General features: G+C 46.3%; 7 protein-coding genes and 2 pseudogenes across 7 annotated transcripts; 3 read left to right on the plus strand and 6 right to left on the minus strand.

Moving 5' to 3' along the window:
- Positions 1–13,994: 13,994 nt before the first annotated feature.
- On the minus strand, positions 13,995–14,722 carry LOC125554302 (uncharacterized). Its single transcript, XM_048717878.2, has one exon. The coding sequence runs from the start codon at positions 14,444–14,446 to the stop codon at positions 14,168–14,170; it is 279 nt and encodes a 92-aa protein (XP_048573835.1). The 5' UTR covers positions 14,447–14,722; the 3' UTR covers positions 13,995–14,167.
- Positions 14,723–21,246: 6,524 nt separating this feature from the next.
- LOC147976799 (uncharacterized) lies at positions 21,247–22,250 on the minus strand. The gene has a single exon (XM_087519055.1). The coding sequence runs from the start codon at positions 21,739–21,741 to the stop codon at positions 21,463–21,465; it is 279 nt and encodes a 92-aa protein (XP_087375181.1). The 5' UTR covers positions 21,742–22,250; the 3' UTR covers positions 21,247–21,462.
- Positions 22,251–22,277: 27 nt separating this feature from the next.
- LOC125552938 (uncharacterized) lies at positions 22,278–22,854 on the plus strand. Its single transcript, XM_048716664.2, has one exon. The coding sequence runs from the start codon at positions 22,304–22,306 to the stop codon at positions 22,643–22,645; it is 342 nt and encodes a 113-aa protein (XP_048572621.1). The 5' UTR covers positions 22,278–22,303; the 3' UTR covers positions 22,646–22,854.
- Positions 22,855–24,610, minus strand: LOC125552941 (L-ornithine N5-acetyltransferase NATA1-like). The gene is made up of 2 exons (XM_048716667.2): positions 23,823–24,610; positions 22,855–23,102 (listed from the first exon to the last, which is right to left on the minus strand). Exon 1 carries the CDS (start codon positions 24,547–24,549, stop codon positions 23,857–23,859), a length of 693 nt encoding a protein of 230 aa, XP_048572624.1. The 5' UTR covers positions 24,550–24,610; the 3' UTR covers positions 22,855–23,102; positions 23,823–23,856.
- A 2,259-nt stretch (positions 24,611–26,869) lies between these two features.
- LOC125552940 (transducin family protein / WD-40 repeat family protein) lies at positions 26,870–32,747 on the plus strand. Its single transcript, XM_048716666.2, has 12 exons — positions 26,870–27,188; positions 27,291–27,506; positions 27,578–28,669; positions 29,229–29,351; positions 30,013–30,194; positions 30,277–30,508; positions 30,621–30,830; positions 30,908–31,036; positions 31,537–31,605; positions 31,994–32,116; positions 32,210–32,260; positions 32,388–32,747. Exons 1-12 carry the CDS (start codon positions 26,943–26,945, stop codon positions 32,535–32,537), a joined length of 2,823 nt encoding a protein of 940 aa, XP_048572623.1. The 5' UTR covers positions 26,870–26,942; the 3' UTR covers positions 32,538–32,747.
- Positions 32,748–34,929: 2,182 nt separating this feature from the next.
- On the minus strand, positions 34,930–35,646 carry LOC125554301 (uncharacterized). The gene has a single exon (XM_048717877.2). It carries the CDS (start codon positions 35,637–35,639, stop codon positions 35,097–35,099), a length of 543 nt encoding a protein of 180 aa, XP_048573834.1. The 5' UTR covers positions 35,640–35,646; the 3' UTR covers positions 34,930–35,096.
- Positions 35,647–43,942: 8,296 nt separating this feature from the next.
- Positions 43,943–44,807, minus strand: LOC125554304 (uncharacterized; annotated as a pseudogene).
- A 10,890-nt stretch (positions 44,808–55,697) lies between these two features.
- On the minus strand, positions 55,698–56,369 carry LOC125550877 (putative invertase inhibitor). The gene has a single exon (XM_048713988.2). The coding sequence runs from the start codon at positions 56,259–56,261 to the stop codon at positions 55,698–55,700; it is 564 nt and encodes a 187-aa protein (XP_048569945.2). The 5' UTR covers positions 56,262–56,369.
- An 8,247-nt stretch (positions 56,370–64,616) lies between these two features.
- Positions 64,617–65,057, plus strand: LOC147976800 (pectinesterase/pectinesterase inhibitor PPE8B pseudogene; annotated as a pseudogene).
- The last annotated feature ends 6,094 nt before the right edge of the window (positions 65,058–71,151 follow it).

Below are 71,151 nucleotides of genomic sequence, written 5' to 3' on the forward strand. Positions count from 1 at the left end.
AGAGAGAGAGAGAGATCAAACACATAGCTACTGGTACGTACCCTCAGCCCCGACCGGAGAACTACTCCCTCCTCGTCATGGAGAGCACCGGGATGATGAAGATGGCCACCGGAGAAGGATTGCCCCCTTCGGCAGGGTGCCGGAACGGGTCTAGATTGGTTTTTGGTGGCTACGGAGGCTTCTGGCGGCGCAACTCCCGATCTATTGTGCGTTCTAGAAGTTTTAGGGTACGGCGATATATATGGGTGCAGGAAGTACGTCGGAGGAGCCACGAGGGCCCCACGAGGCAGGGGGGCGCGCCCCAGGGGGGTGGGCGCGCCCCCTACCCTCGTGAGCTCCTCTTTCATCTTCTGACGTAGGGTCCAAGTCTATCCGGTAGGTTTCAGATACGTCTCCAACGTATCTATAATTTTTGATTGCTCCATGCTATATTATCTACTGTTTTGGACTATATTGGGCTTTATTTTCCACTTTTATATTATTTTTGGGACTAACCTATTAACCGGAGGCCTATCCCAGAATTGTTGTTTTTTGCCTATTTTAGTGTTTGGAAGAAACGAAATATCAAACAGAGTCCAAACGGAATAAAATCTTCGGGAACGTGATTTTCTCACCGAACGTGATCCAGGAGACTTGGACCCTGCTCCAAGGAACAAAAGAGGCGGTCATGAGGGTGCCCCCCCTAGGGCGCGCCCCCCTGCCTCGTGGGCCCCTCGTTGCTCCTCCGGCGTACTTCTTCCTCCTATATATACACACGTACCCCCAAAAGATCAGAACAGGAGCCAAAAACATAATTCCACCGCCGCAACTTTCTGTATCCACGAGATCCCATCTTGGGGCCTGTTCCGGAGCTCCGCCGGAAGAGGGTCGTCATCACGGAGGGCTTCTACATCATCATAGCCTCTCCGATGAAGTGTGAGTAGTTTACCTCAGACCTTCGGGTCCATAGTTAGTAGCTAGATGGCTTCTTCTCTCTCTTTGAATCTCAATACAAAGTTCTCCCCCTCTCTCGTGGAGATCTATTCGATGTAATCTTCTTTTTTGCGGTGTGTTTGTTGAGACCGATGAATTGTGGGTTTATGATCAAGTCTATCTATGAATAATATTTGAATCTTCTCTGAATTCTTTTATGTATGATTGGTTATCTTTGCAAGTCTCTTCGAATTATCCGTTTGGTTTGGCCAACTAGATTGGTAGTTCTTGCCATGGGAGAAGTGCTTAGCTTTGGGTTCGATCTTGCGGTGTCCTTACCCAGTGACAGAAGGGGCAGCAAGGCACATATTGCATCGTTGCCATCGAGGATAACAAAATGGGGTTTATTTCATATTGCATGAATTTATCTCTCTACATCATGTCATCTTGCTTAAGGCGTTACTCTGTTTTTAACTTAATATTCTAGATGCATGCTGGATAGCGGTCGATGAGTGGAGTAATAGTAGTAGATGCAGAATCGTTTCGATCTACTTGTCACGGACGTGATGCCTATATACATGATCATGCCTAGATATTCTCATAATTATGCATAATTCTATTAATTGCTCAACAGTAATTTGTTCACCCACCGTAGAATACTTATGCTCTTGAGATAAGCCACTAGTGGAACCTATGGCCCCCTGGTCTATTATCATCATATCAATCTCCATCACTTTAATATTGTTTTGCTATTTACTTTGTCTTTACTTTTACTTTGCATCTTTATATAAAAAAAAATACCAAAAATATTCTATCTATCAGATCTCACTCTCGTAAGTGACCGTGAAGGGCTTGACAACCCCTAATCGCGTTGGTTGCGAGTAGCTATCGTTTTGTGCAGGTATGAGGGACTTGAGCGTGGCCTCCTACTGGATTGATACCTGATTCTCAAAAACTGAGGGAAATACGTACGCTACTCTGCTGCATCATCCCTTCCTATTCGGGGAAAACCAACGCAAGCTCAAGACGCGGCAAGAAGGATTTCTGGCGCCGTTGCCGGGGAGTCTACACAAAAAGTCAATATACCAAGTACCCATCACAATCCCTATCTCTCGCATTACATTATTTGCCATTTGCCTCTCGTTTTCCTCTCCCCCCCAATTCACCCTTGCCGTTTTATTCTCCCTCTCTCCCTTTCCGATTGCCTTTCTGTTACCATGGCCGAATCAAAAAGAACAAAGGGTCCTTTCCAGGGTCTTAGTACCTTGGATGACCCCTCTATCCTCTCTAAGCTCAAGAATAATGATGCTATCGAAAGACCCACCGGGGTTACTAATGAGAATTTAAATGATCTTGATGAAGATGACTCTGGAATTTTTCGTTATTTAGTTGATGAGTCTTTAAAAGATGCTTGGGATAGATTATTGAGGATTAGGGCTAGCTACATACCACAATATCAAATTGTGGTTTATTTAAGAGGTTTCTATATTGGACTACCTACTTCTTTCAAACAAGTTCTAGATTCTATTTTTGAAGAAGGTTTTCTTGAAGGGGATGCTATAGATACCTATGAAAAGATGAAAGCTATATTTGGGCACCCCATGAATGATAAAGTTGAATCTACCACCCTCTTATGCTTCTATCAAAATGAAATTATTAAAGAGATGAAATCTAGTATAGATGCAAATTTCCGTAACGTGCTTAGTCTTACTTCATCCATTAATGGTCATGTGATTTCCCAAAATAGGAGAATAAATGCCATAGAAAGGAAATTTTCTCTTTTCTTTCCTACTACCAAAGATGGCAATACCTAGATCTATTCTTGCTTGTTATGCCTAGCTAGGGGCGTTAAACGATAGCGCTTGTTGGGAGGCAACCCAATTTTATTTTTATTACTTGCTATTTGCTCCTGTTTAGTAATAAATAAATTATTTAGCCTCTGTTTAGTTTGTGTTTTTTGTGTTTAATTAGTGTTTGTGCCAAGTAGAACCTTTGGGAAGACTTGGGGAAAGTCTTGTTGAACTTTCTGTAAAAAAACAGAAACTTTAGCGCTCACGAGAACTGCTGTCATTTTTATTTTAAGAGTGCTATTTAGTTAATTATTTTGCAGATGATTAATAGATAAATTCCTCACGTCCAGCAATTTATTTTAGAATTTTTGGGGTTCCAGATCTTGCGCTAGCTACAGATTACTACAGACTGTTCTGTTTTTCGTGTGTTGTTTGCTTATTTTGATGAATCTATGGCTAGTAAAATAATTTATAATCCATAGAGAAGTTGTAATACAGTAGGTTTAACACCAATATAAATAAAGAATGAGTTCATTACAATACCTTGAAGTGGTCTTTTGTTTTCTTTCGCTAACGGAGCTCATGAGTTTTCTATTTTGAGTTTTGTGTTGTGAAGTTTTCAAGTTTTGGGTGAATTCTTTTGATGGATCCTGGAACAAGGAGTGGCAAGATCCTAAGCTTGGGGATGCCCATGGCACCCCCAAGATAATCCAAGGACACCAAAAAGTTAAAGCTTGGGGACGCCCCGGAAGGCATCCCCTCTTTTCGTCCACTTCCATCGGTAATTTACTTGGAGCTATATTTTTATTCACCAACATGATATGTGTTTTGCTTGGAGCGTCCTGTATTATTTGTGTATTTGTTTGCTAGTATACCACAATCATCCTTGCTGTACACACGTTTTGAGAGAGCCATACATGAATTAAAATTTGATAGAATACTCTATGTGCTTCACTTATATCTTTTGAGCTAGATAATTTTGCTCTATGTGCTTCACTTATATCTTTTGAGCTAGATAATTTTGCTCTATGTGCTTCACTTATATCTTTTGAGCTAGATAATTTTGCTCTATGTGCTTCACTTATATCTTTTGAGCTAGATAATTTTGCTCTATGTGCTTCACTTATATCTTTTGATATAGATAATTTTGCTCTATGTGCTTCACTTGTATCTTTTGAGCTAGATAATTTTGCTCTATGTGCTTCACTTATATCCTTCGAGTTAGATAATTTTGCTCTATGTGCTTCACTTAGATCTTTTAGAGCACGGTGGTGGATTCGTTTTGAAGAAACTATTGATCTCTCATGCTTCACTTAAATTAATTTGAGAGTCTCTTAAATAGCATGGTAATTTGCCTAATAATAATATGCTTGGTATTCAAGATTTGTGAAACTTTCTTTTGAGTGTGTTGAATACTAAGAAAATATTGAAGCATGATAATTGTTTTGAGATATGGAGGTGATAATATTAAAGTCATGCTAGTTGAGTAGTTGTGAATTTAAAGAATACTTGTGTTGAAGTTTGTGATTCCCGTAGCATGCACGTATGGTGAACCGTTATGTGATGAAGTCGGAGCATGATTTATTTATTGATTGTCTTCCTTATGAGTGGCGGTCGGGGACGAGCGATGGTCTTTTCCTACCAATCTATCCCCCTAGGAGCATGCGCGTAGTACTTTGCTTTGATAGCTTCTAAATTTTTGTAATAAGTATATGAGTTCTTTATGACTAATGTTGAGTCCATGGATTATACGCACTCTCACCCTTCCACCTTTGCCAGCCTCTCTAATACCGCGCAACTTTCGCCGGTATCATACACCTACCATATACCTTCCTCAAAACAGCCACCATACCTACCTATTATGGCATTTCCATAGTCATTCTGAGATATATTGCCATGCAACTTTCCACCATCTAGTTCATCATGACACATTCATCATTGTCATATTGCATATCCTGGTACACCGCCGGATGCATTCACATAGAGTCATATTGTGTTCTAAGTATCGAGTTGTAATTGTTGAGTTGTAAGAAAAATAAAATTGTGATGATCATCATTTTAGAGCATTGTCCCAGTGAGGAAAGAATGAGGGAGACTATGATTCCCCCACAAGTCGGGATGAGACTCCGGACGAAAAATAATGATAAAAAATAGGCCAAAGAAGCCCAAATAAAAAAAAGAGAAAGGCCATAAAAAAAGAGAAAGGCCGTATAAAAAATATAAAAATGAGAGAAAAAGAGAGAAGGGACAATGTTACTATCCTTTTACCACACTTGTGCTTCAAAGTAGCACCATGATCTTCATAGTAGAGAGTCTCTCATGTTATCACTTTCATATACTAGTGGGAATCTTTCATTATAGAACTTGGCTTGTATATTCCAATGATGGGCTTCCTCAAATTGCCCTTGGTCTTCATGAGCAAGCAAGTTGGGTGCACACCCACTAGTTTCCTTTGTTGAGCTTTCATATATTTATAGCTCTAGTGCATCCGTTGCATGGCAATCCCTACTCACTCACATTGATATCTATTAATGGGCATCTCCATAGCCCGTTGATACGCCTAGTTGATGTGAGACTATCTTCTCCCTTTTTGTCTTCTCCACAACCACCATTCTATTCTACCTATAGTGCTATATCCATGGCTCACGCTCATGTATTGCGTGAAGATTGAAAAACTTTTGAAAAAGTTAGAGTATGAAACAATTGCTTGGTTTGTCATCGGGGTTGTGCATGATTTAAATACTTTGTGTGGGGAAGATGGAGCATAGCCAGACTATATGATTTTGTAGGGATAACTTTCTTTAGCCATGTTATTTTGAGAAGACATAATTGCTTTGTTAGTATGCTTGAAGTATTATTATTTTCTATGTCAATATAAACCTTTGTCTTGAATCTTTCTAATCTGAATATTCATACCACAATTAATAAAGATTTGCATTGAAATTATGCCAAGTAGCACTCCGCATCAAAAATTCTCTTTTTATCATTTACCTACTCGAGGACGAGCAGGAATTAAGCTTGGGGATGCCTGATACGTCTCCAACGTATCTATAATTTTCGATTGCTCCATGCTATATTATCTACTGTTTTGGACTATATTGGGTTTTATTTTCCACTTTTATATTATTTTTGGGACTAACCTATTACCGGAGGCCCAGCCCAGAATTGCTGTTTTTTGCCTATTTCAGTGTTTCGAAGAAACGGAATATCAAACGGAGTCCAAACGGAATAAAATCTTCGGGAACGTCATTTTCTCACCGAACGTGATCCAGGAGACTTGGACCCTGCTCCAAGGAACAAAAGAGGCGGTCACGAGGGTGGGGGGCGCCCCCCCTAGGGCACGCCCCCCTGCCTCGTGGGCCCCTCGTTGCTCCTCCGGCGTACTTCTTCCTCCTATATATACACACGTACCCCCAAACGATCACAACAGGAGCCAAAAACCTAATTCCACCGCCGCAACTTTCTGTAGCCACGAGATCCCATCTTGGGGCCTGTTCCGGAGCTCCGCCGGAAGAGGGCCGTCATCACGGAGGGCTTCTACATCATCATAGCATCTCCGATGAAGTGTGAGTAGTTTACCTCAGACCTTCGGGTCCATAGTTAGTAGCTAGATGGCTTCTTCTCTCTCTCTTTGAATCTCAATACAAAGTTCTCCCCCTCTCTCGTGGAGATCTATTCGATGTAATCTTCTTTTTTGCGGTGTGTTTGTTGAGACCGATGAATTGTGGGTTTATGATCAAGTCTATCTATGAATAATATTTGAATCTTCTCTGAATTCTTTTATGTATGATTGGTTATCTTTGCAAGTCTCTTCGAATTATCCGTTTGGTTTGGCCAACTAGATTGGTAGTTCTTGCCATGGGAGAAGTGCTTAGCTTTGGGTTCGATCTTGTGGTGTCCTTACCCAGTGACAGAAGGGGCAGCAAGGCACGTATTGTATCGTTGCCATCGAGGATAACAAGATGGGGTTTATTTCATATTGCATGAATTTATCTCTCTACATCATGTCATCTTGCTTAAGGCGTTACTCTGTTTTTAACTTAATACTCTAGATGCATGCTGGATAGCGGTCGATGAGTGGAGTAATAGTAGTAGATGCAGAATCGTTTCGATCTACTTGTCACGGACGTGATGCCTATATACATGATCATGCCTAGATATTCTCATAATTATGCACAATTCTATCAATTGCTCAACAGTAATTTGTTCACCCACCATAGAATACTTATGCTCTTGAGAGAAGCCACTAGTGAAACCTATGGCCCCCTGGTCTATTCTCATCATATCAATCTCCATCACTTTAATATTGTTTTGCTATTTACTTTGCCTTTACTTTTACTTTGCATCTTTATATCAAAAAATACCAAAAATATTCTATCTATCAGATCTCACTCTCGTAAGTGACCGTGAAGGGCTTGACAACCCCTAATCGCGTTGGTTGCGAGTAGCTATCATTTTGTGCAGGTACGAGGGACTTGAGAGTGGCCTCCTACTGGATTGATACCTTGGTTCTCAAAATCTGAGGGAAATACTTACGCTACTCTGCTGCATCATCCCTTCCTCTTCGGGGAAAACCAACGCAAGCTCAAGACGTAGCAGTTTCCTTCCAAAAATAACTTCTCCAGTTGATTTCATTCCGTTTCGACTCCGTTTGATATTCCTTTTCTTCGAAACACTGAAATAGGCATAAAACAACAAATCTGGGCTGGGCCTCCGGTTAATAGGTTAGTCCCAAAAGTAATATAAAAGTGGATAATAAAGCCCAATATTGACCAAAATAGTAGATAATATAGAATGGAGCAATCAAAAATTATAGATACGTTGGAGACGTATCACCCCGCTGCCACGGGAGGGTAGGAAAAAATATGTCATGCAAGTTCTTTTCCATAAGCACGTATGACTATATTCGGAATACATGCCTACATTACATTGATGAACTGGAGCTAGTTCTGTGTCACCCTAGGTTATGACTGTTACATGATGAACCGCATCCGGCATAATTCTCCATCACCGATCCATTGCCTACGAGCTTTCCACATATTGTTCTTCGCTTATTTACTTTCCTGTTGCTATTGCTATCACCACTACAAAATACCAAAAACATTGTTTTTACTACTGTTACCTTTTGTTACCGTTATCACCACTATCATATTACTTTGCTACTAAACACTTTGCTGCAGATATTAAGTTTCCAGGTGTGGTTGAATTGACAACTCAGCTGCTAATACTTGAGAATATTCTTTGGCTCCCCTTGTGCCGAATCAATAAATTTGGGTTGAATACTCTACCCTCGAAAACTGTTGCGATCCCCTATACTTGTGGGTTATCATCCATCATACCTACCTATATACGGTATCTACCTGCCGTTCCAAGTAAATTTTTATGTGCCAAACTCTAAACCTTAAAATAAACATTCTGTTTTGTATGCTTGAATAGCTCATGTATCAACTAGGGATGTCGGTATCTTCCATGTTAGGCGGGTTATTCTCAAGAGGAGTGGACTCCGCTCCTCACTCACGAGAAAATGGCTGGTCACCGGGATGCCCAGTCCCATGCTTTATGCAAATCAAATCAAAATAACTATAAACAAAACTCCCCTGGGACTCTTGTTAGTTGGAGGCACTCATTGTTTTGAGCAAGCCATGGATTGATGCTTGTTGGTGGAGGGGGGGTATAAACGTTACCATTCTGTTTGAGAACCGCCTATAATGTGTGTAGCATGGAAGATATCACGATCTCTCGGTTGTTATGTTGACAATGAAAGTATGCCGCTCAAAATATTATTCATATCTATTTCGAAACCGAGCTCTAGCACCTCTACAAATCCCTGCTTCCCTCTGCGAAGGGCCTATCTATTTACTTTTATGTTGAGTCATCACCCTCTTATTAAAAAGCACCAGTTGGAGAGCACCACTGTCATTTGCATCCATTACTGTTAGTTTACATTGAGTATGACTTGTCTGGATCTCTTTTACCATGAATTACAATGTCTAGTCAGTCCTTGATCTTTAAAGGTGCTCTGCATTTATGTTTTGCGGTCTCAGAAAGGGCTAGCGAGATACCACCCTGTTATATCATATCATGATTGTTTTGAGAAAGTGTTGTTATCCGAGATTTATTATTCTTGCTCGCTAGTTGATTATGTCATTGATATGAGTAAACATGAGACCTAAATGTTATTGTGAATATGGTTAGTTCATAATCTTTGCTGAAAACTTGAATGCTGGCTTGACATATTTACAACAACAAGAGCAAACAGAGTTTGTAAAAGTTTTTCTTTATCACTTTTAGTTTATCAACTGAATTGCTTGAGGACAAGCAAAGGTTTAAGCTTGGGGGAGTTGATACGTCTCTGTCGTATCTACTTTTACAAACACTTTTGCCCTTGTTTTGGACTCTAACTTGCATGACTTGAATGGAACTAACCCGGACTGACGTTGTTTTCAGCAGAATTGTCATGGTGTTATTTTTGTGCAGAAATAAAAGTTCTCGGAATGACCTGAAAATCAACGGAGAATTGTTTTGGAATATATAAAAAATACTGGAAGGAAGATCCACGTCAGGGGGCCTCCACCTGTCCACGAGGGTGGGGGCGCGCCCCCTGCCTCGTGGGCCCCCTGACGCTCCACCGACCTCAACCCTGACTCCATATATTCACTTTTGGGGAGAAAAAAAACCAGGGAGAAGGATTCATCACGTTTTACGATATGGAGCCACCGCCAAGCCCTAAACTCTCTCGGGAGGGCTGATCTGGAGTCCGTTCGGGGCTCCAGAGAGGGGAATCCGTCGCCATCGTCATCATCAACCATCCTCCATCACCAATTTCATGATGCTCACCGCTGTGCGTGAGTAATTCCATCATAGGCTTGCTGGACGGTGATGGGTTGGATGAGATTTATCATGTAATCGAGTTAGTTTTGTTAGGGTTTGATCCCTAGCATCCACTATGTTCTGAGATTGATGTTGCTATGACTTTGCTATGCTTAATGCTTGTCACTAGGGCCCGAGTGCCATGATTTCAGATCTGAACCTATTATGTTTTCATCAATATATGAGAGTTCTTGATCCTATCTTGCAAGTCTATAGTCACCTACTATGTGTTATGATCCGGCAACCCCTAAGTGACAATAATCGGGACCACTCCCGGTGATGACCGTAGTTTGAGGAGTTCATGTATTCACTATGTGTTAATGTTTTGGTCCGATACTCTATTAAAAGGAGGCCTTAATATCCCTTAGTTTCCAATAGGACCCCGCTGCCACGGGAGGGTAGGACAAAAGATGTCATGCAAGTTCTTTTCCATAAGCACGTATGACTATATTCGGAATACATGCCTACATTACATTGATGAACTGAAGCTAGTTCTGTGTCACCCTAGGCTATGACTGTTACATGATGAACCGCATCCGGCATAATTCTCTATCACCGATCAATTGCCTACGAGCTTTCCATATATTGTTCTCACTTATTTACTTTTCCGTTGCTATTGTTATCATCACTACAAAATACCAAAAATATTACTTTTGTTACCATTACCTTTTACCACTGTTACCTCTACTATCATATTACTTTGCTACTAAACACTTTGCTGCAGATATTAAGTTTCCAGGTGTGGTTGAATTGACAACTCAGCTGCTAATACTTGAGAATATTCTTTGGCTCCCCTTGTGTCGAATCAATAAATTTGGGCTGAATACTCTACCCTCGAAAACTGTTGCGATCCCCTATACTTGTGGGTTATCAGGCCCCTGGGCGGCGGTGGACCGCGGGCCGCGGCACTACGGCCCGAAGGGGCAATGCAGTGGTGACGTGGGTAGGTGCAGCCGGGAGAAAACCACGGGGCGGCGGCGCTGCAGCCTGATGGGGCGACGCAGCGGCAGCCCGTTGCTCGATCGGTAGAGGGGCACGCTGAACTTGGGACAGTCTTCACGGGGCCTGCGGTGGCGCGCGCAACCGACGGGCCAGGTCGGTCGCACGACGTAGATGGGGCGGATCATGGTGGCGGGCGGGTGATCAATCCGATCGCGTGCGTGGTCGGGGACACCGCTCGGTGGAGACGGGGTGGCGACGGAGTCCGAGATGAAGCCGGCGACGGCGGGCGGCTATGATTGGCCGCCGCATGGCGCGAGGCCGCCGGGTATAGGCGACATGGGTGTCCCGGTCGGAGCAGGGCAGTGATGGCCGACGCAAGGCGACGGGCAGGCCGGCGCGCGGACGACGATCTTGAGGGGCCGCCTGTCGCGTGAGGCCGCCGGGTCAGTGAAGCAGCCGGCCGGTCGCGCCGGTGTCGGAGTAGAGACGCGGGGTGTCGATGGCGGCGGCGGGCGACGCAAACCGATCAAGTAAAGATCGGAAAACCAAAAAGAAAACGCCGATCAAGATGACCGGCGGGAGAGAGAAAACCCCGGAGTAAGGGCTCGGGAAAAAGACTCTCTAGGGCAGCCGGTTAACACGGCCGGCGGACGAACCCTAGGTAAGGGCGGCGCGGCCCCCGGCGGCGGTCGTGGAGGCCGACCGCCCCAAGGGCGGCGCGGTAGTGCGGAAGCGGCGGCAATTAGGGTTTAGGATCAACTTGCGATAGATACCATGTTAGAAGGAAGAAAGAGGATTGGTGGAATAGTTCATTGTATTGCTTGAGCCTCGTGGGCATATATATATATATATATATATATATATATATATATATATATATATATATATATATATATATATATATATGAGTACAATGATCTAGTTGGAGTACAAAACAAGCCAGAACAAATCCTAATCTATCTCGTCTTTCCTAATAAACATTATACTCAACATTGACCATAGCCCCCTTTTCATGTTTAGTTGGATCATTAAGCAACTAACAACGATTCTCTGAGAGTTCTCACCCCTCTGCGTGCACTGATGCCATTCCCATGAGCTGGACAACCTCTGTGCGGTCGTCCCTACACCTCGGTCAAGCCTCCCACGAGGGACCTAAACGTCCCGCTCGTGCTTCTTCTATCGGCAACCCCAGCTCAAGCTCCTCCCGACGGCAGCCCCTGCCCAAGCTCTTCCACTGCCATTCCCGTGAAGCTCAACGACATCCGTGCATGCGGGGGAAGGCCGGATCCTCCTTGATGCCTCCAGCGCCACTACGGCTTCTCCCTCCGTGCTGCCTCCACCGCCATTGCCCGTCCCCGACTGAATCCAGCTCTCTCTCTCCGTGCGCCCCGACTCGACCCCCTCCTCTTGTGGCTTTCGTCGCCCCCAAACAGACCAGAGGATCCGCAGCCAAATCCCGTGAAGAGAAGATAAGGGAGAATATTTCAGTCTTTTGTTCATCTATATAACAACTTATTCGGAATCAGGTGGTGAATTAATGCTTAAACGTGCAAAAGGGGCTTATAATCAAGAGGCAAATCAAACAAGGGGGCTCATAAGCAAGGCAGACAAAGAAAGGGGTGTGTGAGCAAAGGCACAAAGGCAGATGAACTAGGGGGGCTTATAATCGGTTCTCCGGGGTGGGGGTGGGGGGGGGGGGGGGGGGGGGGGGCAGCGGAGTGGGGTAGGGGACGCCGTTCGCGGCGATGTGCGTTTTTCCTGAACGAGAAAAGAACCTGATGTGGCTAATCACCTTGCTCCAAGATTCGTGCTAATGATCCAAGGCACAAAACACGTTCGGGCTGCGTTCCACATAGTAATGTAGTACTTCCTCCATTCCCTTTTGTAGTGTGTATTAGTTTTTTGCCAAAATTCCGCTATGTAGTGCGTATATGCAGCCTGAGCCTTGCTTGGACGAATTCATCCTTGACTAAAATCACGGGGAGCACAGCAGGTGGACGCACATGGGCTGGGACAGACCTTGCATGCAGGATTAGTCTGGTACTCCCTCCGTTCTTAAATATTTGTTATTTTAGAGATTTCAAATAGTTACCACATACGGATGTATATAGACATATTTTAGAGTGTAGATTCACTCATTTTGTTTTGTATGTAGTCACTTGTTGAAATATTTAAAAAGACAAATATTTAGGAATAGGGGGAGTACAAACCACACCTCCAGCGCATACATTGGTACAAGAGCTGCAAACTATGCGCACTAGCATTTACCAAGGTAATTAAACGACATCAAGTAGTTGCAGTAAGCAACATCAAAATCAAGTGGTAACAAAGGTAGAGCTCTGGAGAGCTCCTGCTCGGCTGCTCCTGGTCTGGACTCTGGACCGGAGGAAGGCCTGGTCGATTTAAATGCAGCGGAGGGAGATTGGAGTTGGACAAACAAGTTCGACCAGACAGCAGCAACCCTTCTCCCCAGCTATCAACGGAGGTGGCGCAAGACGGTGGGAGCGTGAGTGGCGACGCGAGCTGGTGGCCTGGTGCTGCCACATGGAGCAGCGAGAGAGAGGCGGCGTTGTTGTGCGTTGCGGCGCCAAGCAATGGTGGTGGCGGCACACACGATTGGACAAAATCGAGAGTCCCAATTCGGCCGAAACCCTATCAAAAGAGGGTTTTTCTTTTCTTTTTTGATTCCACCCTCACCTTGTTCACACGAAAACAAGTCGATTGAGAGGCTTTTCTGAAAATGACATCAAATTGTCTGGGTTTTTTTTTGAACCGCCCGGTTCAAACGGTTTTTTCCGGTTCGATTGCTTGAACGGTCTGATTTGCTTAAAAACCACTGGGATCGCCGGTCCGGTCTGGTTTTTTAAATTATGATCTAATGTAATCATGCTCCCTAAACTAATCTTTGCTACCGTTCGTCGAGATCATCTTGTTTTGTTTGCTGGAAGTAGTGTTTTGGAGCTCAACTTGTCTGAAGGATCATCATGATGCGAGTAGTTAGGATTTGGTTTTGTGCTAGGTGAAGCAGCATTGTTGGGGACGACCTTCCAATTGCAGGCCTACCTTTTTGTCGCTACAAGTGATATCGTTAAACAGTCTCAGGTGTTGCGTTTTCGTTGGATTCTTGTTGCTGCTTTGCCTGGGACGTACGAAACTCGTGCGAGGCACCGTGTATTCAACATGATTTTTCTCAGGTCTGGGAAACACATAGCATTGGAGTGACATACGTCCTCTTTCAACACTGGAGAACCACAGGAAAAACTGTGTGGATGAGAATTTTCTTTTAAAACAAAGTGAATTTTCACAAGGATCCAGATCCTCTAAAAGAATCCAGTAATTTTCTCTGAATCGAGCCCTATAAGAAGGGAGCACTGATCATATTTTCAAGAAGTAGAAAAAACATCATACCACAAAATTCCTATGGATCAAGCATCAAAACAAAGAATCATGTAGACAAGATATAGCTCCTCTTCGAGATAATCACTTGACTAATTCAATTAAACTCAAAATCCACAATATATAGTTCCTCGAGTTTAATACGACGATACAAATACAAGTTCCCCACAGCTAAAAACAAGGCCCATGATCCTCATAATAAAGTTGCAACGATATACTGCAGGACGAACCGCGGCAGGCGAACGAACGACGACGATCTACTGCGACTCGACGGACGGCGGCGGCGTGTTGGCGGTGGAGTCGGGCTTGAGGCCGCCGAAGATGGGGTCGGCGAACATGGAGCTGACCTTGTTCTTGAGGCACTCCCAGTGGTCCCGACCCTGCGCCTCCGCGAACTGCCGGTACTGGTCCTTGGCCAGCTCCAACAGCGACGCGTCCTCGCCCACCGTCCTCTTGAAGCACGACGTCGCCGCCGCCGCCGCCTGCGCCTCCTCCTTCTCTGGCGCCGCCGGCGCAGCCGCCCCCTTGTTCTCCATGAAGAACTAAAAACTGAGATTGAAAACTTGTCTACGTGAAGAGAAGAAGACGATGTTGATGGTTGCGGTTGCGTTGGTTTGGTGGCCAGGGGGCGTGGCTACTTATATGCAGGGGAGGTCGGCCTATCTTGAGGAGGAAGAAGGGTCCGAGTGGAAATAATAATTGGATAAGAACACAAGTCGACCACACGAGAAACTACGAGTCCGGATCATCACCATGGCAGAAGTAAACACGGATTCTTAGCTTTGGACTGGACTGGATCACAAGTAAAAACGGACACTTTTCTTCTCTTCTCCGATGAGATGATGATTTCCCAAGTGCAAACGGGAACGGGAACTACTCCTTCTCTCTGTTCCTTCCTTGTTTTAATCCCCTTCGCTACCAATGTGCCAAGTGTAGTCTAGGAAGTAGAGATAGATTCGGGGGTAAAAGTTCTTTTTCTCAGTCAGTTCACTTATGTGTGTAGTCGCCTTGATAAAGTTTTATCGATGCGATGATGCCGAAATCTCCCTTAGTTGAGTCATGTATCTAAACTAATCTCTTTTTTTGCGAGAATATCTAGTCTAATACTATGCTCCTCAGGTCATTTCTAACCGGTTCCCAATAGCCGATTAGAGAAGTAAAATTCTGCTTCCACTCCTCTAACCGGGACCTAACTAGTACCCAATAATTGGTAGAGTAGTAAACTTCTGGTTTTACTTCTTTAACCAGGACCTAACCGATCCCCAATTGGCCTCATAGGAGGATAAATTATCCTCGGCCGCCGCGGTTCTCCCTATATTTACTTCACCGCTTGCCGGCCGAGTAAAAGATATCACACTCTCTCTTCCCCTCCTCCTCCCCTCCGCCCCGCCGCTGGCGCCTCCCTTGTCGTTCGCCGCCTCCCCCTCCTTCCAATGGCCGGACGCGGTGGCCGGAGGTCCCCGCCGTCAATCTGCAGCGCGGATCCGCACTGTCACGCCCGTGGTTCGCCTTCAAGAGGCGCATCCTCTAGCCGTCACTGCACGGTCGATGCTTCGGCCCCCACTCGGTTCGCCGACTCCCCCCCCCCCCCCTCCATAGCGGGAGCCGCATAGGACATACATCGGCATCCGGCAGTGCACGTGGGGAACATGAATGGCGGAGATCACCGACCGGGAGACCCACAAGAGGAAGTGGATCGAGTCGTTCCACATGATGGCGCTCGAATACGACCGGTGGCAAGTCCAGTTCCACGACTCCGCCGCGAGGCTCAATTTCCCTTTTGGGACGGCGCCTGCCCACCTCGTCCCGTTGACGCCAGGTGTGGTGGATCCGGCGACGGCTCGAGGGAACCGGGAGGCGAGGGAGCACCTTGCAACAGAGGTCGCAGACAAGGGTACATGCCGGACCTCCGCCGGGAGCACCCGAACTCGTAGAGGCAGAGCGGCCATCTTCGTGAAGAATGTTACCGGTGGTGGCATGTCGAGTAAAGATTGCCTCAACCTCCACTATGGCCCATGATGATGAGTAGTCTAATTTAGTTTAAGTTTAGTGTAGTTTAAGTTTGAATTTATGTTTAATGTTCAATTGTCAAGACTAGGTTGAACTTATGTTTAAATGTATGCAAATTTCAGTTGAATTCTTGCAAATTTATGTTTACCAAAACTTAGTCCACTAAGGTTTACTTGGCCGGATCCTCTATTTTTTAGGGGATCGGTTTTTGGTTTGAAATGGCCTTAGTTGAGTGTATCTAAATCTATGCTAATGTTTATTAATGTCGAGATCACCTTGGTTCGTTTCATCTCCTGGAAGTTGTTTTACTTGTCTCGAGGATCATGATGCGAGTAGTTAGGATTTGGTTTTGTGGCAGGTGAAGCAGCATTGTTGGGGACGACCTTACAATTGCAGACCTCCATTTTGTCTGGGAAACAATGGCACCCTCTACAAATGATTATATATCGTTAAACAGTCTGAGGTGATGCATTTTCGTTGGATTCTTATTGCTTCTTGGGACGAAACTCAAGCGAGGCACCACCGTATTCAGCGATTTTTCAGGTCTGGCAAAACATATACGTCCTCTTTTAACACTATGGGTTAACACTAGGATTATTAGAGAACCGCAGGAAAAGCAATTCATTTGTAAAGAGATTTGGATGGATGAGAATTTTCTTTCAAAATAAAGTGCAAAACTTAGGATTTCACAAGGATCCAGATCCTCTGAAAAAATCCAGTAATTTTCTCTGAATCGAGCCATATAAGGAGCACTAACATATTCAAGAAGTAGAAAAGAAACATAATACCACGAAATTCCTATAATCGAGCATCAAAACCAGCATCAAAACAAGATATAGCAAAAATCACATTGAGAAAGAAAAAAAATACAGCTAGATCAGAGTCCGGGGATCGTCATCGAGCTGAACGTGTGCAAAAACTCGGAGGTGTCGTAGTTTCGGTACTTGATCGGTCAGGCCATGAAGACGTACGACTACATCAACCGCATTGTTATAACGCTTCCCCTTCCGATCTACGAGGGTATGTAGACAACACTCTCCCCTCTCGTTGCTGTGCATCACCATGATCTTGCGTGTGCGTAGGAAATTTTTTGAAATTACTATGTTCCCCAACAGCGCCCGGCCCGCACCCCGCAGCCTCCTGGCTTGCGCCCTGTTGCCTCCCTCCGGCTCGATCTCTACTTCTGGATCGACCGGCTGGACGTCGCCACTGCCCTCTTGCCTCGCTCTGCTTCTGGATCGAGAGGCACGTCTGCTCGCGTTTTGTGCTCGTGTGCGCCTTGGCCCGATCTAGATCGGGTCCCTTCTATTTGTTGACCAAAAAAAAGGAGAGAGAGATAAAAAGGGGGATATCTTAGTATGTCATCTTCAGGCTATGTGGCTGTTCCTCGATGCTCGGTGATCTTTGATGGCACCAACTATGCCGAGTTTGCAGGCTTCATGCGCATTCATATGCGTGATCTTCTTCTGTGGGGTGTTCTTTCTGGCGAGGTCCCCTGTCCGCCATGCCCTGTTGCGCCCGTGGCCCCAATCCCACTGGTGCCGCCGGTCCTTGCTGCTGATGCTTCTCAGGCTGACCAGGATGCTGCCAAGGCTCTGGATGATGCTGCGGTTGATGCTTATGATCAGCAGGTATCCGCTTATTCTGATGCTCTCTGTGTACCGGGATGATCCGCCTGCTTACACTCAGTGGTGCAATGATGATGCTCGAGCTGCTGCTGTTCTCACTGCGAGTGTCCTCCCTCAGTTTGCTTCCGAGTTCACGGGACTTGGCACAGTTGCAGCGATGTGGTCTTATCTCTGTCAGCGCTATCAGCCCTCTGGTGATGCTCTCTACCTATTTGTGGTGCGTCAGGAGCACGCACTTCAGCAAGGTGATTCTTCTGTTGATGAGTTCTATTCACAGTGCTCTGCCATCTAGTGCCAGCTTGACTCTCTTCGGACAGTTGTTTGTGGAACATGTCGTTGCTGTCAGACTACTCGGTCTGATCTGGAGTTTCAGCGGGTCCATGAGTTCTTATCTCGCCTCCGGTCTAAGTTTGAGCCTCGCCGTGCTCACTTGCTTGCTCGTGGTCGTGTTCCTATCTCAGAGATACTTGCCGAGCTTCGTGCTGAGGAGACCCGGCTTCGCTCTGCTGGGTTGCTTCTGGTTCCGTCAGTACTGACCGCTCGGGCTCCTGCCTCGTCTGCTCGCCTCACTGCTCCGCCTCTCCTGCCTACTCCTCCAGGAGGGGTGAGCCGTCCTCCTTATGCTGAGAAGGGCATGTCGCGATGTGACACTGTCTGTGGTTACTGCTCCCGGCCAGGTCACCCAGAGTCTGATTGTCTCCAGAAGAAGCGAGACCAGAGGCGCCCCTCCTTCAGCGGGACTCCTGTGTCTTCCTCGACTCTGTCACTCATTGACCCGGACATTGTTCGCCTCAAGCGTCTTCTTGCTTCCTCAGGCTCCTCGTCGACTACTTCTACTGCTGCTGTGACTGCATCCCCTTCCTCACCATCACCGGCATCTACACAGTCAGGTACATCTTCGTGGATTCTGGATTCTGGAGCCTTTTTTCATATGTCTTCTGATTTTTCCACGTTGTCTTCTCTCTGACCTCTTGATTCGCCTGTTAATGTTCTTACTGCTGATGGCGCCTCTCTTCCTGTTGCTAGTCGTGGTATTCTTTTCACTCCATCTTTTTCTGTTCCGAGTGTTTCACATGTTCCTCGCCTTACCATGAATCTTTTTTTCCGCTGCCCAACTTACTGATTCTGGTTGTCGTGTCATTCTTGATACCGACTCTTGCTCCATTCAGGATCGTCGCACCAAGGCTTTGGTTGGTGCTGGCCCCCGGCACCGTGAGTCAGCGGGCCTTTGGGAGGTTGACTGGCTTTGTGTTCCTTCCGCTACCACCACTTCTGCCAGCTCTCATGCTCTTGCTGCCTCTTCATCTGCGTCCTTCCAGCAGTGGCATCATCGCCTTGGTCACATCTGTGGCTCTCGCTTGTCTTCGTTAGTTCGTCAGGGCCTCTTAGGGTCTGTATCTGGAGATGTCTCCTTACATTGTAATGGTTGCAGAGTTGGCAAACAGACTCAGTTACCTTATCCTACTAGTGAATCTGTATCTCAGCGTCTTTTTGACTTAGTTCATTCTGATGTCTGGGGTCCTGCTCCCTTTGATTCGAAAGGTGGTCATCGCTACTATGTTTTGTTTATTGATAATTTCTCTCGCTACACTTGGCTCTACTTCATGAAATCTCATAGCGAGGTTCTCCCTATATACAAACGTTTTGCTGCCATGGTTCACACCCAGTTTGCCACGCCCATTCATACTTTTCGTGCTGACTCCGCTGAAGAATATATCTCTCAGTTGTTGCGTGGTTTTCTCGCGGAACAGGGTACTCTTGCCCAGTTCTCTTGTCCTGGTGCTCATGCTCAGAATGGCGTTGCCGAACGAAAGCATCGTCATTTGCTTGAGACGGCTCGTGCGCTGATGATTGCTGCTTCCCTTCCACCCCACTTTTGGGCCGAGGTTGTTTCCACATCCACCTATCTCATCAACATTCAGCCATCTTCTGCTCTGCAGGGTGGCATTCCTATGGAGTGTCTCACTGGTCGCTCTCCTGACTACTCAGCTCTTCGTATGTTTGGATGCGTGTGCTTCGTTCTTCTTGCCCCCCGAGAACGCACCAAACTGACTGCTCAGTTGGTTGAGTGTGTTTTCCTTGGCTACAATGATGAGCACAAGGGATATCGATACTGGGATCCAGTGGGTCGTCGCTTGCACATCTCACGTGATGTGACTTTTGATGAGTCTCGTTCTTACTACCCATGTTCTTCTTCCTCGAGTCTATCTGTGGACGACATTTCTTTCCTTCTCCTTCCTGATGCATCCTGCTATGTGCCTCATGTGTCACCTCTTCCTCCGGTACCTCTCATTCCTTCAAATTCACCACCGACCCCGTCTTGTCCATCCTCCTCCTCCACTTCTCCACCATCATCTCCAGTCCGTCGCCCTCTCTCACCGTTTCCTCTCCACTATACTCGCCGATCTCGTACTGAGGATGTCTCCTCTGACGAGCCTTCCACCTCTGGTGCACCTCCTCTCACGCCTCCCCCGGTTCACAACCTCCGTGCTCGGCCTCGCCCCCCGCCTGATCGCTACTCCCCTGATCGGTACGGTCTCTCTGTTATTGCTGGGCCCACTTCCTATCGGACTGCCATGACTTAGCCCGAATGGCAGCTTGCGATGGCTGAAGAGCTTGCTGCTCTTGAGCACTCTGGCACATGGGATCTGGTTCCCCTTCCTTCCGGTGTCCGTCCCATCACCTGCAAGTGGGTCTACAAGATTAAGACTTGCTTCGATGGTTCTCTTGAGCGCTACAAAGCTTGTCTTGTGGCCCGTGGTTTTCAGCAGGAGCAGGGGTGAGATTATGATGAGACATTCGCTCCTGTGGCCCACATGACCACTGTCCGCACTCTTCTTGCCGTGGCTTCTGTTCGTCAGTGGTCTATCTCTCAACTTGATGTTCAGAACGCTTTTCTCAATGGCGAGTTGCGTGAGGAGGTTTTTATGCAGCCAACAATTACAACTATAAGTCCCTCCTTGAGAGTCTTATTTCATAAGTCCCAAATGCCCACTTTAAGTCCCTATAAAGTCCCTCCTGTTTGGTTTAGATGGGACAGGACTTTTTTAAATCTCTAAACCAATAAGTTCCTGAAAACAAACACCCTCTGAGTGTATCTAAATCTATGCTAACGTTTATTAATGTCGAGATCATCTGGGTTCGTTTCGTCTCCTGGAAGTTGTTTTACTTGCCTTGAGGATCATGATGCGAGTAGTTAGGATTTGGTTTTGTGGTAGGTGAAGCAGCATTGTTGGGGACGACCTTACAATTGTGGACTTCCATTTTGTCTGGGAAACAATGGCACCCTCTACAAGTGATTATATATCGTTAAACCATGTGAGGTGATGCATTTTCGTTGGATTCTTATTGGTTCCTGGGACGAAACTCAAGCGAGGCACCGTTTTCAGCGATTTGTCCAGGTCTGGCAAAACATATACGTCCTCTTTTAACACTATGGGTTAAGACTAGGATTATTAGAGAACCACATGAAAAGCAATTCATTTGTAAAGAGATTTGGGTGGATGAGAAGTTTCTTTTAAAATAAAGTGCAAAACTTAGGATTTCACAAGGATCCAGATCCACTAAAAAAATCCAGTATTTTTTTCTGAATCGAGCCATATAAGGAGCACTAACATATTCAAGAAGTAGAAAATAAAACATAATACCACGAAATTCCTAAAATCCAGCATCACAACCAGCATGAAAACAAGATATATAGCAAAAAATCACATTGAGAAAGAAAAAAAAGGTGCTCTTCTTCGAGATAATCACTTGAAGAATTTAATAAACTCAAAATCCACAATATACAGCTCCTCGAGTTGAGGATAGAAGTTCCCCACAACTAAAAACAATGCCCGTGATCCTCATAATAAAGTAGCAACGGTATATAGGTCATCTAGACGGACGACGGCAGGCGAACGAACGACGACAATCTACTGCGACTCGACAGACGGCGGCGGCGGCGGCGTGTTGGCGGTGGAGTCGGGCTTGAAGCCGCCGAAGATGGGGTCGGCGAACATGGAGCTGACCTTGTTCTTGATGCACTCCCAGTGGTCCCGACCCTGCGCCTCCGCGAACTGCCGGTACTGGTCCTTGGCCAGCTCCAACAGCGACGCGTCCTCGCCCACCGTCCTCTTGAAGCACGACGTCGCCGCCACCGCCTGCGCCTCCTTCTCCGGCACCGCCGGCGCAGCCGCCCCCTTGTTCTCCATCAGGCCCCGAAAAGCGAGATCAAAAACTTGTCTGTATCTACGTGAAGATGAGAAGACGATGTCGCTGCTTGTGCTTGCGTTGCTTTGGAGGCCATGGGGCTGCGGGATCGTGCCTGCTTATATGCAGGGGAGGGGAGGGGGCGCTGGCCGTCTTGGACTAGGGGCAAAGAAAGAAGGAAACAGAAACAGAAACCGAACCGAACAAGAGGAAGAGAAAGAGAGCGCCCCGTTAACCAACCTTCTTGGATTGGATTGGATATAACTAACGGCCACTTCGGAGTTCGGATCACGATGATTTCCTTTCCCGGGTGCAGACGGAACGGGAGCTACTTCTGTGTCTCTGTTTCTATCCTTGCACCCTGCTCCAAGCCGCGAGCTTTGCTTTCTCCTCAAGAAACAAGCGCATGCTATGCTCCTGTCCTATATAACTCCAGCTCGCCGCCCACACCCCATAGCAGCATCAGCGACAGCGGCAATATCCAAACCTCTCCTCTTCTCGATACACCGGTGGGTTCCATAGCATTTTCTTGACGACCAAGCCCGGCCGCGACGTTCGAGCGCCATGGACACCAAGGGGGCGGCGGAGGCCATGCTCAAGGCGGCGGCGCCCATGGCCGCGGAGGAGGAGGCCATGCTCAAGGCGCTGGCGCGCAAGGAGGAGGCGGCTCCGGCGCCGGCCGGAGCGGGGCCATGGACAACGACGGAGGGGATCAAGGGCGCGGCGGCGGCGGCGGCGAAGCGCTACTGGGCCAGCCTCAAGAGCCAGGCCCGCGCAGCCGGCGAGTACACGACGCACAAGGCCCGCGCGGCCGGCGAGTACGCGACGCTCAGGACCCGCCAGGGCGTCGCCCTGTTCGGCGAGCCCAACATCGGGCCCATCAAGACCATCGTCGATCGTTGCTAGATAGGTTTCTGTTGATGAGATGCTGCCGGTAGGTTGAGGCTCCGATGATGACTTTGTTCACGTCTTCAGAGTTCAATAATTTAGCTCTTGATCCCGGCCCAATATCGTCGCCAGTTAGTCGATGAAGATCCTTCGTTGTTGTTCTTTCTTTTACCGGGATTTCCATTGATAGGATGATTATAAACAAAAATATTTTATTAGACATGCAATTGAACCTGATCATCAACTCTTTAGCCACATCTTATCTTAGTAAGTATACAACACATGCATGGAACCTGATTCCTTCATCGGATGACACCAACGGCTGATATTTGAATTCATAATCTTTACCCTCAATCACGCTTGCATCCTTCACCTTTTCTTCTCCGAGAAAACGACCTGAGGCTTTCACCCATTGCAGAAAATTCTCCACTGCTGCCTCCCGTAAGAGCATCATCAATGCAGATTCAGAAACAATCTACATAGAAATGAAACTACATGAGAAACAAGAATCAGTTTTCCTTGTAGTATGCACTTATTATGCAACATCGGCGTTAATTTCAGCTTGTAGCCTTGTACACTTACGCAACATCGACACGCAATCTGTTCATTATGGCAGAAACATTGTGACTTCCAGTTATCATGAAAAGTACTTCCTCCGTCGCAAAATAAGTGTCTTAACTTTGTACTAACTGTATAAAGCTGTACTCATCTTGAGACGGAGGGAGTAATCATTAGGTGCAGATCACAAGCCAAGCCTTGGGGACCTTGTTTCAGTAAAATCTCTACTTTGCAAGACCGATGTTTGACCTTCTATAATGGCTCATCAAATGAAAGTTAAGATCCAACAGGCCAACACGGCGTCACTTCTCACAAGGGGGTCTCTGATTTTTCAGTTTTATTAGACGTTTTCAGGGGTGCGAGAGTTTCGATCAATGTAATTCTCTGATGAACCCCTTCAGAATTTGGACTAGGAGTGTGTTGCTCATCCAGCTCCTATCATGCATTCCAACGCAGAATATGATAGCAACAGGGAACAATTCCAGTTTCAGATTCAGTTCAACACATATTCCAAGGAAGGCAAGAGCAGGTCCATAATTCATCTCCATGAAGAACATAGCAATGCACTAAATCACTATCAGTAGCAAGGAAGAATACATCACCGAGTGGAGGCAAAATCCACCGCCTTTATTATTACCAGTCTCGGGAGCCCAGATCTGTCCTCTCCTCTCCTACTGACCGGCCTTCCCGGCGGCGTCCTGCTCCTCCTCCGCCTGGCCGCCGGCGCCCTTGTACTGGTCGAGGGCGGGGCCGGTGAGGCGGCAGATGCGCCACTGCTTGAACACCTCGGCGCCCATCCCCTCGTAGAAGTCGATGGCGTTCTGGTTCCAGTCGAGCACGCACCACTCCACGCGGCCCATCCCGATCTCCGCGGCCCGGCCGGCGACGGCGGACAGCATCATGCGGCCCAGCCCGCGGCGGCGCCACGGCGCGCGCACGAAGATGTCCTCCACGTACAGCCCCGGCCTGGCCAGGAAGGTGGAGTAGTTGGGGAAGCAGATGACGAACCCGGCCGTGACGCGCCCGCCGCCGCGCGGGGACGGGAAGGCGCCGGCCTCCGGGTCGGCGAGCGGGGGGGACGCGGGGAGGTCCAGGCGGCGGGAGCCGACGGTGTCGCCGGTGGCCGGTGCGGGGGACGGGGAGAGGTCGAGGATGAGCGCCGTGAAGGAGGCGAAGGGGGCCGGCCGGGGCGTGGGGAAGAGGGTGGAGGCCAGCAGCTCGTGGGTGGCGGCGAAGAGGTCGGTGAGGAGCTCGAACTCCGCCATCTGGTGGATGAGGCTGTGGATGTGCGGCACGTCGCGCGCGTCCGCCAGGCGCAGCTCCGCCCACACCTCGCCGGAGAAGGTCGTCGGCGCCGCCGCCATCTTGGTGCGGGCGATAGGGGTCGGGGGTGGGTGGGTGGGATACGCTGCGCTGCAGCTAGGGTTGCTCCTCTGCTCTGCTCTGCTCTGTGATGAGATGACCGGTGGAGATGGAAATGTAGAGTGGTTTCTCTTTAAATTGATTGAACTTTTTACATATGATGATATGCTTAAAAACAAATTATGGTGCTCAACATTATGTGCTAGTCTACTAAGCCTCTGTGATCTTTGCACACCCCTTTGCATTTTTAGCACCAGGCCTTCTTTGGATTGATTTCACAAGATTTTCATAGGATTGTAAACCTCAGGATTGTTTTCTACGGAGTGCATTTGGATCACAGGATTGCCTTCTCAAAATTCCTCAGGATTGGGTTCCCAAGGCGCCGATTCCAGAGGAAGTCACGCCTAAGGACCAACCTCTTGGAAAGATTCCTAGCGTGAAAAGAGAGCGCTCGAGCGGCGTGTTCGCGTCAAAACAGCCGCGCGTCTTCGTGTGAAAGCACCACACATTGCTCTCGAAAAGAAAGAAAAAACACCTCGCACCGCTCTGGAAGGAAATAAAGAAAAGACACCAAATGTTACATAAATTGATCTATGTCTAGAGCGTTTGCTTAGCAATCAGGGGCGAAGGTTTCTTAGCACAAAGGAAATGAAATGTGTTTGGATCGAAGATGATGTTATCTCCATATCAAATAATAGTTCACAAATCATCAAGATGGTTTGAACATAATGGACAATGCCCAATTCTCGAGCAGAGGGGTGACGACTTGTATTTCTGACAGTTTTTGTATAAATTATATCATTTGTTTAATTTTATTATTCTTGGTAATGAGACTATTGTTGTTGCTATCCTCGTAGATTCTCGGAAAAAGAAATTTTTGGCCCACGAATAAGATCCAATGGACAGCTATATTTCAAATAATTATGTATGAAAATTCATAAAATATTTTTGATATTTGTTCTATTTGTCTTGAGCGACTGTTTAGCATTTAGGAATGATGGTATTCTTAGCCATCAAAAAGGTAAGTACACTGATATCAAAGGTGGATATAGCTTCATATGACCATATAAAATGACAGTCGACATTAAACATGGTTTGAAAGAACTCGAATCAAGGATCTTTGGCATGCGAATCCTTTTTCTTTGTGGGGTTGCAAATCCTTCCAGTTGATGTCAGTGTTCTTAAACAGATGATTATCCTGCCAATGGATGTGATGCAATTGACAACTTATGTACCTATCATTTTTAAACAGATCATACCTTTAGCAGATTTTTGAAATATCTTTGCATTAGATTATTGTCGGTAGAGAAACTTTACGGTTTGTTCCCGCTTCTGGATAGGGAAACTTCTCATCGAATAAACGACCATTTTTTCACCTTTTCCTTGTATAAATGCATTATTATTGTTTTATACATTTTTTATCTTCACTTTGTTATTTTTTGACGAGAATTTTTAATCAATTCATTTTTAATCATGGTAATACAACGGACATCAAAAATAAAAAATTACATTCAGATCCGTAGACCACCTAGGACGAATACAAGCCCTGAAGCGAGCCGAAAGCGCGTCACTATCATTGCCCCTTCCTCTCCGGAGTTGGCAAAACTTATTGAAGTAGATAGTCGGAAAGTCGTAGTGCCAAGGCCCCATAGAACAACAACCACCGCCGATGAATAGAAGCGTAGATCGGAAGGATCCAATATGAAGACACATGAGCGTAGATGAGAAAGACAAGATCCGAGCAGATCCACCAAAGACAGATCCGACGAAGACTCACCTCCACACGCTTTTCGATGATGCTAGGCGCACCACCGAAACAGGGCTAGAAGGGGAGAACCTTATTCCATATTCAGGGAGCTGTCGCTGTGTCGCCTCCTGAGTAGGACACAAACCCTAACAAAAACGCAAAGAAACATAAAAAATGAAGCCCTCCCGTCGACAATGGCTAGGATCCACTGCACCTTCGTCGTCCTAAGACCACATGAGACAAGGCAGATCGGTGGCGCCGTCGCCGGGAGGGAGAAACCCTAGCCGCATGTTTGCTAGAGAGGATGATGAAGGGATGAGTAGTATATGAAATAAACATATTTGATATTGCTGTTGTCCTTTATATGCAACAAAGTTTATTCTGCTGAAGTTTCATTTATTCATTATAAATGAAGTTATTATTATTATTATTTGAATGTACACAGGACAAACTTGTGAGCATCATATAAATGAAAATCTCCCCTAAAAACGAATGAAATTTCAACTCATTTTTTTTGAAAAAAATAAACGAGATTTAAAACTGCGAGATCCCTTAAAACCCCCGGGCCGGGCGCCCTCCTGCCCGCCCCAACTAAACCCTAACCCCCACAACCACTCTCCCCTCCCACGCCGCCGGCGGCCGGGCGCCATGGTGAAGGCCTACCTCCGCTACGAGCCGGCGCTCTCCTTCGGCGTGGTCGCCTCCCCGGAGTCCAACGTCGTCTACGACCCCTCCGGCCGCCGCCTCCTCGCCGCCGCCCTCGACCGCTTCGCCGCCTGGGACCTCAAGCGCGGCCTCCCCTCCGCCACCTTCACCCCATCCTCCTCCTCCGCCTCCCTCGCCGTCTCCTGTGTCGCCTCCTCCCCCGCCGCCGCCTCCGCCTCCGCTTCCTCGGTATTCCCCCCCTCTCGCCTCGCCTGAAATTCGTCCCCTTTTCCTGCTCCCCGCGTTTCTGAACGAGCTGGATTGATTTTTCCTCTCTGTTGGCTTGTTCAGGTTGCGAGTGGCCATGCCGACGGGAGCATCAGGCTGTGGGACGCCGAGACCGGCGCCTGCGAGGCGACGCTCCACGGCCACCGCTCTGCTGCTTCTGCCATACGCTTCGCTCCCTCCGGCGCTGTCCTCGCCTCCGGCAGCAAGGACTGCGATGTTATCCTCTGGGACGTCGTTGCACAGGCCGGCCTCTTCCGGCTCCGTGGCCACCGTGATCAGGTTTGGATATGCTCTCTATCTCCATTTGCTGGCGTAGCCAACAATGCTAATTTGTGGATTGCTTGCTGCAGGTAACGGATTTAGTGTTCCTGGATTCGGGGAAGAAGCTGGTGACCTGCTCCAAGGACAAGTTCATCCGGGTCTGGGACCTCGACACACAGCACTGCCTTCAAATTGTAGGTGGCCACCACAGCGAGATATGGTCCATGGATGTTGATCCTAGCGAGAAGTTTTTGGTGTCTGGCTCGGCCGATCCAGAGCTCCGGGTGTTTAGAATCAGGCAATCAGCTGAAGAGGGCGAAGATTGGAACAAATGGGATGCACTCAAGCTGTTTGGCGAAATTCCGAGGCAGAGCAAAGAAAGAATTCAGACCATTAGGTTCAATAAGGATGGCAGTCTTGTGGCATGCCAGGTGGCGGGGAAAACTGCTGATATCTATAGGATTCTTGATGAAACAGAGGCCACACGGAAGGCCAAGAGGCGGCTGCACAGGAAGAAGGAGAAGGCTTCAGCGAAAGCTGCGGCGGCGGAAGGGAATGGTAGTGTCATAGATCCTTTGCCAGCTCAAGACTCTCAGAATCCCACTGTTGTGGTTACCGATGTATTTAAGCTCCTCCAAGTTTTGCGGACCAGCAAGAAAATTTGCTCTGTTGCATTTTCTCCAAGCAATCCACCAAAAGGCTGCCTTGCGACCCTGTCTTTGTCTCTGAACAATAACGTGCTTGAGACGTACTCGGTGGATATTGAGAAAGTGTCTAAGATGTACTCAGTTGAGATACATGGGCATCGTTCTGACATCAGGAGTCTTGCACTTAACTCAGAGGACAACCTCCTAATGTCAACTAGTCACAATGCTGTTAAAATCTGGAATCCTAGTACAGGTGACTGTCTTAGGACTGTTGACTCTGGATATGGGTTGTGCAGTGCATTTGTTCCTGGGAATCGGTATGGCCTTATCGGCACAAAGACTGGTACCTTGGAGATTATTGATATTAACAGTGGGAACTCGATTGATGTAATAGAAGCTCACGCTGGTTCCATACGATCGATTGTACTCATTCCAGATGAGGATGGAACTGTTAATGCACGGGGTTTTGTCACCGGAAGTGCTGATCACGATGTCAAGTTCTGGGAATACCAGTTAGTGCAGAAATCTGATTCGGTGAGTCTTCAGTCTATTTCTTATCATGGAGTCTATTGTAGTAATTGTGCACTGAATAACATTTTTGATATTTCATGATTTTCTCTTATTTTTATTTCTCTTTTACCACCAGTTTTATGAAATGAGTCGTCCACATGAAGACATGTCATTACTAATTTCCTAATTTAGCTTCTAAAAATGTGAAACCATGTGATTGCTTGTCCCATCTGTTTTTCATGTTGATATATGTTATTGGCTTCTATAGCTCTATCCATGAACTAAATAAGTTGGAGGCTTCCTTGTCTTAAGTAATGACTTTGTAAAACCGTAGAAGATAAGTTCCATGCCAAAAGAAATTCTTTTATCCCTCACTTTTTGTTCTTATTTGTATCAATTTCAATGGTAATGTGTGTATCCATTATTTGTATAGCAATTCTCAACATATTTTTGTGTTACCAACGATACCCCACAGCTCTGCTAAAAAGCTTGTGGATTGAAATGTGTGCTGTGAAATTCTTGCATTGGAAACTAGGATTTAAATTTATCTGCAGATATTCATAATGTTATTCTTTTGTTTCAGGACGCAAAGTATCTGAGTGTAACAAATGTGAGAACCTTGAAAATGAATGACGATGTCCTTGCAGTGTCCATCGGTCCAACTGGGAAGCATATTGCTGTTGCTCTTTTGGATTGCACAGTGAAGGTTGTATTCTTATACTCATTATGATCATGGTCTTGAGCTTCGCATCCCCCCCAACCCCCTTCCACACACACACACACAAAGTTCAGCATTTACTTGCTTAAAAAAAAGGTTCATCATTTACTGCTTAGAATTGATGTATTTCGACCACATGTTTCATAGTTGAGGAGAATAGTATCAAGTCGATGTACACATAAGTGAATATCTGTTGACTTGTGCTTTTCAGCGTGTTAATACATTTGAGCACATAATTTTCTGTGCTTCTATGAGGTGATCTGCCATCCGCCATCCTTTTTTTTTATATTTGTGTCACTGCCAATCATTTCTCCTGACAATGTAAAGAAAGGAAATATAAGCGAGAAGAAATATTATTGAAATATACTTACTCGTGCTAACTTTGCTATTCATGTATTTACTATTTAGAGCACAACCTCTGTATCAGCTAAAAGAAAGATAAGGGATAAATGCCACTAGCTAGGTGTTCATTTCAACCGTTGTACCTGAACATCTAAATTTTGCTTTGGATTTGGAGAATTGTTGAGTGATTTGACGATTTCTCTGAGATGCCAATTGGCGCCCTGCAAAATTGTAGCAATCGAAAAGCAATCTAGAAACAAGCCTGGCTTCAATTATTGCTTCCCCTAATATTTCACATTTTATGCAGGTCTTCTTTCTGGACACACTAAAGTTTTGTCTTTCACTTTACGGGCACAAGCTTCCAGTTCTCTGCATGGACATATCATCCGATGGTGCTCTAATAGTTACTGGTTCTGCAGACAAAAATCTGAAGATTTGGGGTATGGATTTTGGTGACTGCCATAAGTCCATCTTTGCCCACACAGACAGGTCCTTTCTTGCCTTTTGGTTTTATCTCATGCTCTGAATAGTGGCAGAATCCTTACAGGTTTTTTTGTGTTCCCTCTTGCAGTGTGATGGATGTTAAGTTTGTTCCTAAAACTCATTACATGTTCAGTGTGGGGAAAGATCGTACTGTGAAGTACTGGGACGCTGATAAATTTGAGCTTTTGTTAACGCTTGAAGGACACCATGCTGAAGTCTGGTGCCTTGCGATTAGCAGTCGTGGTGATTTTATCGTAACAGGCTCTCATGATCGCTCTATTCGGCGTTGGGATCGTACCGAAGAACAGCTTTTCATTGAGGTATTCTATGAATTGCCTTGAATGAAGTTTCCATGTTGAATATATTGAGGTATTCTATCAAGCCCGAGATTTGCCTTCTAATTCTTGAACCCACACGCACCAAAATTTGCAGGAAGAGAGGGAGAAAAGATTGGAGGAAACTTTTGAGGCTGATTTAGACAATGCGGTTGAAGATAGATATGGGCAGAAAGATGATGCTCCTGATGAGGGTTCTGTGGGTGTTCCTGGTAAGAAAACAAAAGAGACAGTAACTGCTGCTGATTCAATTATTGATGCACTTGACACTGCTGAGGAAGAAGAAAAACGTCTTAATGAGCAGAAGGTAGTACTCGAGTGCATTAACAAACATTAAGTTACCAAATGGACATTAACGTCAGCTGTGTATTTTGCGATTGTCAGGAGTTAAAAAATGATGGGGAGGGAACTAAATCTAAGCCTAATGTTATAATGCAAGGGCATTCACCTTCAGAATATGTTCTGAATGCAGTGTCAAGTGTCCGCCCAAATGACTTGGAACAAGCCCTTCTGGTAAGATTCTTGTTAATTTGTCATGGATTACTATATTTTAAATTGATCTTACCCGAATTTATTGCGGGTTACAGCCTTTTGAGTCCTCATCAGTAGTTCATTGTGAAGTAGACATATATTATATACTTATATAGTGCAACAATCATGTGCGTGACCTTTATGTAAGAAATGTGTCCCCTTATGATCCTCGTCTGTGTGTTCGTCATCTTGTCGAAACTAAAGTTGAATATGTCAACAATACAGACAAGTCATTGCCCTTTGTGCATCATATCGTAGTTCAGTTGAGTGTCTTTCAGTTGGAGCTCTGATTTTTCATGATGTGCTTCTTCAGTTAGGAATTGATATCTCATGATGTGTCTACATGAGAGCTATTCAACTGATTTCAAGTTATTATTTATGACGAACCATCAACTTAGCAACCAAGCGAATGGTATTTCTCTGCATATAATCATTCGTCATCTGATAACATGTTCGTATTTTCCTTTTTTTCCCTTGAGCAGTCGTTGCCATTCTCAGATGCACTAAAGCTCATGGCTTACTTGAAGGAGTGGTCTCTAATCCCATTGAAGGTACAGTGATATTGATACTTCGATATTTAATCCTAGTGCTGTATTAACTTGCAAAATTCCTGTCCGTGTTCTTAATTTCTGATCCTCACATTTCTGTATCAAATATTTTTTTCAATTTCTCTTGATTGTGGCTACATATGATATTTCATAATTCATATTCATGCTGTCCTCTTGGAGTTGCACTTTCTATGATAGTATCCTCCACTATCCAGGACACACATGAAGTAGTTTGATTTTGTTTAGTGCGCGCTTGCCAAGTTTTGGGCTAGTTAAACTTAGACATGGCATTCGTTGTTGATTTGCTGCTTGAATTTGTGTGACCTGCTGCAGATTTCTCTCGATAACTTGATATGCACAAATCCTGATCTCTTTTGTCGTGACCATGCAGGTTGAGCTTGTTTGTCGGGTTTGCCTTGTGCTGCTTCAAACACACCACAACCAGCTAACTACCACACCGGCTGCAAGATCGATACTGACAGCACTGAAGGATATTCTTTACGGTAGAGTGAAGGTAAATAACCTGCAATCACCTCCTCTAGAAAATAGATAGCCGCTTTGCAGCAATCTGAGGTCATGCCCTTATTTGATTTTAAACATCCTCCAGGACTGCAAGGATACCATAGGTTTCAATCTCGCCGCGATGGATCATATAAAGGTAAGATAAGATGCCACCTTTGTATTTTAACATTTTAGTGCAAGTTGAGGTATTTTTATCCTGAAATTTTCAGTGCAACCAGGCCTTGACTTTTCGGCGATTTGTTTCATGCACATAAATCTTTCAGGAACTGTTGACGATGAGATCAGATGCGCCATTCCGGGACGCCAAGGCGAAGCTCCTGGAGATCAGGCAGGAGCAGTCGAAGCGGTCAGATAGGTCGGACGGCGGCGAGAAAAGGAAAAAGAAGAAACCCAAGGCGTCTGTACAGAGCTGAGCAAGGATTTATTTGTCAGTTTTTACTCAACTGTTGTAGATGTACACGCCACACTGTATTATTGTGTTCATTTCATACTGTCATGAGCACAGCAGAATTTTGAGAAGTTTGTGTGTGGGCCATTGTTACTTGGCGGTTGCCTGCTAGGGAAAGGAGGTGTACGTGTACCTCTCTTTTAGGAAGTCAATGCTTGGTCAAACCTTTTTTTTATGCTTTCAGAAATTGCAGCACCCCTAGCTTAAAAGTTACAAAACAAATTCAAGGTTTTCAGAGCATTTGAAATATCAAACTTCTGGAAATTCGAGACCTTTTTTGAAAAGTAGGACGTTTAGAGTATAAAACTTTTGGGGAATTCAAACTTTTGGAGTTTGGACTGTAAATAAAGTCTTTTACTTTTGAAAACCTCCAATTTTTTAATAGAAAATCGTACTACAAAAGAATTGAGCTGTCATTTTCTGACCAGGTGTTGTTGCAGTTGCAATCCATAGGGCGACGCCAGATGCCACTGCTGTGATCTCAAATGCAAACCATAATTCCATATTGAGTAAACTTTTTCGGAAATGATAAATCCTGAACATTTGGAGTTTAAGCATGGCAACCCGAATCTTTTTCATGGCAATTTTTGTTCACGCGAGGTTGGCAAACATGGTAAAAACAGTTATGGATGATAGTGCTCTTATGGCATTAATGGGTCGAAACATGGTAAAGACCTGACTTATGTTTGATAAAATCCTTAGCATCAAACATGATAGGATTATTCAGTTTTCATCAAGTATATTCTTATAATGGTGCAAATGATGATGGATCAACTATTGGGCTGACCTCATGCACCTCTTGCTGTTCTACGGAAGTTTGGTTTAGCATTTTGTTTTTCTCTAGAGAAGACCATGTAATATGATTTGGAGCTAGTTGTCTTGCGGTTATAGAACTTTGAGTTTGTAATGTCTGTTCATGCCTAATAGTCAACATATACTGTAAAAGTTTAGGATCTATAGCATCCGGATACATGAGCCCATACTGGATGTGTATTTCTTCGAGGTATACTAAATTGACATGTTACCGGTTAATGCTTCATATATTATATAGGCGATCCATTCACGTGACTTCATCCTTTGAAATCTTGCGGGATCGCGTCCTCATATAGAGTATAATAGTACTCTTCTTTGGAGCTGAATCCATGTAGCATGAAGTTTTGCTCACACGGTACTACTTAATGGACTTCGGTTTGCCACAAAATGAATTAACTGACCTTGGTTGTGGCTGACTTGGAACGATGTGTTTGAACATTGCACCTTCAGTCCTTTGCACACTCTTGTTATTTGTTTAAGAAGTTCCTCATGTTTATTTTGTTATGTGTATAGCTTTCAGCCTGCCACTGTTCAAATCTGCAAGTGCCTCATGCCATATGCTACTATGGCGATTGTTGAGCTATGTAGTCGCCAGCACTGCACGAGTTCAGAAATGAAGTATTCTGGTTTGACCATCTGAGTTCTACATTATGTTGTGTTGTGAGACCCAACACTTATTTTGGGGACAGGAAAGCAAGCATGGACGGCATACACAGAGTCTATTCTGAACATGTCTACAGTAAGATCGTGGACATGTGTATGGATTATGAAAAATATATTACTATCTCCGTCACGGTTTAGAAGGCGCGGTTGAAAATTCTCTGGAACCTAGGTGGTTATCTATTGGTTATGAGATGGGCTAAAAAATAGCATTCACACTACGCATGCATATAAAGATGGGCTAAAAAATAGCATTCACACTACGCATGCATATAGAAATAGTACTAATTAGCTATTAGAAATAAATGCAATGCGCCCTAAACTTTGTCTATTGTGGAAACGCACGCAAATTTAACTGTGCCTTCTAAACCGTGACGGAGGGAGTATATGTTTCGAATTTTACCACAGGAAATTTATGGCTGCAGATGCAGTTGTGCAATGGAGTGGGGGTGGTGGAGGAGAGGGGTGGATAGTTGGAGCAATGGAGAATGAAATGGTGCATTTAATTTTATAGTTACTATCCTCACAACTTATTTTATATAGGCAATAGTGAGTGAAGCGATGGCAGATCATAGATAAAGTTGCATAGAAAAGTAGTACTTGTCGACAATAATTATAGGTTGCCTGCCGAGTCTTGTCAAGATTAACCTTCATTTAACATATTGTATTATATGATGTGAAAATGATGATGTAGAATTTGCAGTTAAAGCAATTTTGCAATAGTTGTGGTTCTGTAAATGAAAATATACTGTCGGCGTCGTGCGTGGGTGCCAGCAGTCCTGAACTGGCGCAGAGAGGGCCGAACAGGAGGTCCCCACTCATGCAGCCTGTCTTGTCTGGAGACAAAATGTGGATCAACAACAATTCCCGTATGAGATGTTATCTGTCACATTAGAGCCGTTCTGTATATGGAATTGACATCACACACGCTGGACATCAAATGGCAATTTCATTTTATGCGATGGACCGAGTAAATGGCAATCACATCAACCACCAGCTAGCTGCGTAGCTAGATTAATAAGTTGCATGAGACCAAGAATTAAACTTGACGTCAGTGCCGAGAATTCGGCGCCGGCAAGCTAGCAATCGCATATGCCACTCGGGACAGCCACTCGGCGTCGTTGTTCTCCTTGCTCATCGGGTTCTTCTCCGCGCTCCCCTCGAACAGGAGCATGTCGCAGGAGCTGGGCGCCTCGGTGGCATCCAAGAGTTTCTGAGACGCCGCTTTGAGGCGCCCAGCACGTAGGTCACCGACCACGCCCTCCAGGGTCTTGTTCATGTCCCTGTAGTAGCGGAGGCACTCCCCGAGGTTCTTGACAAGGTCGTCGAGGACGAGCACCGTCGATGTGACGTTGGCCACGGTAAGGTTGGTGGCCACGACGGCGAGCTCACGTGCGTCCTTGGCGGACGCGGCCGCCGAGTCGGCCGAGAGCGCTTCCACGCAGGAGTCGTAACCCACTTGCCCACCGCGGCCGACATCGACGCATGTCCTTGTGATGATCGCGGGCAGAGTGCCGACGACGAGGCCGCCATCTCCGGCCGCCAGGAGGAGGACGAGGGTGAGGAGTAAAGCAACCTGAGGATGCATCGCCATATGACTATTGTCGTATCCTACTCACCTCACCGTGACGGCGTGTATTTATGCAGGCAACCAATAGAACCAATTAAGTAATAGCTGGAATGGACTGTATACGAAGTAAAATGAGTGATCTATATACAAAGCAAAATGAGTGAATCTACAATCTAAATTAGTCTATATACATCCGTATGTAGTCTATATTGAAATATTTAAAAAGACTTATATTAGGAACGGATGGAGTACAACGAAAGATAAAATTCCGTATTTACTGAGAGAAATTAGTTACTCCATTAATACCAAATCAATCAGATTTAGGCTGGTTATAATGGGGAGTATCATATACTAGTAGTATCATGTAAAGTGTATTGATACTACCTCCCTAATGCATTGTACTATCATATATTAGTATCATGTATATTTTATTTATTACCATGCATGACATGTAGTAGTATATCATTTATTATGATACGGTATCATGATACGATACTCAACTTTCATTTTCTTCATTTAATTCTATAACATCTTATCAAAATTGCCTAGTTAATATGCATGATGTTTGAAAATATTTGTCGTAAGAATGGATGTATCTAGATGTATTTTAGTTTTAGATACATCCATATTTATCCATTTGTCCGACAAGTATTTCCGGACAGAGGGAGTACTAAGTATGATATTTCCATTACGACCGGTCTTAGCCAACGCTTGAGTATCAGATTTTACATTAATGACTGCCATTCGTCGATCATAAATCCAGAGTCATAGGTTCTGGTATAAGATGGATGGTGGGGACATACAAACCCCGAGGATGACCGGTTCAACCAATCAAAACGCAAAGTTTTTGAAGTAATCTCTGCTGCTAAAAGGGTAGTTGGTAGGGCGGTGTGGACGGTTTGTTTTCACATTGCTGGCTTATTTTCGCAGCACCTTCCACTACCATCCCTCCACTCTGATTTTCCGTGGCAGGTACCGATTCAATTAAATCACACAAATATTATATAATTAAGACTATGAAAATCACACTATATATGTCCAATCACCTTCCTAAAAGACAGGCATAAGATTTTTCTCAATACCTTTCAAAATAAAATCAAATATTCGTAGGATAAGACGAGGATATTGCCTACAAACCGAAGATGTAACATACATGTGCAAGTTAGATAAATCTACTGCTCCATGTTTGGGATGCGTGGAGTGGAGCATGCAGGATAATGATCAAACTGGTGCTTGTTGTGTTGGTAACAATAACACTCACTGAAAGAGAGCAGTATGTAGAAGCAAGGTTAAAGTTTATATTTGGTGTAAAGTGTCACGAGAGCTGCTCCTACGCAGTTCAGGTGTATGTAACAGCAGACACTCCTCTGCTCTTGCTCTGTTCCTAGTTGCTACCACGCGTCGCAAACACACGACGGAAAGCAGAGCGCCCGGCAGGCAGGTGGAGCGGGAGGAGCTAGCACCGGCCCACCGGAAGGCAAGTTATAGTACGAACAACTTTAGCAGATGCGCTATATTCCCATTTTGCAAAATCGTTATATAGGCCATCCATAAAAAAATGTTTTATGGTAAATATTTGTGCGGTCAAATATTGACATGAACTAGAATTCATATGGATGCACGGAATTCATATAAAATAGGCATGCCTTAATAGTTTATATTCAAAATCACACGCAATATCAAGAGATAGCAAGTTTGTCCCTATGAATGCGCAATATCAAGCCACAAGCGGCCATGGTCAAATCAAGCAAATATGATTGTTGCAAAGATTGTTGCCACCACCACCGGCCATAGCACCACGATCACCATCTTCAACATCATGGCCCACCTGAGGGGTCGAGGATGAGCCCGACCTCGCGCCGCAACTGCCTTCTTCCTTGCCGGGCCCTTCGCTTGCGACTTTGGCTGACTGGCGGAAGGGGTGCAGGCGGCGGCCATCCTCGAGCCGACGACCGCGACGGGAGCAAGGACGACCACATCGGAAGAAGTTGGCACGACAACGGGCACGGCTCCATGGAACAATTAAAAATTTGCAACACCAACAAGGCGCCTTGCGGCACCAGGGTGATACTCGTTCGCACCCGCAATGGCTTCCAAACAATACCATCATGGGCCTTGGAGCACTTACCTAACCTATAGCCAGGGCCGGCCCTGTGTTTCGGGAGGCCCTAGACGAACTCGACGACATGGGCCCTTTAAATCCTAATACCATATTTATACGTATGTGTTTGCGTGATACATATATATATAACTTTATTTGCATAATACTAAAAGTAAACTTTCGACCACACATTTTTAGTTTGAAATTTGACTACAATAGTTGTTGGACAATGCAAAATAAAACAAACATGACATGATTATCTCAAATAGGAAACAAATTTATTTGCTTCTCTGTATACTTTCACAATCTTCATTGACCTTAACATCTGAATTTTCATGCTCGGAATTAGTTCCTTGCCTATGTTCTTCACTGACATCAACAATACTTGAAGATGTAAAATACTTTGTCAAAGAACCCTTCAGTGGTTGAATTTTCAAATGTATTTCTTTCTTTTTTTTCTTTTTTCAGCACCCGACAAATGCTTCTTAGGCAACATGGCATGCTAATGTCCTAATATTACGAAGCAAAGAGTAGACAACGAATTAGAAATTTATAGATCGGATGATCAGAACCCTAGACATGTACACAGAATGACAAAAAATTAAGATGATTGAATACATACTATGAAAGATTGAATTAGAAAATTATACATCAAAAAATAGATACTTCATGGGATGAATAGTTTAATATACGTACTAAAGAAACTACTGAAATTAGGGATGGACGAATGGATCAGGAACATCCGAACATGAATATTGGGTACGGACCTGCGTTTGCATACATATGTATTGCCATATTGCTGGAAGGCCGAGTTATCGGATTGCTGCGTGCCGTGGAGACAACGAGCGGCTGAGGCACCGAGCGAGGAACGACAGAGCGACAGGCAGATGAGACGACCAAGAAGAACCGACGAGCGACGAATGGGAAAAGTCAGATTTTTTTTATTTTTGAGAAGAAAGGGAAAGCCAGACATTCTGATTGATTTGTTTCACACGTATGCGTGTATCGAGCGGCTGTGACTTGCGTGTGCGACGCCTTGCTACGCATTACCAGGCGATCCGATGGGCCGAGCCCATCTTGTTTTCTTCCTCTCATAATTTTTTCCTTGTTTATTTTTTTCTGGACTATACTATATGTGTACTACATCATGGGCCCCCCTTCGGCCTGGGCCCTGGACCGTCGCCCCTCTGCCCATGCCCCAGGGCCGGCCCTGCCTATAGCACTAGGGCACTCTCTTCCCCGTCTAGTATCAAGTCATGTACAAAATGGGACTGACCATCGCCGCTTCAAGATGAGCTGACTTCTACAACGATAGACGCTTTGATGTAATCTAGAGCATAGTGTCGTGGACATTCACCAACAGTGGATACCAGTGCAGCGGAGCCTTTATCGTAGCGTCGACCGCTGAGAGCCAAGATCTGATACTCATCTTGTAGGAGCCCCGCTACGGACGCGCCCTGCTGCAGGCCTATCGCCGCCAATTGCCGCAAAGCAAGCGCAACACTCGCTAGAGTTCGCTGCCCTAGACTATTTCTCCCCTGTGCGCGCACGGTGGTGGGAGGACGATGGCTGAAATGTCTGGTGGCGTGGGGATCATAGATAGGAGTAGACCGGATGGCTTATGGGGCGATTGATTATCCCCCCAAATTATAAGGTTGACGCTTAGCACGCCCCTTCCGTTTTTTTTTTAATTTTGCTACTAACTTTTCTTTTATTAATTTTTCCTTGGCTTCTTTTGTTTTTTTACAATTTTTTATCTTCTTATTTTCTTTCGAGTATTTTACCCTTTTCTTTTTTCTTTTTATGTCTTCCTTTTCTATACATAATTTTTTTAAAGACGTGATAACCATTTTTGCAACGCTTTTTACAAAAACATGATGAATATTTTCTTAGATATGTGATGCACATTTCCAACATTTTGATATATGATGAACATTTCTTAGATACACGAAGAATATTGTTTTTAATATGCGACAACCTTTTTCAAATAGATACGTGTGCGACGAATATTTTTATAGATATGTGACAAAATGTGTATAAATACACAATGGACAACATTAAATATGCACAAACTAACCTGTGGTTGGATGGTTAAAGGGACTGTGGTATCCCCAGCCCACCAGGAATTTCCGGCGATGCGCATTCAATGGTGACTGCTTAGTCTTTCGGAGGTGCTCATAGGGGTAGGGTGTACGTGTGTGTTCATAGGGGTGAGTGTATGCGCGTGTATATGAGCGCTTGTGTCTGTACTGATATTAAAAAAACATTAAATATGCTATAAATATTTTTGACCATCATGATGATTTTTAAATGAACAAAAAAAATTCTGAAAGAAAATAAAAAGCCGGACATGGGCCTGGCCCAGGCGTGCGCCTGCGTGGGCGTTTCCACGTCTCTTCGTCGCACTGTGCAGGGAGTAGGGGCACTCATATGCTGCCTCTGAGACAAAATATGAAACGAGTAACAATCCCCGTATGAGATGTTATTTTTTTTGAGACAAATATGAGATGTTACAGCATCTCCAGCCGCGGCCTCAACAGGCCTTTCTCAGACGTTTTGCCGTGCCGGCGCCAAAAAACGGCCCAGTTGCGCTCCCAGAAGCCCGTTTTTCGCCGGCTCGGATTAAAACTGATGCCTGTGGACCCAGGCCGAACCCGACGCCCTGAGGGGCGCTTGGGGAGCCGGCACAAGCGAAAAAGGCGCGTGGGTCCGCCCTGGCGGCGACCCGAGGGTCTTTTCCCGTCGTTTCTTGACGCTTTTCCCTCACATCCCTCCCACTCGCTCGCCTTCCTCCCGCCACTCCCTCCTTTTCTCCCACCAAACCCCCTCCCGCTCGCCTTCCAGTCGCCGCCATGCCGTCGAAGAAGTACGCCATGCCGCGCGCGGCGGCAACCACGACTGGCACCGTGGCCCAGCCGAAGCAGAGGAAGCCGAGGGCGCCGCCATTGAAGCCACCGAGCATGTCGAACGCCGAGTGGAGGGTGGAAGTTCAGCGACGTGACGCAGTCACCACCGACCGGCGGAACAGGGCCATCGCCAAGAAGGCCCGCGACAACGCGGCACGCGCGGCGTCCTCCTCCTCATCGGTCGATCACGCGGGGATGATGAATCCACCCGTCGTCAGCCACGCCCAGTACGCGCCCTGGGGACAGCAAGGCGTCGGATCTCCATGGGGATCGTCGTCGCCCGGCTACGCCGACGGCGACGCGCACGGTGGGTTCAACCCAAACGTGATCTTCCCCCATGGCCACCCCGCGACGTGCACACCCTCGCCCGCCTTCGTCGGCGTGCAGTACCCTCCATACAACTACTCGCCGCCCGCCTACGCGTCCACACCGACGCCCCATCTCCGTCGTGGACCGCTGCCCTTCTCGCACCTCGGCGACACCGACGACACAAGAGCCGACATGGACGACATCATCGCGACAGGATCGACCGCGGCCGCCGCGTCTCCCGGGTTCGCCACCCAGGACGAGGTAGTGGATCTCAGCGGCGACATGGAGGCCGAGCTCGGCTACGTCTACGGCGAGGACGCGCACGAAGCGCAGGAACCCGAGGAGGAGGAGGAGGACGAGGAGGAGGAGGAGGAGCCGGCTCCTGATCCGACGAAGAGGCGCCAGAAGAAGAAGCGGGCGGCTAGGCCAGGCGAACCACACATCAAGTGGACGTCCAAGGAGGAGGAATGCCTCGCCGAAGCATGGAAAGTCGTCTGCCTCGACCCGACCACCGGCACGAACCAGAGCTTCGAGACCTACTGGGACCGCATCAAGGCCGAGTTCGACGAGCAGAAGCTCGTCGACCCCTACTTCAAAGGCATCTACATGCAGCGCGGCTCCAAGGCGATGGCGAACCATTGGAGGCATATCTAGGGGGCGTGCAACAAATGGCATGGAATCGTCGAGGAGGTCGCGGCTCGCCCGGAGAGCGGCGCCAGCGTTGAGGATCAGGTACGCACGCCGTTCGCCCGCATCTCTTCGTCGTCTACGCCCGCCGCCCGCTAACTGTTTGTTCCTCCGCGCAGTTGCTGCGCATGTTCATCATGGATCGGCGCGACAACCTCGACGCCGACTTCAAGTACCTCCACGTCTACAAGCGCATTGACAAGTGCGAGAAGTGGGCGGAAGTCCGACGTACCCTCGACAAGGCCAAGGAGACATACAAGCCGGACGCGACGACTCCGGGCGCGTCAGAGGGGCGGCCGGATGGCCACAAATTGGCAAAGAAGGGGAAAAATGCCGACGCGGCAACCGCGCGAGTGCAGAAGTCCATCGAGCATTGCCTCGCCGACGCCCAGGCCCGGGCCGTCCTACGTGAAGAGAAGACCGAGGCGCGGTGGTCGTCGCTGATGACGAACAGCGCCATCAAGCTCGACCTGCTTCAGACCAACGTCGACCTGCTCCGGACGAACGTCGCCGCAAAGAAGAGGAACACCAACATAGCTTTTCTGATGGGAGGGGCGGACATGCTCCAGAGCAACGACGAGCAGCTCAGGGCGTGGTACATGGCGGAGCGCGGCCTCATCCTGAACCAGATGCAGACGGCAACGCCGACGATGCCGACGACGCCAACTCCCGCGCCCACGGCCACACGGACGCCAAGCCCGAACGACGCCTCTACATCGCCGCCCAGCAGTACCGAAGCCGCGCCGACACAGCCCAGCACCGAAGCAGTTCCGACACCGCCGATCCCGCGCATGCCGACTCCGCCAACGCCTGGAGCCGACCCCGCCGAGTGATTCGTTGCGCACGCGAACTTGCAGCGTGCGGCGCTCTGTTTTTTGTAACGCCAGACTACGTCCGATCGCCGGATTTGTGGCGTCTTTTGTGAGCGGGAACGACCTAGTTCAAATTTCCCACATACTGGGGCCGGCGCTTGGGGGCGTGACTGGGAGCTAGGTCGCCCCCAAGGGCCGAACTAGCGCCGGCACGCCACCAGGCCGCTCTATTTAGGCGCCCTGGGGGGCCGAACGGCTGGAGATGCCCTTATCTGTCACATAGAGTTTAGGGCAGTGGTAGGCGGCGTACCGGCCCAAATTTGGGCTGGTCGTACCGCAGTTCTACGATTAGCGTGCGTGTGACCGCTCGATTTGCCAGCTGGCCCACGCCCGTCGTCGTCTTCATCTTCCACCATCGCGAGATCCCCACATCCTCCCTCTCTGTGTATTTTCCCGAACCGTGCGCCGCCCCCACCGGGCTGCAGACCTCGCAGCAGGTCGTCCCTCGCCCCCCCTGACAGATCGCAGTTGGCCGCCCTCCGCATTGTTGCCGGTTGTCGCCCGGTTCCAAGGGGACGCCATCACCCCTTGTAGCTAAAACAACGCAAAGACGGCCGGTGCCTCTCACCTTGCAGTACCTAGCCCCGCCCCCGTTGCCGTAGCGCGTCCGTCGCGGCAGCACCGTGCTGCCGGCCGCACCTCTCGCCATTGTCTGCTCGTACCATCGGCGTTCCCTTGGCTGAAGCTTTTTCCACATATACTGTTGAAGCTTTTAAGGCGAATGGTTGAAGATTTTCATGCAAATGGTTGAAGCCCTTTCCTTTTCGCTGTACTCGAATGAAGCTTTCTCAAATGCTGGTTGAATCTTTTCACATACAGTTGAAGCTTTTCAGGCAAATGGTTGAAACTTTTTTGGTTTTCATTGTGCCCGATTTGAAGCTTTATCAAAACGCCGGTTGAAACTTTTTCCATACAAGTTGCAGCTTTTTCTGTCAATGTTGTAGCTTTTTTCATTGTACGGTGCCCCGGTTGAAGCTTCGTCTATCGCCGGTTGAAACTTTACCTGTCAATTATTGAAGCTTTTTTTGTCAACATTTGTAGTTTTTTCCACTGCGCAATGCCCTGTTGAAGCTTTCTCTATTGCTGGTTGAAACTTTTCCCTTGCACAGTTGAAGCTTTTTCTTTCAACAGTTGCAGCAAACGTGAGCAAGGTTCCCCAGCTAGCCCATGGTGACCGTTGCAGCTCGCCACCCGTGCGAGATGCAGCTGCATCGCGCGCTGGGTCGCACCTCGCAGCCGTGCTGGATGCAACCATGCCCCTTGCCTGTGTCGCGCGTGTCCAGTCGGCCTTGTGGTAGCTTGGACGAGCCATGGAGATGAGGGCGTTTGGCAGAGCCGTGGGGCGTGGGTTATCGTTGAGTGAGTGGAAGGGGGGTGGTAGGAGAGCGCGCAGCCATGGCGGCGAGCGTAGGAAGAGAGGAGGAGCATGGCCATGGCGGAGCGTGCGGGAGAGAGGAGAAACAAGGAAGGGATGTGCGTGGGCCTGCAGAACACGTGGCACTTTGGCGTTGGTGGGTGTAGCGCCGCGCGCGTGAGTTCGGCAGGCGCGCCGCACACAAGCGTTTTCCTTCATTTTATGCGATCGATCGAAAAACGGGAAATCAAATCAATCACCATCTAGCTGCGTAGCTAGATTAATAAGCCGCATGAGACCAAGAGTTAAACTTGACGTCGGTGCCGAGGATCCGGCGCCGGCAAGGTAGCAATCGCATATGCCAGTTGGGAGAGCCAGTCGGCGTAGATGTTCTCCTTGCCCAATGGGTTCTTGTTCGCGCTCCCCTCGAACAAGAGCAGGTCGCACCTGTCGGGATCTTGGTTGGCCTCCAACAGTTTGTCGGACGCCGCTTCGACGCGCCCGGCACGGAGGTCACCCAGCGCGCCCTCCAGGGTCCTGTTCATCTCCCTGTAGTAGCGGAGGCAGCCGCCGAGGTTCTTGACGAGGTCCTCGACGACGAGCACCGTCGACGTGACGTTGGCCATGGTGAGGCTGGTGGCCACGACGGCGAGCTCACGTGTGTCCTTGGCGGACGCGGCCGCCGGGTCGGCCGAGAGTGCGCCCACGCAGGAGTCGTACTCGTAACCCAGTTGCCCACCGGATCGGCCGACAGCGGCGCATGTCCTTGTGATGATCGTGGACGGAGTGCCGACGGCGAGGATGCCGTCTCCGGTAGACAGGAGGAGGATGAGGGCGAGGAGTTGAGCAGCCTGAGGATGCATCGCCATATGACTGACTGTCGTCGGTCGTACTCACCTCACCCTCACCCTCACCGTGACTGTCGTCGGTCCTACTCACCTGTCACCTCACCCTCACCCTCACCGTGACTGTCGGCGTGTATTTATGCCGGCAACGAATAGAACAGATTAAGTAATAGTTGGAATGAAATCAATATTTTGATTTTGCAATCTTTACCAAATCAATCAGACCTAGCTAGCTAGCGCTTTAGTGTCTTTAACGACGCAAGATAAAATCCCGTGTTTATTGGGAGAAATCAGTTACTAGATCGTGTGTTAATGACTGCCATTCGTCGATCATAAATCAGAAAGTTTGGAAGTAATCATACATGGTTTATTTTCACTTATTTTTGCCTCACCTCCCATCACCACCTCTCAACTCTGATTTTTCATGGTAGGTGCCGATTCAACTAAATCACGTAAATATTACGTAAATCAATAATTTCAAAACTCACACCATATATGTGCAATCACTTTTCTAAAAGATAGCCATAGAAATTGTCTCAATAACCATCCAAAATAAAATCAATTATTTCTCAATAACAAATTGCTAATCCCGTGCCATACATCATTTTCTTATCTATTATTATCTCTACTATTGCATCACAGTCACAATTTTTCCTAATAAAAAATAAAATCTTATATCTTGCATATCTCTAACATTAAAAGGGAATCCCTCATGTTACCTTGGTCGATCTCCTCCCTCCCACCGAACGACCCCACCTCCTCGCCATCCATGTTAAAATGTCATGCCAGGTGTTGCTCCGGTCACCGGCGAGATAGAGTAGGACATGAGACACATAGTGGTTAACATGACTCGAGTCACTGCCTACCATGCTACTCTTCCTGTCGGAGCATGTCGCTTGCACGTCTCCGGTGGACGTGGGATCGATGATGGATTCGTCGTGGTCGGAACCAGCTACGTGCACCACAACAGGTTTGCGGCGTCCGGGGTGGCCGTGCACCATACACAGCGTCGAAGAGTGTGACTCCGCCTCGCCAACATCCGCCACGATGGCTGCTGCCACCTCTCGCACCCGCTGCCTTGCACAGTGTGCATGTTGCACCTGTTGGAAATATGCCCTAGAGGCAATAATAAATTAGTTATTATTATATTTCCTTGTTCATGATAATCGTTTATTATCCATGCTAGAATTGTATTGATAGGAAACTCAGATACATGTGTGGATACATAGACAACACCATGTCCCTAGTAAGCCTCTAGTTGACTAGCTCGTCGATCAATAGATGGTTACGGTTTCCTGACCATGGACATTGGATGTCATTGATAACGGGATCACATCATTAGAAGAATGATGTGATGGACAAGATCCAATCCTAAGCATAGCACAAGATCGTGTAGTTCGCATGCTAAAGCTTTTCTAATGTCAAGTATCATTTCCTTAGACCATGAGATTGTGCAACTCCCGGATACCGTAGGAATACTTTGGGTGTGCCAAACGTCACAACGTAACTGGGTGGCTATAAAGGTGCACTACGGGTATCTCCGAAAGTGTCTATTGGGTTGGCACGAATCGAGACTGGGATTTGTCACTCCGTGTGACGGAGAGGTATCTCTGGGCCCACTCGGTAGGACATCATCATAATGTGCACAGTGTGATCAAGGAGTTGATCATGGGATGATGTGTTACGGAACGAGTAAAGAGACTTGCCGGTAACGAGATTGAACAAGGTATCGGGATACCGACGATCGAATCTCGGGCAAGTATAGTACCGCTAGACAAAGGGAATTGTATACGGGATTGATTAAGTCCTTGACATCGTGGTTCATCCGATGAGATCATCGTGGAACATGTGGGAGCCAACATGGGTATCCAGATCCCGCTGTTGGTTATTGACCAGAGAGTTATCTCGGTCATGTCTGCATGGTTCCCGAACCCGTAGGGTCTACACACTTAAGGTTCGATGACGCTAGGGTTATAGGGAATAGATATAAGTGGTTACCGAATGTTGTTTGGAGTCCCGGATGAGATCCCGGACGTCACGAGGAGTTCCGGAATGGTCCGGAGGTAAAGATTTATATATGGGAAGTCCTGTTTTGGTCACCGGAAAAGTTTTGGGTTTTATCGATAACGTACCGGGACCACCGGGAGGGTCCCGGGGTCCACCAAGTGGGGCCACAAGCCCCGGAGGGCTGCATGGGCCAAGTGTGGGAGGGGACCAGCCCCAGGTGGGCTGGTGCGCCCCCCACAAGGGCCCAAGGCGCCTAAGGGGAGGAAGGGGGGCAAACCCTAAGGGCAGATGGGCCTTAGGGCCCATGCCTGGTGCGCCTCCCTCTCCCTCCACCTGGCCGCCACCCAGATGGGATCTGGGGGCTGCCGCCACCCCTAGGGAGGGAACCCTAGGTGGAGGCGCAGCCCCTCCCCTCCCCCTATATATACTTGAGGTTTGGGCTGCCCAAGACACACGAGTTCCTCTCCTTCTTGGCGCAGCCCTACCCCTCTCCCTCCTCGTCTCTTGCGGTGCTTGGTGAAGCTCTGCTGGAGTACCACTCTCTTCCACCACCACCACGCCGTTGTGCTGCTGCTGGATGGAGTCTTCCTCAACCTCTTCCTCTCTCCTTGCTGGATCAAGGCATGGGAGACGTCACCGGGCTGTACGTGTGTTGAACGCGGAGGTGCCGTCCGTTCGGCACTAGGATCTCCGGTGATTTGGATCACGATGAGTACGGCTCCTTCAACCCCGTTCTCTTGAACGCTTCCGATTAGCGATCTACAAGGGTATGTAGATGCACTCTCCTTCCCCTCGTTGCTGGTTTCTCCATAGATAGATCTTGGTGACACGTAGGAAATTTTTTGAATTTTTGCTACGTTCCCCAATAGTGGTATCAGAGCTAGGTCTATGCGTAGTTTCTATGCACGAGTAGAACACAAAGTAGTTGTGGCGTTGATTTTGTTTAATATGCTTACCGTTACTAGTCCAATCTTGATTCGGCGGCATTATGGGATGAAGCGGCCCGGACCGACCTTACACGTACTCTTACGTGAGACTGGTTCCACCGGCTGACATGCACTAGTTGCATAAGGTGGCTAGCTGGTGTCTGTCTCTCCCACTTTAGTCGGATCGGATTCGATGAAAATGGTCCTTATGAAGGGTAAATAGCAATTGGCATATCACATTGTGGTTTTTGCGTAGGTAAGAAACGTTCTTGCTAGAAACCCATAGCAGCCACGTAAAACATGCAAACAACAATTAGAGGACGTCTAACTTGTTTTTGCAGGGTATGCTATGTGATGTGATATGGCCAAAGGATGTGATGAATGATATATGTGATGTATGAGATGATCATGTTCTTGTAATAGGAATCACGACTTGCATGTCGATGAGCATGACAACCGGCAGGAGCCATAGGAGTTGTCTTAATTTATTTATGACCTGCGTGTCAACATAAACGTCATGTAATTACTTTACTTTATTGCTAACCGTTAGCTGTAGTAGTAGAAGTAATAGTTGGCGAGACAACTTCATGAAGACACGATGATGGAGATCATGATGATGGAGATCATGGTGTCATGCTGGTGATGATGATGATCATGGAGCCCCGAAGATGGAGATCAAAAGGAGCAATATGATATTGGCCATATCATGTCACTATTTGATTACATGTGATGTTTATCATGTTTATACATCTTATTTGCTTAGAACGACGGTAGTAAATAAGATGATCCCTCATTAAAATTTCAAGAAAGTGTTCCCCCTAACTGTGCACCGTTGCGAAAGTTCGTCGTTTCGAAGCACCACGTGATGATCGGGTGTGATAGATTCTTACGTCCGAATACAACGGGTGTTGACGAGCCTAGCATGTACAGACATGGCCTCGGAACACATGCAAAACACTTAGGTTGACTTGACGAGTCTAGCATGTACAGACATGGCCTCGGAACACAAGAGACCGAAAGGTCGAGCATGAGTCGTATGGTAGATACGATCAACATGAAGATGTTCACCGATGTTGACTAGTCCGTCTCACGTGATGATCGGACACGGCCTAGTTGACTCGGATCATGTAATCACTTAGATGACTAGAGGGATGTCTATCTGAGTGGGAGTTCATAAGATGAACTTAATTATCCTGAACATAGTCAAAAGGTCTTCGCAAATTATGTCGTAGCTCGCGCTTCAGTTCTACTGTTTAGATATGTTCCTAGAGAAAATTTAGTTGAAAGTTGATAGTAGCAATTATGCGGACTAGGTCCGTAAACTGAGGATTGTCCTCATTGCTTCATAGAAGGCTTATGTCCTTAATGCACCGCTCAGTGTGCTAAACCTCGAACGTCGTCTGTGGATGTTGCGAACATCTGACATACACATTTTGATAACTACGTGATAGTTCAGTTAAACGGTTTAGAGTTGAGGCACCGAAGACGGTTTTGAAACGTCGCGAAACATATGAGATGTTTCGAGGGCTGAAATTGGGATTTCAGGCTCGTGCCCACGTCAAGAGGTATAAGACCTCCGACGATTTTTTTAGCCCGCAAATTAAGGGAGAAAAGCTCAATTGTTGAGCTTGTGCTCAGATTGTCTGAGTACAACAATCATTTGAATCGAGTGGGAGTTGATCTTCCAGATGAGATAGTGATATTTCTCTGAAGTCATTACCACCAAGCTGCTAGAGCTTCGTGATGAACTATAATATATCAGGGACATATATGATTATCCTTGAGATATTCGCGATGTTTGACACCACAAAAGTAGAAATCAAGAAGGGGCATCAATTGTTGATGGTTGGTGAAACCACTAGTTTCAAGAAGGGCAAGGGCAAGAAGGGATACTTCATGAAACGGCAAATCAGCTGCTGCTCTAGTGAAGAAACCCAAGGTTGAACCCAAACCCAAGACTAAGTGCTTCTGTAATAAGGGGAACAGCCACTGGAGCAGAATTACCCTAGATACTTGGTAGATGAGAAGGCTGGCAAGGTCGATAGAAGTATATTGGATATACATTGTGTACTTTACTAGTACTCCTAATAGCACCATGGTATTAGATACCGGTTCGGTTGCTAAGTGTTAGTAAACTCGAAATAAAAGGTTGCGGAGTAAACGGAGACTAGCTAAAGGTGAGCTGGCGATATGTGTTGGAAGTTTTTTCCAAGCTTGATGTGATCAAGCATCGCACGCTCCCTCTACCATCGAGATTGGTGTTTGCGTTGAGCATAGACATGATTGGATTATGTCTATCGCAATACGGTTATTCATTTAAGGAAAATAATGGTTACTCTGTTTATTTGAATAATACCTTCAATGGTCTTGCACCTAAAATGAATGGTTTATTGAATCTCGATCGTAGTGATACACATGTTCATACCAAAAGATATAAGATAGTAATGATAGTACCACCTACTTGTGGCACGGCCACGTAAGTCATATCGGTATAAAACGCATGAAGAAGCTCCATGTTGATGGATCTTTGGGCTCACTTGTTTTTGAAAAGTTTGAGACATGTGAACCATGTCTATTGATGTATATGCATGAAGAAACTCCATGCAAATGGACCGTTTGGACTCACTTGATTTTGAATCACTTGAGACATGCAAATCATACCACATGGGCAAGATGACTGAAAGCCTCGTTTTCAGTAAAATGGAACTAGAAAGCAACTTGTTGGAAGTAATACATTTTGATGTGTGCAGTCCAATGAGTGCTGAGGCGTGTAGTGGATATCGTTATGTTCTTACTTCACAGATGATTTGAGTAGATGTTGAGTATATTTACTTGATGAATCACGAGTCTGAATTATTGAAAGGTTCAAGTAATTTCAGGGTGAAGTTGAAAGATCGTCGTGACAAGAGGATAAAAGATCTATGATATGATCATAGAGATGAATATCTGAATTACGAGTTTGGCACAGAATTAAGACATTGTGGAAATTGTTTCACAACTAATACAGCCTGGAACACTATAGTGTGATGGTGTGTCTGAACATCATAACTGCACCCTATTGGATATGATGCATACCATGATGTCTCTTATCGAATTACCACGATAGTTTATGGGTTAGGCATTAGAGATAACCACATTCACTTTAAATAGGGCACCACGTAATTCCGATGAGATGACACCGTATGAACTATGGTTTAGAGAAACCTAAGCTGTCATTTCTTAAAAGTTTGGGGCTGCGACGCTTATGTGAAAAGTTTCAGGCTGAAAAGCTCGAACCCAAAGCGGATAAATGCATCTTCATAGGACACCCAAAACAGTTGGGTATACCTCCTGTCTCAGATTCGAAAGCAATAAGGGATTGTTTCTAGAATCGGGTCCTTTCTCGAGAAAAAGTTTCTCTCGAAAGAATTGAGTGGGAGGATGGTGGAGACTTGATGAGGTTATTGAACCGTCTCTTCAACTAGTGTGTGGCAGGGCACAGGGAGTTGTTCCTGTGGCACCTACACCAATTGAAGTGGAAGCTTATGATAGTATCATGAAACTTCAGATCAAGTCACTACCAAACCTCGTGGGATGACAAGGATGCGTACTACTTCAGAGTGGTACGTAATCCTGTCTTGGAAGTCATGTTGCTAGACAACAATGAACCTACGAGCTATGGAGAAGCGATGGTGGGCCTGGATTCCAAAATGGCTCGAGGCCATATAACCCGAGAGAGGATCCATGTATGAAAACAAAGTGTAGACTTTGGCAGAACGGCTCGATGGTCGTAAGGCTATTGAGTACAGATGGATTTTAAAAGGAAGACGGACAATGATGGTAAGCATCACCATTAAGAAAGCTCGACTTGTCGTTAAGATGTTTTCCGACAAGTTCAAGGAGTTGACTACGATGAGACTCTCTCACTCGTAGCGATGCTAAGAGTCTGTTGGAATTATATTAGCGATTACTGCATTATTTATGAAATCTTGCAGATAGGATGTCAAAACATTGTTTCCTCGACGATTTTTGAGGAAAGGTTGTATGTGATACAACCGGAAGGTTTTGTCAATCTTGAAAGATGCTAATAAGTATGCAAAGCTCCAGCAATCCTTCTAAGGACTGGAGTAAGCATCTCGGAGTTGGAATATACACTTTGATGATGATCAAAGATTTTGGGTGTATACAAAGTTTATGAGAAACTTGTATTTCCAAAGAAGTGAGTGGGAGCACTATAGAATTTCCGATGAGTATATGTTGTTAACATATTGTTGATCGGAAATGATGTAGAATTTCTGGAAAGCATGCAGAGTTATTTGAAAAGTGTTTTTCAATGGAAAACCTGGGTTAGGCTACTTGAGTATTGAGCATTAAGATCTATAAGGATAGATCAAAATGCTTAATAGTACTTTCAAATGAATACATACCATGACAAGATTTTGAAGGAGTTTAAATGGATCGGCAAAGAAGGAGTTCTTGGCTGTGTTATAAGGTGTGAACATTGAGTAAGACTCGAAACCTGACCGCGGCAGAATAGAGAGAAAGGATGAAGGTCGTCCCCTATGCTTTAGACGTAGGCTCTACAGTATGCTATGCTGTGTACCGCACCTGAAGAGTGCCTTGCCATGAGTCAGTCAAGGGGTACAAGAGTGATCCAAGAATGGATCATAGGACAGCGGTCAAAGTTATCCTTAATAACTAGTGGACTGAGGAATTTTCTCGATTATGGAGGTGGTAAAAGAGTTCGTCACAAAGGGTTACACCGATACAAACTTTGACACTAATCCAGATTATTCTGAGTAGTAAACTGGATTCGTATAGTAGAACAGTTATTTAGAATAGCTCCAAATAGAACGTGGTAGCTGCATCTAGGAGATGACATAGAGATTTGTAAAGCACACACGGATCTAAAAGGTTCAGACCCGTTGACTATAAAATCTCTCACAAGCATAACATGATCAAACCCAGAACTCATCGAGTGTTAATCACATGGTAATGTGAACTAGGTTATTGACTCTAGTAAACTCTTTGGGTGTTAGTCACATGGGGATGTGACCTTGAGTGTTAATCACATAGCGATGTGAACTGGATTATTGACTCTAGTGCAAGTGGGAGACTGTTGGAAATATGCCCTAGAGGCAATAATAAATTAGTTATTATTATATTTCCTTGTTCATGATAATCATTTATTATCCATGCTAGAATTGTATTGATAGGAAACTCAGATACATGTGTGGATACATAGACAACACCATGTCCCTAGTAAGCCTCTAGTTGACTAGCTCGTTGATCAATAGATGGTTACGGTTTCCTGACCATGGACATTGGATGTCATTGATAACGGGATCACATCATTAGAAGAATGATGTGATGGACAAGATCCAATCCTAAGCATAGCACAAGATCGTGTAGTTCGCATGCTAAAGCTTTTCTAATGTCAAGTATCATTTCCTTAGACCATGAGATTGTGCAACTCCCGGATACCATAGGAATACTTTGGGTGTGCCAAACGTCACAACGTAACTGGGTGGCTATAAAGGTGCACTACGGGTATCTCCGAAAGTGTCTATTGGGTTGGCACGAATCGAGACTGGGATTTGTCACTCCGTGTGACGGAGAGGTATCTCTGGGCCCACTCGGTAGGACATCATCATAATGTGCACAGTGTGATCAAGGAGTTGATCATGGGATGATGTGTTACGGAACGAGTAAAGAGACTTGCCGGTAACGAGATTGAACAAGGTATCGGGATACCGACGATCGAATCTCGGGCAAGTATAGTACCGCTAGACAAAGGGAATTGTATACGGGATTGATTAAGTCCTTGACATCGTGGTTCATCCGATGAGATCATCGTGGAACATGTGGGAGCCAACATGGGTATCCAGATCCCGCTGTTGGTTATTGACCGGAGAGTTATCTCGGTCATGTCTGCATGGTTCCCGAACCCGTAGGGTCTACACACTTAAGGTTCGATGACGCTAGGGTTATAGGGAATAGATATAAGTGGTTACCGAATGTTGTTTGGAGTCCCGGATGAGATCCCGGACGTCACGAGGAGTTCCGGAATGGTCCGGAGGTAAAGATTTATATATGGGAAGTCCTGTTTTGGTCACCGGAAAAGTTTTGGGTTTTATCGATAACGTACCGGGACCACCGGGAGGGTCCCGGGGTCCACCAAGTGGGGCCACAAGCCCCGGAGGGCTGCATGGGCCAAGTGTGGGAGGGGACCAGCCCCAGGTGGGCTGGTGCGCCCCCCACAAGGGCCCAAGGCGCCTAAGGGGAGGAAGGGGGGCAAACCCTAAGGGCAGATGGGACTTAGGGCCCATGCCTGGTGCGCCTCCCTCTCCCCTCCACCTGGCCGCCACCCAGATGGGATCTGGGGGCTGCCGCCACCCCTAGGGAGGGAACCCTAGGTGGAGGCGCAACCCCTCCCTCCCCCTATATATACTTGAGGTTTGGGCTGCCCAAGACACACGAGTTCCTCTCCTTCTTGGCGCAGCCCTACCCCTCTCCCTCCTCGTCTCTTGCGGTGCTTGGTGAAGCCCTGCTGGAGTACCACGCTCTTCCACCACCACCACGCCGTTGTGCTGCTGCTGGATGGAGTCTTCCTCAACCTCTCCCTCTCTCCTTGCTGGATCAAGGCATGGGAGACGTCACCGGGCTGTACGTGTGTTGAACGCGGAGGTGCCGTCCGTTCGGCACTAGGATCTCCGGTAATTTGGATCATGACGAGTACGACTCCTTCAACCCCGTTCTCTTGAACGCTTCCGCTTAGCGATCTACAAGGATATGTAGATGCACTCTCCTTCCCCTTGTTGCTGATTTCTCCATAGATAGATCTTGGTGACACGTAGGAAATTTTTTGAATTTCTGCTACGTCCCCCAACAGCACCATACTTGCGTCGGACGACGCCCATGCGTTCACCTCCGCCTCAGTGCGCCAACGAAGCGGTTGCGCATCCACCATCGCGTTCGGACGCCATATGGACCGCATTGCCTCCGATGAGGCAGGGGCAACACGCCTCGCGCGGGATCCATGCGTCATTTGGACAGACGCAAATGGATTTCCGGAGGAAGGAGTTCGGCCGCTGCCGTCGGAGGACTCCACCCGAAAGCGACGGAGCGCAAGACGAATGGCCATCTCCTACTTGGGGGTTTGTGTGGGATGATGGAAGTAATTATGCGGACTGGTCTGTATATGAGAATTATTCTCACTGCTACACATAAGGCTTATGTCCTTGGTGCACCTTTAGGTGAGCCACCCGCTCCCTCGACTGTAGATGCTATGAACATCTGGCAGACTCGGGTTGATGACTACTCGATAGTTCAGTGAGTCATACTTTATGGCTTAGAACCAAGGCTTTAAAAATGTTTTGAGCACCACGGGGCATATGAGATGATGCAGGAGCTGAAAATGGTTTTTGAGGCTCACGCCCGTGTGGAGAGGTATGAAGCCTCAGACAATTTCTCTACTGTAAGATGGAGGAGAACAACTCCGTTAATGAGCACATACTCAAATGTTTGGGTACGCCAATCACCTCAATTAGTTGAGGTTGCTATTCCTGATGAAGTAGCAATTGACAGGGTTCTTCGGTCACTACCATTAAAAAATTAAGAAAAAGCATCAAGTGTTGATGGTCAAAAAGACTACTAGTTTCAAAAAGGGTACTTCAGATAAGAAGGCTGACAATGTCAATAATGCACAATGAATAACTTTAAATATGCGATAAATACTTTAGACCATCATGATGATTTTTCCATAAATATGCACACATTCCTTTTTGAAACATGGTTAATATTTTCCCTTTTAAACATGTGAAATGAAATTCGACCCCTATTCGTTGCACTGCGCAGGGAATAGGGGGACTCATGCAGCCTGTCGTCCATGGGAAGCGAAATGTCAAAGAAGTAGGAGTAACAATTACCGCACGAGAGATGCTATGATCTGTCACATAGAGCCCATTGTGTGTATGGAGGTGACATCGCACACGTTGGACAACAAATAGCAATTTTACACGATCGATCGAGCAAATGGAAATCAGCTAGCAACAGCTGGGTATAGAGGACGGTGCCAAAGAGACCAAGAATCAAACTTAACGTCGGTGCCGAGGAGGATACGGCAGCTGCAAGTCAGTAATGGCGTATGCCAGTCGGGACAGCAAATCGGCGTCGGTGTTCTCCTTCCTCATCGGGTTCTTCTTCGCACTCCCCTCGAACAATTGGATGTCGCAGCTGTCGGGCACTCCAGAGGCATCCAACAATTTGTTGGACGCCGCCTCGACGCGCCCGGCACGTAGGTCACCGAGCGCGGCGTCCAGGGTCTTGTTCATGTTCCTGTAGTAGCGGAGGCAGTCCCTGAGATTCTTGACGAGGTCGTCGAGGACGAGCACCGTCGACGTGACGTTGGCCACGGTGAGGTTGGTGGCCACGAGGGCGAGCTGACCTGCGTCCTTGGCGGCCGCGGCTGCCGGGTCGGCCGAGAGCAAGCCCACGCAGGTGTCGTAACCCACTTCCCCGCCGGGTCGGCCCACAGCGGCGCATGTCGTTCTGATGATCGCGGACGGAGTGCCGACGGCGAGGCTGCCGTCTGCAGCCGCCAGGAAGAGCATGAGGGTGAGGAGTAAACCAACCTGCTGATGCATCGCCATGACCGCCATCGTATCGTGCTTACCGTGACTCTCATATCGCAGCAGTCGGCGGCGTGTATTTATGCAGGCAAGGAATGGAACGGAATAACAGTTGGAATGAAAATCAATATGTTGTACTATTTTACCAGCGACGGAAAAGATAAGTAATACATGAAAATGTATCAATATTTTGCTTTTGCAATATTTTACCAAATCAATCAGACCTAGCTAGCGCTTTATAGTGTCTTTAACGACGCAAGGTAAAATCCCGTATTGAGGAAAATCGGATGGATGGTGAGGATATACAATCCACGGGACGACAGGTTCAACCAATCAAAACGTTCCGTTTTGGATGTAATCTTTCGGGAGTTGGTAGGTTGGCATAGTGGTTTATTTTTGCCTCATCTCTTATCATTATCTCTCCATTTTGATTTTTCATGCTTGCTTTGGCAGGTACCGACTCAACTAAATCACATTAATATTACGTAATTAAGAATTCAAAAATTACACCATATTGATGCAATTATATTTTTAAAATACAGACATAAGATTTTTCTAAATAAACTTTCAAAATAAAATAAAATATTTCTCAATAACAGATTGCTTTTTTAGTAACAATAACAGATTGCTAATCCCGTGCAATATACCAATTATTATCTGACATTAACTCTAGTATTGAATCACAATCACAATTTTCCTAATATGAAAACAAAATCTTAACTTGCTCAGGTTACCTTCGTCAATCTCCTCCCTCCCACCCAACGAACCCTACCTCCCCGACATCTCTATACTAAAAAAACTTGTAGAACTCCTGTGCGTTGCTACAACCTACAATGCATATAGATGAATCAAACAAACGATTAAGATTGCCTCCAAGGTCGAAGTTCATTTCTCCTTCATACATTCGGGCATGTTCGGACATCAAATGGGCGCCTAGCAGGCTCCCCCAAATCCAACCGTATGGACAATCCAGCCCCCCCCCCCCCCCCCAATCTAACCCATATGTGGGGTAGAAACCTCCCACACGAGGTCCCAACACAAAAACCTTACACCACGACGCACCCTTCCTTTTTCCTGACAAACGCTCCCCTTCCCGCTCGATTTCCCACCACAGCAGGACATTTCTCACCGAAGCCCTCTCCTTTAAAATCGGAAGACTCCCACCTCATCTTCACCATGATGCCCTCTCTCCTTCACACCGTACTTTCTCACAGACTGCCAAGGAGGAGTCCCCGGCCAACCACCCCGCTCTCTGCCCTAGCACCCCCTCCCCCCGTGTTCTTGCCGATCCGCCACAGCCATCAAGGGGGACAAGCCGTTCATCACCTGTGACGCCCCCCGAGCCAAAAATATATGAACAGCTCGCTCATGTAATTTGTTGCAAAGCCATCACTAATGAAATGCAATTTGCCACATTTTTTAAAGTAAGGAAATTATTCTGCTCAGACAGTCGTATGTGAAAAGACCAACCCAAACCCCCATCCCTGTCACTCTTGACACAAAATCCACTATTCAATTTAGTGCCAAACAGTTTATTGACTTATTCTTCTAACACTTGAGCATAATTTGTCTTTCCATCATTTTCACGAAAGACATTAAAAAGATGAAGCATATGAGGCAACCTCAATTCCATTTTTTCTGTAGTTTTCTTTTATAAACTAAACTAGTGATAAAATAAGAAAATAAAAGATTCAATTGCAAGATCTAAAGATATACCTTCAAGCACTCAGCTCCCCGGCAACGGCCCAGAAAAGAGCTTGATGTCTACTACGCAACCTTCTTCTTGTAGACTCGTGTTGGGCCTCCAAGCGCAGAGTTTTGTAGGACAGTAGCAATTTTCCCTCAAGTGGATGACCTAAGGTTTATCAATTCGTGGGTGGCGTAGGATGAAGATGGTCTCTCTCAAACAACTCTGCAACCAAATAACAAAGAGTCTCTTGTGTCTTGAACACACCCAATACAATGGTAAATTGTATAGGTGCACTAGTTCGGCGAAAAGATGGTGATACAAGTGTAATATGGATAGTAGGTATAAGTTTTTGTAATCTGAAAATGTAAAAACAGCAAGGTAACTAGTAACAAAAGTGAGAAAAAACGGTATTGCAATGCTTGAAAGCAAGGCCTAGGGTTCATACTTTCACTAGTGCAAAGTCTCTCAACAATGATAATATAATTGGATCATATAACAATCCCTCAACGTGCAACAAAGAATCACTCCAAAGTTTCTATCGGAGAACTAGGACGAAAACATGCATCAACCCCTATGCATAGATTACCCCAATGTCACCTCAGGAATCTGCGAGTTGAGTGCCAAAACATACATCAAGTGAATCAATAGAACATCCCATTTTCACGACAGATATTCCATCGCAAGACATACATCAAGTGTTCTCAAATCCAATACTCAATCCAATATAACAAAACATCAAAGAGCAAGACTCAATTCATCACAAAAAGGTAGAGGGGGAAGAACACCATAAGATCCAAATATAGTAACAAAGCTCGAGGTACATCAAGATCGTGCCAAATCAAGAACACAAGAGAGAGATCAAACACATAGCTACTAGTACATACCCTCAGCGCCGAGGGTGAACTACTCCCTCCTCATCATGGTGACCGCCGAGATGATCAAGATGGCCTCCAGTGATGATTTCCTCCTCCGACAGGGTGTCGGAACGGGCCCCCGATTGGTTTTCGTGGCTACAGAGGCTTAAGGCAGTGGAACTTCTGATTTAGGGTTCTTTTCGGAGGTTTGGGTATTTATAATATTTTTTGGCATCGGTCTCACGTCAAGGGGGTGCCCGAGGGGCCCACAAGCCTGGAGCTAGCGCCCCCGGGGTAGGGCGCGGCTAGCAGGCTTGTGGCCTACTCGATCACTTCCTGGCCCAACTCTTGTGCTTCGGGGGTCTCTTTTGGTCCATAAAAATATCATCGTAAATTTTCATCCCATTCCGAGAACTTTTATTTCTGCACAAAAAATGACACCATGGTAGTTCTGCTGAAAACAACGGCAGTCCGGGTTAGTTCTAATAAAATCATACAAACCCTATAAAATTGTTGCAAACATGGCATGAATACTTCATAAATTATAGATACGTTGGAGACGTATCAGGTGCCGTCTGGAGCAAGGTGGCTTCAGCCCAGAGGCTCTCATGGCAGCTCTCAGTCACCTACTAGAGAACAAAGCCTAGGGTGTTGGGTTTGTTGCCATGGGAGATGCCCACTGGGTGCTCTGGCTGAGGACCTGGCTGGGAAAGCATTACTACTAGTGCTGCTTCTGGTGATGGTGACGACGTGCATGATCCTCGATGGAGATGGTGACAAGGACGACGACGATGATGACCTATATTTTGTGTATCTAGGGTTTGAAAACAATCTTATGGTCTATATATTCTGGTGAGGTGGTATATACTAACCCCTCACGGTGATCACGAACTTGCGGTGGTAGGATTACACCCTCTTTTGGATGTGGTGGTAGGATGACACCATAGTAGTGGTAGGTTGAACTTGCTATGCGGTATGATCATGCATGCTTACTATTTTCTCTTCTACTCCATTGCTTGTGTGCTTCATTGTTGGGGAACGAAGTAATTTCAAAAAAATTCCTACACACACGCAAGATCATGGTGATGCATAGCAACGAGAGGGAAGAGTGTTGTCCATGTACCCTCGTAGACCGTAAGCGGAAGCGTTATGACAACACGGTTGATGTAGTCGTACGTCTTTACGATCGACCGATCCTAGCACCGAAGGTACGACACCTCCACGATCTGCACACGTTCGGCTCGGTGACGTCCCACGAACTCACGATCCAGTAGAGTGTCGAGGGAGAGCTTCATCAGCACGACAGCGTGATGACAGTGATGATGATGCTAACAAAACAGGGCTTCGCCTAAGCACCGCTACGATATGACCGAGGTGGATTATGGTGGAGAGGGCACCGCACACGGCTGGAAACAATCAACTTGTGTGTTCTAGGGTGCCCCCTGCCCCCGTATATAAAGGAGCAAGGGGGAGGCCGGCCGGCCTAGGGGCGCGCCAAGGAGAGGGGGAGTCCTCCTCCTAGTAGGAGTAGGACTCCCCTTTTCCTAGTCCAACTAGGAAGGGGGAAGTGGAAAGGAAGGAGAGGAGAGAGGGAGGAAAGAGGGTGCGCCGCCCCCCTCCTTGTCCAATTCGGAATCCCAAGGGGGGGCAGCCCTAGGCCCCCTCCTCTCTCTCACAAGGCCCATGTAGGCCCATTAGTTCCCCTGGGGGTTCCGATAACCCCCTCGGCACTCCGATAAATATCCTTGTGACCTCCGGAACTCATTCGCTGTCCGAATATAGTCGTCCAATATATCAATCTTTATGTCTCGACCATTTTGAGACTCCTCATCATGTCAATGATCACATCCGGGACTCCGAACAATCTTCGGTACATCAAAACACATAAACTCATAATACCGATCGTCACCGAACGTTAAGCGTGCGGACCCTACGGGTTCGAGAACTATGTAGACATGACCGAGACACGTCTCCGGTCAATAACCAATAGCGGAACCTGGATGCTCATATTGGTTCCTACATATTCTACGAAGATCTTTATCGGTCAAACCGCATAACGATATATGTTGTTCCCGTCATCGGTATGTTACTTGCCCGAGATTTGATCGTCGGTATCTCAATACCTAGTTCAATCTCGTTACCGGCAAGTCTCTTTACTCATTTCGTAATGCTACATCCCGTAACTAACTCATTAGCTACATTGCTTGCAAGGCTTATAGTGATGTACATTACCGAGAGGGCCTAGAGATACCTCCCCGACAATCGGAGTGACAAATCCTAATCTCGATCTATGCCAACTCAACAAACACCATTAGAGACACCTGTAGAGCACCTTTATAATCACCCAGTCACGTTGTGACATTTGGTAGCACACAAAGTATTCCTCTGGTATTCGGGAGTTGCATGATCTCATAGTCATAGGAACATGTATAAGTTATGGAGAAAGCAATAGCAACAAACTAAACGATCATCGTGCTAAGCTAACGGATGGGTCAAGTCAATCACATCATTCTCTACTGATGTGATCCTGTTAATCAAATAACAACTCATGTCTATGGTTAGGAAACATAACCATCATTGATTCAACGAGCTAGTCAAGTAGAGGCAAACTAGTGACACTCGGTTTGTCTTATGTATTAACACATGTACTAAGTTTCTGGTTAATACAATTCTAGCATGAATAATAAACATTTATCATGATATAAGCAAATATAAATAACAACTTTATTATTGCCTCTAGGGCATATTTCCTTCATTCATTGCTTGCTCCTAGAGTGCTCCATTACATGTTGTTTGTGTGTTCCATTGCTTGATGCTTCATCTTATTGCTCTCGTGCACTGCTAGGATAAGTGGTATGCAATGTTCGTCAGGAGGGCTCCTGGAGTTTACGGTTCATGGGAAGCTTGCAATGAACAAGTTTTAGGGTACAAGAATAGCATACATAGAGGGTTTAAGACCAGGTAGGTAGCAGAAGAAGCTTACTCCAAGTTTGTGCGAAAGTAGGCATGCAACAGTGTTGAAGTTGGGAAGGCGGATCATCAGTTTGGACTGAAGAACTTCATCTTCTTCGTCCAGTTCATTGCCATTGCAGTGTTGTGGTGTTGGTGTGCTCAGTGTGATGCTATGTAAGGTGTAGCAGTAGTGGGTAAGCTCACCAAAGAGGGTGCAAGGTGAACACAACTCTATGCTCGTATGCAACCAAACAACATGCACTAGTATGAGCACATCCTATGCAAGCAACCAAACAAGGTGCGTAGAGGCATCGCTATGATGCAGGGAGAGGATATGCTGGCAACCAATCAACATGCAAATGTTGGGCTTTTGCCTGCATATGCTCAACTAGGCTCTAGTGGGACCTAAAAATGGTGCAAGCAACCAAACGCACCCCTAGCATTTGATAATTGAGGATACTAACCAAATAGACCATCGGTAGGTCTCATGCAGGCATCAGGCTAAGCAAGTTTTGATCCAGGGTAACAACGAAACACACCCTAAATAAGCATGAACTATCAACGTGCTGAATTCACGAAGCAACAACAATAAACAGAGTTTCTTCCAGTCTCATTCATTTACTAGCTTGCATAGTTCATTCGACCATCAAAGAAATCTAGCGCAAGGTGACATTTGCAAATGTTGCGGCTAACAAGTGGTTACATTGGACAACAGTGAAAAGTACACAACGATCATTGATGCCATCAAGGACGCCGGCCCCACACCGTACCAAGAAATGTCACACGTTCTACATCAAGAGTGAAGTGTACAAGGTGGCGGAGCCAATTCTCATCGTTGAGGACATGTGGAATGTGACACAGACCGATGACATCAATTGAGGAACTCGGGGCATGGGCAGTGGGGCGGGGGGGGGGGGGGCACAGCCCCCACATCAGTATACTTGTTGAAGAAAAAATTGTGGGTCGGATTTAAGATAGTGGTGCCCGTCGTGTAAGGAGTGCAATGCGATCTGTCTACATTTTGTTTCTTTTCTTCTTCCCCTCTTCTTTCTCCTCTCAACGTCATTCCAACACTCATCAACATGAAGGGCTGACCACACCTACCGTGTGGTATCGTTTGTCATTTTCAATCATGCACGAATCCATCTGAATGCTTATCGCAGATCGTGTATGCATGTAACAAAATGTGCACGTGTGCACTTACTTATAGTACGAAAAACTTATCTTTGTGTGCTCTCTGATCCATGCATGGCAGGAGTCTTCGGGCAAGGCTTCATCGCCCATGACTTTATGGTGGAGAACACGGCCGGAGCCGCCAAGCACCAGGCGGTGGCGCTCCATTCTGAGTCTGACGGGCCGGTGCTGTACTGGTGCGATATTCTGGGCTATCAGGATACGTTGTACGCCAGGAAGAAGATACAGTTCTACCACGAGTGCCGCATCGAGGACACCGTGGACTTCGTGCTTGGCGACGCCACGACCATCTTCCTAAAATGCACCATCATCGCACGCCTTCCACTATGGAGACAAAAGAACACAATCACGTCTCAGGGGAGGACACCGAAGCAAGATCACATCGGCGAGTTCTGTTTCCAGTTCTGCGATGTTTCTGCACCGATGACCTCGCCCAAGCCGATCCATCGGTCGATACATACTTGGGACGCCCTTGGAAGCTGTGGTCCATGATAGTCTTCCACCGATGACCTCGCCTGAGCCAATGATGACATCAATTGAGGAACTCGAGGCATGGGCGGGGGGGGGGGGGGCATAGCCCCCACCTTAGTATACTTGTTGAATAAAAAATTGTGTGTCTTTTATTCTTACCCTCTTCTATCTCCTCTCAACGTCATTCCAATACTCATCAACATGAAGGGCTGACCACACCTACCGTGTGGTATCGTTTGTCATTTTCAATCATGCACGAATCCATCTGAATGCTTATCGCAGATCGTGTATGCATGTAACAAAATGTGCACGTGTGCATACTCACTTATAGTACGAAAAACTTATCTTTGTGTGCTCTCTGATCCATGCATGGCAGGAGTCTTCGGGCAAGGCTTCATCGCCCACGACTTTACGGTGGAGAACACGGCCGGAGCCCCCAAGCACCATGCGGTGGTGCTCCATTTTGAGTCTAACGGGTCGGTGGTGTACCGGTGCGCTATTCTGGGCTACCAGGATACATTGTACGCCAGGAAGAAGAGGCAGTTCTATCACGAGTGCCGCATCGAGGGCATCGTGGACTTTGTGTTTGGTGATGCCACAACCATCTTCCTAAAATGCACCATCATCGCACGCCTTCCACTACGGGGACAAAAGAACACAATCACGTCTCAGGGGAGGACACCAAAGCAAGATCACAACAGCAGGTTCTGTTTCCAGTTCTGCGATGTTTCTGCACCGATGACCTCGCCCGAGCCGATCCACCGGTCGATACATACTTGGGACGGCCTTGGAAGTCACGGTCCATGGTAGTCTTCCACTGATGACCTCGCTTGAGCAGATGATGACATCAATTGAGGAACTCGGGCATGGGTGGTGGGGGCGGCCAGGGGGGGGCACAGCCCCCACCTCAGTATACTTGTTGAGGAAAAAATTGTGGGTCAGATTTAAGGAAGTGGTGCCCATCGTGTAAGGCGTGCAATGCGAGCTGTCTACATTTTGTTTCTTTTATTCTTCCCCTCTTTTTCTCCTCTCAACGTCATTCCAATACTCATCAACATGAAGGGCTGACCACACCTACCATGTGGTATCGTTTGTCATTTTCAATCATGCATGAATCCATCTGAACGCTTATAGCCTATCATGTATGCATGTAATAAAATGTGCATGTGTGCATGCTCGCTCATAGTATGAAAAATTTATCATTGTGTGCTCTCTGATCGATGCATGGCAGCAGTCTTCGGGCAAGGCTTCATCGCCCATGACTTTACGGTGGAGAACACGGCCGGAGCCGCCAAGCACCAGGCGGTGGCGCTCCATTCTGAGTCTGACGGGTCGGTGCTGTACTGGTGCGCTATTCTAGGCTATCAGGATACGTTGTATGCCAGGAAGAAGAGACAGTTCTACCACGAGTGCCGCATCGAGGGCATCGTGGACTTCGTGTTTGGCGACGCCATGACCATCTTCCTAAAATGCACCATCATCGCACGCCTTCCACTATGGAAACGAAAGAACACAATCACGTCTCAGGGGAGGACAACGAAGCAAGATAACAACGGCGAGTTCTGTTTCCAGTTCTGCGACGTTTCTGCACCGATGACCTCGCCCGAGTCGATCCACCGGTCGATACATACCTGGGACGCCCTTGGAAGCTATGGTCCATGGTAGTCTTCCACCGATGACCTCGCCTGAGCCAATGATGACATCAATTGAGTAACTCGAGGCATGGGCGGGGGGGGGGGGGCACAGCCCCCACCTTAGTATACTTGTTGAAGAAAAAAATTATGGGTCGGATTTACGGAAGTGGTGCGCACCATGTAAGGCCTACAATGCGATTTGCCTACATTTTGTTTCTTTTCTTCTTCCCCTCTTGTTTCTCCTCTCAACGTCATTCCAATACTTATCAACATGAAGGGCTGACCACACCTACCGTGTGGTATCGTTTGTTGTTTTCTATCATGCACGAATCCATCTGAATGCTTATCGCCGAATGTGTATGCATGTAACAAAATGTGCACGTGTGCATGCTCACTCATAGTACGAAAAACTTATCTTTGTGTGCTCTCTGATCGATGCATGGTAGGAGTCTTCGGGCAAGGCTTCATTGCCCACGACTTTACGGTGGAGAACGCGGCCGAAGCCGCCAAGCAGCAGGCGGTGGCACTCCATTCTGAGTCTAACGGGTCGGTGGTGTACCGGTGCGCCATTCTGGCCTACCAGGATACATTGTACGCCAGGAAGAAGAGACAGTTCTACCATGAGTGTCGCATCGAGGGCACCATGGACTTTGTGTTTGGCAACGCCACAACCATCTTCCTAAAATGCACCATCATTGCACGCCTTCCACTACGGGGACAAAAGAACACAATCACGTCTTAGGGGAGGACACCGAAGCAAGATCACAACATCGGCTTCTGTTTCCAGTTCTACGACGTTTCTGCACCGATGACTTCGCCCGAGCCGATCCACCGGTCGATACATACTTGGGACGCCCTTGGAATTAAGCTGCAGTCCATGGTAGTCTTCCACTGATGACCTTGCCCGAGCCGATGGTGACATCAATTGAGGAAATCGGGCATGGGCGGTGGGGGCGGTCGGGGGTGGGGGGGGGCACAGGCCCCACCTTAGTATACTTGTTGAAGAAAAAATTGTGGGTCGGATTTAAGGAAGTGGTGCCTGCCGTGTAAGGTGTGCAATGCGATCTGTCTACATTCTGTTTCTTTTGGGGTAAAATTTTGAATATGTTAAAAATGTGACCTCAAGTACTTTTGCAAATAGGTATTTATACTTTGTAAAAATCACAACTAATTCATACTTGCATTGATTTTGACAAACTTTATATTTTTTTTATCAAAATCTAGAAAGGATTTTTTTGGAACACTATGTTTTCAAATTTGAACTAACTAAGATCATTTTTTCCTCAAATTGTGTTCAAAATGCATTAAAAATAGCGGGCATGACCGTTCATAACTAGGGGTGAAATCTTGCAAACAATTTGTTGGGTCTCTGATGAAATAGCTACTTGTGTACCTAAAAATGATTTTTGGAAAAAATCACAAACTATGATGCAGCTCTAGTTCAAATTTGATCTGGTTCCTGCTAGATTGACAGAAATCTGTCAATTTGACGAGGAGCGGATGGAAAACTTTTGAGTGGCAACCATTTGTTATTTGTACATAAAATATGGTATAATATTTTTTTAAATGATGTCGTCCAATTTTGCAACAAATATTTTGTAGATTCTTCACAAAAAACTATTTTTGGCACTCTGGAAATGGAAAATTAATTTTTGGTGCAAAAAATGAAAACCCTCTTCATCAATATTGTTTGCCATTCGAAGATGCACACTTGTACACAATATGATATCATTTTAACAAACTATTCCGTGAATATGTACATAACATTGGCCATTGAGGCTTGAAAGCCATGAATGTTCATACATGATAACTTATTTCTAAGAACACTTTTTAAAAATAATTGTCGTGTTTCAAGTTTGTTATTTTTTGGAAAATAGGTCACATATAATGATACCATGTGAAGGTTTTCCTTTTTTATTTCTTATGCCGATTCCAAAATGCATTAAAAATGGTGGGCATGACCGTTCGTAGCTACGGGTGGAATCTTGCAAAACTTTTGTTGGATCTCTAATGGAATAGCTACTTCTGTACCTAAAAATGATTTTTTTCAAAAAAGTCATGAGCAAACTATGATGCAGCTCCAGTTAAAATTTGACCCGGTTTCTAAAACCAGCAGAAATCTATCAATTTGATGAGGAGTGGATGGAAACCTTTTAAGTGGCAATCATTTGTTATTTGTACTAGCTTCACTGATTAGTATACTAGCTCAAGAACACTAGCTCTTACATGTCTCTTTGTTTCACACGAGTGATTGATGCTGCTTTATAGGACAATCATGATGTACTTGTGATTTAATGTCGAACATCAATTTGATAAGGCGATCACTTTTGTACTTCCTCCGGTCCTTTTTAGTTCGCATATAAAATTTGACTGAAGTCAAGCCTTGTAAAGTTTAACCAACTTTGTAGAAAAAAGTGCCAACATTCACAATCTGAAATCAATATCACTAGATGTGTCATGACTTAAAGTTTCATATTATATAAATTTAGCATGGCAGATGTTGATATTTTTTCATATAAATACGGTCAAACTTTATGAAGTTTGACTTCAGAGAATTCTAATATGCAGAGTAAAAAGAACCGGAGGGAGTATTTGTTGCAGTAGGCGCCCTCCAATTCCATGGATGACATTGATGACCGGGACATGCCCCAAGCTGAAGAGGACATCCTCGAGTCCAACCTCAACCTCGACACAAGTCCAACCCGACCACGATGATGCCCCACACAAGGTCGGTCCCTCTTGTGTCTGAGTTTTTGTTCCCAAGTTATCAATGCTCTGTTCTGGCTCAGCAAAGTTGTTAGTGATGGGTGCATGTGTAACTTTACCCGAGACCGACGCTCCAGATGCTTTCCATGTTTTGCGTATCAGCTGTGTTAATTATCTGTTTGTTGCATTCGTCATTGCACCATTCGCATTGCATCGACACTGTTGTCGTCATTTATTAAAAACTTGCATCCGCATGTTTTCATAAAACTCGTAGTCGTTCGTGGTTGTCGCTTCTCCCTTTGTCTTCGTTGACCTTTTGTCAGGCCTCTTTGTCTTTGTCGAGCTCTCTCAAACCCCTCGCGCGCGCATCCGAAACTTACCTGAACCCGACCCGCTCAGTCATCACCGTTGGATTCGGATCATCCCCAAACATCCCTAAGATATCTTCGTTTTTTCCATTGGAATTCCCTAGCCTATTTATTCACCGTCCGATCTAAATCGAAGGGCCTAAACCTATCTCTAATTCCTATATATATAGACCACCTACTTGGCCAACCCTAAAATCTAGGGGAGCTGTCCCATCCTCCCCGTCGTCGCCGCCACTCCACCTCCCACATTGGGATCCCCTCACCCAGCCAGCCACTGAGTGCCAGCCACCTCCTCCTTGGGATCTTCCCTGATCCAAACCCACAGCCAACCACCTTCCCCTTCGTTTGAGCCACCACTCAATCCAACCAGCGTCGATCCCCATCGGTCCAGCCGGCCACTACTCCATCGACCCGGGCCGAAGCCCATGGGTGAGCAGCCCCTCTTCTGTACACCGTTGTCCCAACCAGATTCGGCCCGATTCATGCTTTTTTCCGCGGAACGAATTTAGCTACTTTATCCAGAAACAACATATTTGCAAAAAAAAAACCTCAAACATCATGCATATAATAACTCGACAACCGTGCATCGGATTAAAATGTTTTATACATGTAAAATGCTTAGAATTTCATCTAGTTTCATAATATCCATTTTCCATCCATGCTTAAAATGTTTAAATTGTTGTTTGCATTATTTTGCATTAATGACATGCTAAATGATTTATTTCATAACTTAATAACCTTAGCTCCAAATTAAATAAACTTTACATTTATATGGGGTGGAAAATGTATAGATTAACATGGTTCACTCTATTTGCATGTTTAACAACAATGAAATATGGTTTAGGGAAGAATAGTATCAAATCCAAAATATGCACATGGGGATTTTTCGGAATTGTTGTTTGTTGTTCTGGCCTCATTTAAACTTGCCTAGATAGGTAGTTTTGTTATGCTTCACCTCTTTTCACGTTTAATAACATTTAATATTATTGGGTGCATAAACGAGAGCGAACTAAATAATTTGAATGTGGTGTTTCGTCAATATGCAACTCATTGCATATTGAGCTCCACTTAATTTGTAGCATCATTTATTGCACTTTGTCATGCCATGCTTCATTAAACCGGACATGTATCATACTTGCTTGTGCATCATGCCATGTTTATGCTTGTTGGTTTACCATGTTTTTGCTTCTTTTCGGTTGTGCTTCTTCTCGATAGTTCCGATATCCTTGCGATTGTGAGGATTCGTTTGACTACGCCCATTCGTCTACTTCATGGATTCGATCTTCTTCCGAGCGGGATTTTAGGCAAGATGAATGTTACCTTGGATATCACTACTATCTTTGGTTGCTAGTTGTCTCGATGTTATCTCTATGTCGCGCTACCTACCACTTGTTTATCAAGCCTCCTAAATTGTCATGTTAAGCCTCTAACCTTTTCCACTATCCCAGCAAACCGTTGTTTGGCTATGTTACCGCTTTTCTCAGCCCCTCTTATAGTGTTTCTAGTTGCAGGTGCAATTGCAGGTTGTTCCATGCTGGGACGTGGATATCATGGGATATCACAATATCTCTTATTTAATTAATGCATCTGTATACTTGGTAAAGGGTGGAAGACTTGACCTTTTACTTGGTGTTTTGTTCCACTCTCGCCGCCTTAGTTTTCGTCATACCAGTGTTATGTTCCTTGATTTTGCGTTCCCAACACGGTCAGGGTTTATGGGCTCCCTTTGATTCTTCGCCTAAAGTAAAGCTTTCCTGAGTAGATCCAACATTGGTTTTACCATTTGCCTAATAACAACTAAAACTTGCATAGGGACTTACCGGTACTCGAGGATTCTTAATCAACAACCCGGGCCAGTGCTCGACATGAGTGTTGGTCCACCTACCTAGAAGTTGGCGGTGCCGCCTCGGGGCAACTCGAGGTATTTGGCTACCGTCCACTTAGCATAGACGGACGAGTCCGTAGATAGAGAGCGCGCGGCTCTGGACACGGATCTAACTCACCGGGAGATCTCCTTGGGATAGTTTTCCTTTCCTCGAAGAAATTGTGCACTGGGATTCTGAAAACACTCGGGTTGTCCCTAGATGGAGGTTTTACCTTCGCGGATCGTGAGAGTCTGTGATGGAATAAGTTGGGACACCCCTGCAGGGTTAAATCTTATCGTAAGTTGTGCCCGCGGTTATGTGACAGATGGAAAATTTATAATATCTGATTGTAGAGAACTCGACACCAGATACGAAATAAAATACACCAACCGCGTGCGTAACCGTGACCGTCTCTTTTCGAGTGAGTTTGAGAAGAGAACACGGTGGGGTTATGTTTGACTCGTAAGTAGTTCAGGATCGCTTCTTGATCATTCTAATTTGCGACCATTATGCGTAGTTTCTCTTGTTACTCTTGTACTCGTAAGTTAGCCACCATACAAATGCTTAGTGCTGCTACAACCTCATCACTTATCCATTCCATATCCATTATGCTTTGCTAGTCTTAATACCCATGGTAATGGGATCGCTGAGTCCTCGTGGCTCATAGATTACTACAACAACAGTTGCAGGTACATGTAATGCGATGATATAACGTGAGAGCGATGCTTGCTTGTCATGGAGTTCTTCTGCTTCTTCTTCTTCGATCAAGGGATAGGTTCCTGGTTGGGAGCCTGGGATTAGTAGGGTGGATGTCGTTTTTATTTTTCGTTTGATTTCATCCGCAGCCGAATCCTGCTCTTCTGTATGATGATTGCTAAGTATTGATGTATTCATGTTGTAGCTTGTGGCGAGTGTAAGCCTTTATCTTGTATTCTCATCTATTCAGTACATGGTATGTTGTAATGATATTCACCTTGCTATGTCCTTGAGATGTGATTGTACCCCAATCATGGGTTCATCACATGATTGGGATAGAATCGCATCTTGGACACTACAGCACGTGTGTGTACGGCACTTGATAGACGCACCGTCAAATGTTTTTGCCGACGGGTATATATGCCGACAGCTACCGTCGACGTAGGTCATCTATGCCGACAGGCAGGGAAGGTATACCGACGCTATTGAT

Source organism: Triticum urartu, chromosome 4A (genome assembly GCF_056163025.1).
Source record: "Triticum urartu cultivar PI428250 chromosome 4A, HENAU_Tu73, whole genome shotgun sequence".
NCBI lineage: Eukaryota > Viridiplantae > Streptophyta > Magnoliopsida > Poales > Poaceae > Triticum > Triticum urartu.

Bases quoted from the DNA above. Each gene is read 5' to 3' on its own strand.
- LOC125554301 (XM_048717877.2), bottom strand. From the start codon at position 35,639: ATGGCGATGCATCCTCAGGTTGCTTTACTCCTCACCCTCGTCCTCCTC.
- LOC125552941 (XM_048716667.2), bottom strand. From the start codon at position 24,549: ATGGCGGCGGCGCCGACGACCTTCTCCGGCGAGGTGTGGGCGGAGCTG.
- LOC147976799 (XM_087519055.1), bottom strand. From the start codon at position 21,741: ATGGAGAACAAGGGGGCGGCTGCGCCGGCGGTGCCGGAGAAGGAGGCG.
- LOC125552940 (XM_048716666.2), top strand. From the start codon at position 26,943: ATGGTGAAGGCCTACCTCCGCTACGAGCCGGCGCTCTCCTTCGGCGTG. The intron at 27,507-27,577 runs GTTTGGATATGC...TGCTTGCTGCAG, and splicing joins TCCGTGGCCACCGTGATCAG to GTAACGGATTTAGTGTTCCT. The intron at 30,831-30,907 runs GTAGTACTCGAG...TGCGATTGTCAG, and splicing joins AACGTCTTAATGAGCAGAAG to GAGTTAAAAAATGATGGGGA.
- LOC125550877 (XM_048713988.2), bottom strand. From the start codon at position 56,261: ATGGCGGTCATGGCGATGCATCAGCAGGTTGGTTTACTCCTCACCCTC.
- LOC125552938 (XM_048716664.2), top strand. From the start codon at position 22,304: ATGGACACCAAGGGGGCGGCGGAGGCCATGCTCAAGGCGGCGGCGCCC.
- LOC125554302 (XM_048717878.2), bottom strand. From the start codon at position 14,446: ATGGAGAACAAGGGGGCGGCTGCGCCGGCGGCGCCAGAGAAGGAGGAG.